Source organism: Chinchilla lanigera, unplaced genomic scaffold (genome assembly GCF_000276665.1).
Source record: "Chinchilla lanigera isolate Chin_1 unplaced genomic scaffold, ChiLan1.0 scaffold00095, whole genome shotgun sequence".
In the NCBI taxonomy this organism is placed as follows: Eukaryota; Metazoa; Chordata; class Mammalia; order Rodentia; family Chinchillidae; genus Chinchilla; species Chinchilla lanigera.
The window spans coordinates 8,044,324-8,110,395 of record NW_004955496.1 but is presented as its reverse complement, the minus strand read 5'-3'; the positions used below and the strand labels follow the sequence as shown (position 1 = coordinate 8,110,395).

Below are 66,072 nucleotides of genomic sequence, written 5' to 3'. Positions count from 1 at the left end.
TTTTTTTTTTTTTTTTTGATCAAGGATGTATAAACTCAGCCAAGTAACTGGTTATTTTATGCTGATAAGAAACTGAGCAATAATATGTGGTCTTCATTAATAACAATGATAAAATAGTTACTACTTTAAAATTGTATTTGATACATAAACGATCCAAATCTGAGGTTCAGAAGGGGTCTACATCTTGAAAAATGAAGAGGGGTGAAGTGCATTGTTAGTGATAGAAAATAAACCCCTGCCATCAAGTTTTACAGACTTTCCTCTGCCTAAGAGTACTACTCTAACAAGACCCTGGGTTTTTCACTGCCCTTTATTGGAGTGATTACCCTTGACTACATCTCTGAGGGGAGATAAAGCTTCTCTAAACCATCCTCAGTGAAGCTCCAATTTGATTGTGCTGAACTCCTCAGATAAATCAATCAATAGTGAACCATTCTGCATGAGAACTACTATAATGAAAATTAAAATTTCTGGTTTACCCACTTAAAAGTACATTGAAATAAGGACAGAAGGAATATAAAAGGCAGTTTATAGCAACCACAAAGCAAATGCTTAGGATCACTAAACTAAACCATTCTCTCAATGTAGATGTATGTAGAAGATATAGGTGAGAGATTGTGTGGAGTACTTGAAACATGTACGATGAGAGAATGGATCACCCAATAGTATTAGACATGAATAATATAACTAACACATAAAAAAGAAAATCACAGTGGAGATTTAAGCACTTCCTCAATATCTTGGTCAGTCTATGAAGTTATAAACTAGAAAAATAACTTTGATTAGACCCTTTCTTTCCAATTTTACTCATTTCTGAAGCAGTTCTCCCAGGAAGGAAAAGTGAGAAGATGTATGTCATGAGAGATGCTGATCTGGTCCAGGAATTCAGGGTTTGGTGTCTCCACCACCACCAACAACAAAAATTCCTACTTCAGCTTTGTTGTAGGCAACTGAGTTAGATAAAATATTATAGGCAGTCAGATAGCGCTAGCCCCTTGAAGGAGCAAGTGTGGAAGGAGATGCCTTGCAACTGTGGGGGAGACAGGCACCTCCACTGTAGGCCAGGCCTCAAGACAAAAGATGAAACAAATGTTTCACATACCTCCTTAAGGATAAACATCAGAGACTGATATTCTAAATAGGTGCTCATCATCTTGAAAAAGCCAGGAAGTCACTAACCCAACCCCCTACAGGAAAGGCCCCTGTTCTGTATTTATGCCCGCTTGCTATGGGACTTGCTTCTGTATTTGATCCTGATTTAACCACTTTTACCTGAACAATCATACTCATATGCTTATTGGTTGACCATAGTTTTGTCCCACCTCATGCCCACCTTGCGAGTTCCCAAGTGTCCCACCTTGTACCTGCCTTGCATCATGGATTTGCTCTATAAAAATCCCTAGAGAGGGTAGGTTTTTGACAACCCACTCGGGACCCCTTCTGTCTCTCTCTCTGTCTCAGACAGAAGCTTTCTTTCCTCCAATAAATATATTCGACTCTTAACCTCTGTTGTTCTAAAATTCATTCTTCAGTATTAGAGAACATGAACTCGTACCAGATATCTAGCAGGTTGAAAGTTTTTTTCCCCTATATCAGGTTTATTTTCCTAAATTTTACTGCAAAAGAGATACCAAAAAGATGGCTGCAAAGTTGCCCCAAGGCACAATCAAAGGGAGAGGCTATTTCTCCTGTAATAACTATATGCTTGCATGTTGCTCCTATGCCGGAGAGGCACTGCCTCCTTCAGGCTTTTTAGGAGGCCTGCAGAGGACACCAGTCCTGGTAGCTCAAGCACTTTTCATTTATGCATTTATTTCAGAAATACCATTGGATGTCTGCTCTTGTTAGCCTATCTGCCAGCAGCTGAATATAGGTGAGTAGACTCAAGGAGGAACAAAGACATAACCAAAAAATTAAAACATAACATGACACACATAATGACAAAATGGTGCCCAGGGTATTGACAGGACAGGGAGGTACTGAAGAAAGACTTCTGAAAGTGAAATTGTTCCATCAAATGTGCGTGACACACGTGCCTATACACATGTGATAGAGGAGGGAAGGAATTGGGAGAGAAGGGTGCTAGGCCAGAATTCACCTACTTTGAAGACACTTTCTGGTATAACCATGATTACATGTGTGTAGTTTACTCAACACTGCTGTGTATATAGTTTTTCTAAAGGAGGGAAGGCAAAAGGAAGGGGTGCTTTGCTAGTGTCTCCATTTTTTGGAGCATAATTTTAGACTGTCCTCAAAAGTCTATATGCACATTTTGGGCAAAGTACCAAAGGAACACACCTACCCTCCTCTGTAAATTCCTCAGCCTGGCAACCATGGGCTAATTGAGCCTCTGATGGAGTCTCAGTATTGACGTGTGGCCCAGTTTGTGTTTTACCCTTGCTAAAGTACAACGAATAATTCAAATGGGATATATCTCATGGTTTAAGCACTTGAAGGAACTTGAGGAAAGAGATGAGACTGAGTATTCTTTCCATAAAATAATCCTCAGAATGTAGAGAAATTAGCTTTAAAAGTGGTAGTTGTTATAATAATATTCTTAAGTTTAAATGGACAGCAGTCCAAACTGGGATTAGAATTCTGGCATACTAGTCATCTTATATGCAGGGCCTCTTGGTAGCTCCAGGGCTGAGATCCTCGAACCCAGGTCTCTCTTGTTCTTTTCTGAGGGACTTAGTCCTGGATCAAGTTGCCTGGATCGAGCTGCCACTCTTCAGCATTTCTTTTGAATTTACCCAAGTGTCTTCCAGGATCTTTGGAGGTTCCCGGGAAAGCCTATTTCCATGACTCTTATTTACTGGACCTAACACACTGGATGAGTCCCCTATTTTGAAGTACTACACTGTGTTTTTAAACCCTTTAATCCAAGCAAACATGCTCAGTCTTCTTCCTGAAGGTGAAGAGAAACAAAGTTTATGGCTACTTCAAGGGCTCCGTTCTATTCAGACCTTTGGAGAGATGGAGTTTGTGGGACCTCAGGAAACAGGTGCTGAAAGTTTCAGTTAAAGGTGGAGCTGGGATCCAAGCCCAGGCCTGAATGGGGCCACCACATCATGCTTTCAACTAATGTTGTAATCCAGAATATAATATTTGCACTTCTTGTTTTTTGTTTTTGATAGGAAAGTTTGCTCTGTGAAAGACCTTTCTGGGTGAATAGTACTGCATTTGACGCATGCCAGGGTATTATGCAATTACAATGGTTCTTTGCCAAAACTTACACTGACACTTATAAAGAGCTAGCAAAGTTAAAATACCATATCTATTTTTGGACATGTGTAATTGCAAATTCAAACATGCATTACTTTATAAAAATGTTAACTTGAAACTTAAATGAGATTCTTACTCAATCATAATAGAGAAAAATAAGTGCAAATTTAAAATAAAATATTTGACTGCCTAAGAGAGCAGTTGCCAAGAACATCCCTGTTACTTAATTCTTTGGCTAACAAGAAGATTCGCTTAAAGAGTTGGATACATACGCAGCCAGATGTGCAATCCTTTTAATTCAATGTTTGATCAGCAAGAATGTTTGCATAGTATCCAATGTGCACAGAATGTTCCACTGGCTACTATTTTAAGAAAGAATTTAAAGCACAGGTTTTTTTTCTCCTTTAGTACTAGGGGTAGAACACAGGGTCCTCATACTAAACTACATTGCCAGCCATTTTTTATTTATTTGTTTTAAGGCAGGATTTTGAAGGATTGCTCAGGCAGAGCTCAAATTTGTGATTCTCCTGTCTCAGCCTCCTTCAGTGCTGGGAGGCACCCAGCTTGGAGTACAGTCCTTGTCTTCTAAAACGACATGCCTCACAGGGTGAATCCTCAGAGAAGATGTTAGTCACTTCTCTGTAGTCCATGCAGTGACTGACAATGTCAGAGAAGTAGTAGAAAGAACTCCTGAAGCCAGGTGCTGGCTGCCTGCATAGTAGTGACGGTCACTCTCCGTAGGAAAGGGAGTGTAACACTAGAGAGACTCAAGAGCAAAACCATGGACAACTGTGCATGCATGAAGAAGACGAAATGTATAAACTATCTTCTGAGGCCTAGGTTATTGCATAGAAATGTAAATAATTTCACGAACAAAGAGGAACAAGAAGCAAAATGCCAGAGGGAGAGCTTCATGGAGTTGCGTTTGAGGTCATGGTAGAGGAGGAGCTTCCTGGGGAGTCAGGCACATGCATTCCCTTTATTCCTCTAAGTTGAAATCCTTTTATTTGTAAAATCTTTAATTAGCAGCATTGAAATATTTGTAAACTGAATTCTTTTATTTGTAAACTTTTATTTCAATGCTGCTAATTAAAACATGTTCTTTTCTGGACAAGTCCGTGAGGAAGTTGATTATTGAGACAAATAAATGTATAAAAATACACACCAAGACTTAGCATTTGTCAGCTTCATGAATTTGAATAATGTATTAACATTTTGAAGTAAATACCAACAACAGCTGGGAGTGGTGGCACGTGCCTGTAATCCCAGCACTTGGAAGGCTGAGGCAAGAGGATCACTATGAGTTTGAGGCCAGCCTGGGCTACAAAGTGAGCTCTAGGCCAGCCTGAACTGCATAGCGAGACCCTGTCTCAAAAAAAGACAAAAACAAAAACAAAAACAACAACAGAAAATACTTTCTTTTAGACTCCTATGTGCTCAGTGAGGGCAGGGACTGTCTGTGTCATTCATCACCGTGTACGACGAGCACCTAGCTCAGTGTTGGATACATGGCTGAGATGGGAAATAGATCACCTGATTAATCAATATGCTTTTCATAATTTAAGTAATTGAAAAGTTAGGCTTATTCTTTAAATAAGAAGCTGTGGTGAGGATGCAGCTCAGTGGTAGAGGTTTCAATACCTAGCATTACCAAAAATATTTTTTAAATAAGTGGATATTTATTTTAATATTCCTGTAGCTATTTATTGCTTATTAATCTTTTAACATTCAAGATCTCATTCAGACAATGTTCTGTGGTTTCAATGACTAGAAATGAGATATATGTGAAAATATCAATTCACTATCCTGTTTAAAATAAACATTTCTGCAGACTAGAAATACTTTTCACAAACAGGTTTCCCTAATAAGATGTTACAAGGTCTGTTCACTATTTGGCTACAACAAGCTCATAAATGAGGAGTGATTTCACAAAATTTCATAATGTCAAACATATGAAATTGTCATATATGCAACATATCTGTAAAAATGCAGTTTGTAGGAAGTTCTAGGCATAAAGGGAACTTAATTTTAATACCTGTGATCTGAAATATAATAAATAAATAAATAAATATATTATATTTTTAATAGGTAATTTTAATCCACATTGCAATGTAAATAAATATAAATATTTATTCCTTCTTGACATTTTTAGTGTGCCTTTGTTGTACATAACTTTAGATGTCCTTATTTACATATTTTCAAAATTTGAGACAAAAGATATAAGGGATTTAATGCAGTTTACAAATATTTCTTGGTAAAAATTCTCCCTTTTTTCTACATTAATTGGGTCCCTAGAGCCAGTAGACATGGCCATTAGATAGAAGAAAGGTCTCCAAAAGATTTTTGGGTAGAGATTGTGTGTGTGTGTGTGTGTGTGTGTGTGTGTAAACTGTGGCTTGGAGTCACTATAGAGTGCTTTGAGAATTTCTATGGCTAAACTTAGCTGCTGATGAAGATGCATCACAAAGGAATTCCTTATATTTTTCAGATATTTTCAACTATTCTTCCCACAAACCTAAATTAAGCCTGTGCCCATTAAAAATTATTTGACACATAATAATTGTACAGACTTATGGGGTACAATGTGATAATTTAGTACAGATACACAATAAGTAATGATCAAGTTGGGAAATTAACATTTCCTTGTGTTGAGGACCTTCAAAATTTCGCTTCTAGTTGTTCTGAGATAAATAATAAATTGCGAACTGTAGTTACCCTTCTGTGCTGCAGAAACACTAGAGAGTCTCATCTACTAACTGTATTTGATAGCCATCAGACAACTTCATCTATTCCCCTCCCCTTCCTGCACTGCAGGGACCTCTTTTCTATGCTCTATCTCTATGAGATTGACTTTAGCTTTCATATGTGGGTAAGAACATGTGGTATTTGTCTTTCTATGCCTGTCTTATCTCACTTAACATAACATCCTCTAGGCTCATCCATGTTGCTACAGGTGATAAGATTTCACTCTTTTTTATGGTGGAATAATAAATGCTCCACTGTGCACCTAAATGACATTTTGTTTATCCATTCATCTGTTGATGGACACTTTTGTTGATTTTGTATCTTGGCTATTGTGAATAAATGTTGCAATAAATATGAGAGTGCAAATACCTCTTTGCTGCATTGATTGGTTACCATTGGTTATGTACCTTCGAGTGGGATTGCTAGATCTTACAGTAGTTCTGTTTTTATTTTTCTGATGAATTTCTGTATTGATTTCCATATTGGCTGTACTAATTTATGTTCTTACCAACAGTGTATAAGAATTCCTCTTTCTCCATGTCTCTATCAGTACTTATTATTTTTTGTCTTTTTCGTGATATATCCTAACAGGTGTGAGGTGATATTTCATTGTGGTTTTGATTTGCAATTCCTTTATGATGTTGAGCAATTTTTTATATATTGTTGGACAGTTGTGTATCTTCTTTTAAGAGATGTCTATTTAGATCATTTGCTTAAGTTTTAATTTGATTATTCATTTTTATGTGGTTCAGTTGTTTGAGTGCCTTACATATTCTGGATAGTAACTCCTTTTTGAATAATTATCTCATGTTCTGCAGATTATCTCTTTACTCTGTTGAATTGCTGTGCAGAAAATGCTTAGTTTGATGTAATCCCATTTGTTTAGTTTTCCTTTCTGCTGACTGTGTTTTGGGGTTTTATCCAAAATAGTATTTGCCTAAACTGATATATAAAATGTGTCACCTTTGTTTTCTTCTAGTGGTTTCATAGTTTCAGTTCTTATCTGTGTATATTTGATCCATTTTGAGTTGTTACTGGTGTGAGGCAGGGATCTAGTTTCATTATTTTGCATATGCATATTGTTTCCTCTGAACATTTTTAAAAGAAACTTTCTCCAATGTATGTTCTGAACAACATTACTGAAAACCAGTAGGGCATATGTACGTAGACTAATTTCTGTGTTTTCTATTCTGTTCCATTGGTATATATGCTGATACCATGTTCTTTTGTTTACTATTATTTGCAATATGTTTCCAAGTAAGGTATTGTGATATCTCCAGCTTTGTTCTTTTTGCTCTGGGTTACTTGGGTTATTTAGTATCTTTTTCTTCAGAGGGAAGGTCCACATGAATTTTAGGACTTTTTTCTAGTTCCTAGTTTTTTTTCTAGTTTTAGGATTTTTTTCTAGTGAAGAATACCATAAATATATTGGTGGGAAATGCATTGAATATGTAGATTGCTTTGAGTAGTATAACAGTTTAACAATATTAACTATTCCAACCCATGAACATGGACTGTCTTTTCATTTTTCTATATGTCTTCAAATTCTTTTATCAGTGTTTGATAATTTTGAGTGTACATGCCTTTAACTTCCTTGTTTAAATTTACTCTTAGGTATTTTATTTTTATATGCATCATGAAAGGGACTCTAAAATTTATTTTTCAGCAAGTTCACTATTGGTATTTAGAAATACTACTAATTTTTGTATATTAATTATGTATCTTGCAACTTTACTAAATTTGTTTATTAGTTCTAACAGCTTTTTCATGAAGTTATAGTATTAGATTTTTCATGCCATCAGCTAATAGGGATAATTTGATTTCCTCCTTTCCAACATTGATGCTTTTTATTTCTGTTGCCTAATTATTCTGGTAAGATTTTCAGTATTATGTTGAATATGAAAGTGGTCATTTTTGTTCTGTTTCAAATCTTGGAGAAAACATTTTCAGCTTTTCTCCCATTCCACAGAATACTGGCTGTGAGTTTGTCATATGTAGCTTTTATTAGGTTAAAGTACATCCCTTCTATACAAAATTTGTTGAGAGTTTTTCTTAATACCAAGTTGAATTTAACAAATGCTTTTTCTATGACATTATGAAATATCTACTGAGATGATCATGTGGTTTTTGTCCTTCATTCTGTTAACATGATGCATTAATTTTCTTGGTTTGTACATGTTGAAATTTTTGCAAACCTACGACACAGATCACTTACCATTTTTGTCCTTTTGGATTTAGTTTGCTAGTATTTTGTTAAGAAGTTGTGCATCTGTGTTTATGGAATACTGGTCTATATTTTTCATTTTGTGTTCTTGTATGGTGTTGGTATCAGGGTGATGCTGGCCTTATAGAATGAGTTTGGAAGAACTCTTTCTTAGAAAAGAAATCTTTACCCCCTTGGGCTCAAGCTATTTTTCTTTAGAAAAGATCCATCATGTAAAAGTGTCACATAGTTACCTGGGCATTTTGTAATTTATCAAGGCAGGATGATTTAACCTATATGATGTCCTTCCATTGAACCCCCCAGTTTCTGCTACATTTACCCAATTTTTTATTTTTCTTATAAATTTTCTTATGCTTTTGAGGTGCTTCAACACTTATCCTCAACCAGTAAAATCTTAGTAACAAACTAAAAATGCCTCTTTCAAACAATATCAACACAAATAACTGTAAAACTTTTTATTTTACTAAGAATTTTAACACATTTTATACATGTGCTTACATATAGATGGATAAATAGACGGTAGGTAGATATGCAAGTGCAGTTACACCAAACTTAAAACATCTTTTGTTAAATGAGTCATTATTAAGTATATTAGAGACTTAAAAGATTTGCAGCTCTACTTTATTAATATGAACATTATGATAAATATTGCAACATGATTCTGGCTATGTTTTTACTTTTAAGTAGCACTGTAAAAAGGTATACTTTATAAAATATTAATATGTACTGGAAAATAAGTACCCTTATAATAAGTACCCTTATAATATACTTAATTTCACCAAGTTATAAATCGATAAAGTTAAACACTGAAAAATGTCCCCTTCCCTTATATTTCCCAATTTCTTTCTTAGTCTAATCAAACATATACAGTGCAATGAACTGACTTCACAACTTAAGTTAATCTATAATGAGTGTTTTAAAGAATTTATATTCAAATCCAGAGAAGAACAGTCCCAATGTGTCAATGAATTTCACCTTTAGAAGTAAATTGATCATGTCTTTCCATGCTATGTCTGCTTTAAGTCATAGAAGCTAGCTAAGGCTCTGAAGAACCTCCCATTCCAACACTGAACTCCAAGTATATGCTTTTTAAGATATATAATAACATAATTTCCCCTTCTAGCTAACATAGTTATACTACTGACTTCTATCACTTTACTGAAAAGAACAGTTAATGATTACTTATTTGATCAATCTTGCATGTCTTTATTTGTTTTCCTGAGAAACCACTTTGAAGATATCAATATGTAATACAACAACCATTGTTAATTTCCTACCACTTTGTCTGTAACTCTGTATTGCTTTTATTGTTCTTATGCTATTTTGTAAATGGATGTCTGTTTGTTAATATGTTTTCCTTCTTTTATTTTTAAAATAAATTTTTTAAGAAAGATATATAATTACAATCTTCAAAAGTATAAATTCAAAATTTTAATAGTATTATTTAATCCCATGCTAACTCTCGGTGTTTATAAGATGGCAAATTTTTATTAAGACTCATAAACCTTTACAAAGCGTCTCAGTCTGCACCAGGTCTTCTGCCTTGCTCATGTTTGACATAGAGCTGCACTTTCCGAGGTGGGAACCACAAAAGGAAAGGTCCTCATCCTCACACAGCACAGAGCTCCTCCCACAGGATCTCAAAAGGTCAAGACAGTTCGAATGCTGAAGGTGAAATTAGAGTTTTTAGTGATTTACTTCTATTTTTTTCAAATAAGGTAGTTTAAACAATCATTTCTGATGTTTTCAAAACATCAAGTCATCTATTCTTGGAAAACCCTGGAGACCTGACATCCTCATCCATTATTTTCTTGCTAAGCTTCCTGGTAAGGGTATTGAGCAGATTCTGGAAGTACTAGCACATACACAATGGGCTGATGGGGGAAAGGATATTCAGGCTGAGGACAAAGTGTGAATAAGGCCAAGGAGTTACAAATAGGAAGAGCTATGTAAAGTATTTAGCCTTCCTGTGTCCAAGAGATCAGAAAAATCCCACTTGATCCTGAAAGCTTAGAGGAGAAGATATAGTCAACTGTGTGCTAAATTTACCTAAGTAAATTACTAACTGAAGATAGGCTTCAATTCAGTAATGAGGGCTTTTGAAACCATGCTGAGGCATTGACATGGGAGTAACCCAAGCCTGGCAGCTGGGTGGAGGACAACACAGAAGCAGAACCCTTATCCAGCTCCTGTGCTAACACATCCAAAAGGGCCGTGGCCCACTGGATGGAGGCCCTGAGGGGTCCAGGAGAAGAAAAGGTTGCTGTGGACACAAGGGTGGCACCTATTGGCTTAGCATGAGTTTATCTGTGGTGGACAAGAGTAAGGAAGAAGTCAGATAGGGTGCTGTGGCTTCTAGTCCATAAGAGCAGAAACAGAGACAGTGTTTGCTGAGATGAGACTAGTGGTGAAGTGGGTGAAGTTGAGATAAGTGGGATATTCAAGCGGAACTATGCAGAAAGTAGATGGAAAAGTAAGGATTTACTTTTGTCACTTTGGAGTCACTGTATTAGGGTAAAATTAGAAGCATAATTTCTGAAACGATTTAATTAGAAGATAAATATTTTTCAAGTGGCCATATAAAGCTACTAAGCTTGCTTATCTGAATAAAAGAGTACTAGATGATTTTGACAGTTTTCCTGACAGAAGCCCATTGTTTACTTGCTTAAAAATAATTTGAATGTATGTTCATAACACCATGATTCAGAGGCTATCCCAGATTTAGAAAGCAGACACAACATTGAAAACAGCACTTAGGAAAAGTTAGTGAAAGTTTAGATCTTGGGTAAACATACAGTTCTTCTTACTAATAGTGTATAATCTAAAGCCTTGAGACATACATCATATGTGTTCAGTAAATATTTATATACCCAATAAATGAAATCTTTTTGCATTTTATAGACAGGCTTCTTGGCTGCTGTCCAGGCATCCATTGGCAGAGGTAGTTAATACTTGTGTCAGTTCTTATATTCTACCTTTGTCCCTGCTGGACCCTCAGAGGCTACCCTAGTGTCAGAAGAGAAGAATGCATGTGTACCTGGAGCTTGCTGAGCTCTGTAAAGAAGTGGTGAACAGGACACACACTTTGCAGTTAGTCTGTGCCCTCCACGAGGCCAGCCACTGTTGCTGTTATTTTATCTCTCCTAACCTTAGTAAGAATGGTAATCATGGTAAGAACAACAGCTCAGTGGCACAGCACCTGCCTAGTAAGCACAAGGTCCTGAGTTCAATTTCTGGTACCCATAAATAAATAAATAAATAAATAAATACTAGATTTTAAATATTCCCTTGGGGAAGACACTAGATCACCAAAAAAGTTGATACCTTTGTCCTGAATACAGCAGTTCAAATCCTTCACTGATTTTGTTAAAAGGTAAAACATGTGTTATCAACTGGTCCAGGTCAAATTTCTTTGCCAGGAAATCAGTCACTAGTTTGGGTACATCGTCTCTGCTTTTCCAACCTATAAAAAAGCACACATTTCCCCTTTGTTCTTTACTAAATTATCTTTGTGTTTTACTATTTTATATTTGTGCCTTCTCTCCCTGTACTTCCCCCTCACATTTGGTCATCTCCAGCATCATGAAATGAGCTTTATTTCTCTCATTTTAGAAACAATGGCTGGAAACCCTTTCTTGATCCTTCCGTGTTCCTCAGCCTCCCCACATGTCCTTTGCCTTACAAGTAAACTACAGGAACAGCTGTCTCCCACACACTGTTCCTGGTTCCACCCCTTTCCTTCCCTCTCTCTGGATCCCACTTGGATCCACTTCCTGGACACTGATGCCACAGCTCTTGCCTTGGTCACCTGATCTCCACTTGACACCTCCATTTGAGGTCCACGCTGAATCCCAGACTGATATGATTCACAAAGTGGATCTGATACAGCTGGTGGCTTTCTGTTTTTCTCTCTGCTCATGTGGCTTCTGGTTGCCACATTGTCGTAGAATAAGGACATTTTTTCTGAGTCCTTTATACCTCCTAGGTCTCTAACTCTAATGGGTCCCAGGGCTTGGTCCTCAGATCTTTTCTTCTCTTTGTCTATGTTTACTCCCAGGATATTTCCCTCTGACCTTATGGTTTTAAAACACATTGCACTTAAAATCCTTTGCTAATGCCTCCAGCCTAGACCTCGACCTGGGCTGCAGATTCATACTTCCAGCCTTCATCTGGCACCTCTCTTCAGATGTCTGACAGGAATGCAAACTTGATCCACCCCAAGCTACTTTACTCTACTCCACTCCAACCTGTCCCTCCCATGGTTTCCACTCTAGTAAGTGACAGTGTCTCCATCATTCCTTCTGCTCAGGCTCTAAGCCTCGGATACTGTTCTTCCTGTCACACAGTATAGTGAATAAAATGCAGTGAGTCAGCAAGTCCTGGTGGCTGCATCTTCAAGTATATCTAGGATCTGACCATTTCCTGCCAGCATTTTCACTTGTCCAAGCCACCATCCTCTCCTTTCTGCATTATGATGATCCCTTAAGCATCCCCTACTTGTGCCCTTTGCACCTGGGGCAATATTTCCCACACAGCAATCTGAAGGAGAGCATGGAAAGGGAACTTGGGTGAGACGATGCTGTCCTCAAAGCCCCAGTGCTGTCCCGATTATTCTCTGGAGCCTGCTTTGTTCTGCCCTGCTGACCTCCTTCCAACTGCTCTCATTGCCAACATGCTCTGCACTTGGCTTTGCTCGCTCTCTGGAATATGCTTTCTCGGGATTTCTGAGTAGCTCAGTTCCTTTGTGTCCCTTACCTGGGAAGCCTTCTCTGAACATTGTAAAACAGCACGGCTCACCACGTTACCCTGTCCTCCACACTACCTATGGCCCTCACTCTGTGCTTCATGGTACTTTTCACCATAGGATGCCTCCTGCGTTTGCTTACTCATTGTGTCTTTGAACTGGAATGGGAGGTTCTCCCGTGGTCTGAGTGCAGAGCCTGGGCAAGCTCTGGGTCTGCTGTGCCTCAGCTCCTGGAAAGATCCCTGGTACTCAGTACACACCCAGTATTTGTTCAATAACTGAATTTTACAGCTTTTACCCTGAAGGGTCCATAATACACCTTGCCACACAGATAGTTAAAGAGAGGAGGCCCAGTGTATTGCTATTGACTTGTTTCTCAATCCAACTCTTGCTTCATCCAAGGAACTTCTTGAAGGAACCTCATCCATACCAGCCAGCCTCACACTGCAGTGCCCCAAAGAATATTGTAAGGAAAACCAGAAAAACCTCCCAGCAACCAATTCTAAGCAACTACTGTCAGGTAAGGAATTGTATGGGGCAAAGGGATTAGTGATTCCAAGTCCTACTTTTATTATTAATAAGTAATTACCTCAGTTACCAAAAGCAAAATAAACTAACACATTTGTGTAAAATTTTTGTTAACTTGCAAATGCTGAATAATTCCACATATAATTTGCTTTACATTTTTAACACATTTATTTTCTTTAATATTTGTTTTTGCATTTTGCACCGAATTGCATACTTGTCTAAGCAAAGAACAATTATTCTCCCTTTTACACTCTGAACAGTACTTGAGTGGTTGTTGCTCTCTTACATGGCAGATGACAGACTCTAATATTGGAAGAGCTCCCGAAGCACCCAGGGCAAGCGCACAAAGACACTGGACAATGGGAGGGCCAGAGGACCCTGTCACCATACGTGGCAAGGTGGCTCTGACCCCACCCATCCTTATTCCTTTCTATCATTCTGCTGTGAACCTGAACTGTCCCTACAGAATGTGACAATCTCTTTTTGATTGTAGATTTTGGCTTTCAGTCCAGATTTTTTGCTACTGCTATTGGAAATTTGATAAATTTTATTTTCAGACACATCCTGAAATGTGGAGAATAAGATCACATTCATCACCCCAATAGAAACAGTATTGGTGCCCCTTATTCAGGCCTTTGGGAAACTTCATTGCAGATGCAAATACCAAAAATGTGCCCGCCAATAATCCCCTAGATCAAAATGAGGAGTGGATAACGGTGGTCATGGTTCTACTTTAGATCATTTCATGCTCATTTTTTGGAAGGAAAAGTTTTTCTGCGATACTAGGGATTGAAACTTCACACTACAACTACATACCCACTACTTTTTTTTAAGACAGAGTCTTACTAAGTCACTAAGCCTGGGCTTGAATTTGCCAATCTCCTGCCTCAGCCTCTTACTGTTGCTGGGATTACTGATGTAAGCCACCATGTCCAGCTGAAGGAAGGTTTTTGAGCCAGATGTGATGATACAGTAGGCTGCTTTCATTTACCAAGCCAGAGAGGGAAACCCAGCACCCCCTTCCCAGGCTCTGCCGTCCTCACCTCCAAAGATACACCCTTTCCACGTGCGTCCAGTGAAGAGCAGCATGGGGTCATAGCTGAGCACCTTGGCTGACGGAGGAGCACCCACCACCACACTAGTCCCATAGTTCATGTGGCAGGATGCAAGGGCATCAACCTGAGTTTAAAATAAACAATAAAATTAGCTTCTTATGGCTCTTCTGAGATCTTACAGGACCAGAGATTGCCTAGGAACTATCACATAGGCACTGCAGTTGCCTCAGCTTCCAAGTCTAATATTAACTTAGGTCCACATCCTTTTTGTTTTCTACTTGCTTTTAAAAATCCTCAATGCAACTTTAGTCGTTCATCGCACTCCTGCACAGATCTGCCCTTTAAGGCACAGGGCAGTCATTAGCACATAATATTTCTAGTGTGCCAGGGATTAAAACACAGGGGAAATCTTCATGATTTTTGCATCAATATCAACACTTTGGATAAGTAATAAGTTATTTGAGGGGAACAAGATGAATCAGCATAGGTTTAAAATTTTAGTTTGAAAGTTAAAATATTAAAGTGTGAAACAAAGGAGTCTCTTAGCGGTATCTCTGAGGCTCGTCCCCATTTTCTGGTCATATGCCCATTCATTAAGTTACGTTTACATGCTTGCTAGAGTATAAGACAGATGTTGGTATATACTTCAGAGACCAATGTTCTTCAAAGTATCACAAAAATCAATAGTCCCTAATAACATACCCAAAGCTGCATATTGTTCAATGGCCCATATTCTGAGGGAATTTAGATAAAGGAAAATAGAGCTCAGGTGAAAGTGGTGAGAAAATGTGAGTCAATCATGGATTTTGGGGAAGTGACTGCAACATTTAGAATGGTGCTTTTCCACCCTGCATCTGCCCTTTCCTCAGCGAGTTAGCTTTGATGCTTGGATCACTTTTGCCAGGAACATCATATGTACAAGATTATGAACACTTAAGAACCCTGTACTGAGAGGTGCTTACTGCCTTGCCCTGTCAAGGAGAACGGCTGCTAAGGTTTCTACTTTTTAGGCAAAATTGTTATGTGGTTACCAGCTTTTGCCTGCCAAATAGTTAATTTCCATATTTAATTGTTAACAAAGCTATAGAACATGAGTTTAACCTTGCACATATCTCATAGCTTGGGTAAGTTTTGTGGCTCCCTGAATCTTGCCTCTTACCATGGTTTCAAGGCGCCCAATAACTTCAAAAGTGTAGCCCACATTGTTGCCTGTCATTTCGGACAGCACCTCACTGATGGGCTTGATGTAATCCTCTGGGCTGATGCACTCCGTGGCTCCCACGGCCAGGGCCTTCTCAAACTTGGCTTTGTTGAGGTCGATCCCAATGATCCTGGAGGCCCCTGCTGACTTGCAGCCCATGATAACCGATAGGCCGACTCCTCCCAGGCCGAAGACAGCACAAGTGGAACCAGGGGTGACCTGCAGAAAGAGAGGCTCTGACCCCATGTGAACAGTGGGGTCTAAAAGCAAAGCCTGCAAAGCACCTCCAGGGTCAGTATCACAAATTCACTGGATCACTATGACTGTGGCTGGAAAAAGCAGGACATCTGAGAAAAGGAGTTTCTGCCAGAACAAAAACAGTTTGTGCCAGATAAATGGAAGCCCTTGCTGAATGGTTACCCCATCCAGGCCTCTGCAGCCCTGGGCCTCAACCACAACCTCACCCATAGCCTCACCCACTTCACAGCAGGACTAGACAAGCACCAGGTTCTCTGGTCTCTTTCCCACTAGCCATGCTAAGTCTGTTTTAAGTTTGGACTGAATAACATACTGAGTAATCATGACTCTGAGTCATTTGTAAATAAACTGGTTTTCAAAAGAGTCCAGCTTCCAGGATACAATCAGATGATCTATGTATACCTCCAGAACAGAAATGTAATTAAACCAATTGGGTACTTTTTACCCAGTCTACCGGTACTAAAGAGGAGTCTAGCCAAAAGTCATCTTCTTGCGGAAGAACCTACCCCAATTTCATATGCAGCAGCAGGAAGAGCTTAACATAGGGAAACCAATGGATGGGTATGACCCTTGTTAATATGATAATTTTTTTCCGTTTTTTAAAATGCAAAGTGTTATTGGTAAGCTTGGCCTGTTGTCAGGCTTCCTGGCTTTCTGGCTCTGTCTTCCCTAGCAGGAATTACTTAAACAGGTGTGTGTGTGTGTGTGTGTGTGTGTGTGTGTGTGTGTGTGTGTGTGTGTTACAAATTCATGTCCTTTGACATGTATGTGAGTAGAGATTTCCAGACAAATGCAGAGGTTGGACCCATTCTCCCCCTTTTATTTCAGTGACAACACTCTCATCCTTCAATTCCTGAGTCTGGAGCTGATGAATCGAAGCAGTTACCTGAAATGTCATTTGGTCATTTATTGATCTATTCACACCATTGCAAGCTTCCTTAGGGTGAGTACATTACACCAGAAACTCAAATGGGAATTTCTTTCTTTCCCTCTTGTTTATTTGCTAGATCTATTGTTTAGATTTTAAGAGGAACTTTTTGACAGTTGAATTTTGAATTCTAGATTTAGCAGGAGTGTCAGCCCAGGACTGATAGTTTATGCTAGCAATGAGATTTATGATGTGTGCCTGTGTAGGCGTGCCTGGGGTGGTCTGAGATCTGATTAGCTGAGGTTAGTCACATGGGTATGAAGTATTCAGGGCTGACTCCCAGTAAAAAGGAGACTTTCTCATACCTTTATAATTTATAGGCTAATGGAGAAAATTAAAGATGCCATGAGAGTTTAAGACACGGGACACCACTATCAAAGAAGTAATTATGTTTTCTTGACTAATTAGAAGGGGTTGCTATTTGGAATAGACTAATGGAAAAAAAAAAACTTCTCTGAGAAAGCAAGTTATCTTTAGAGACATTAGGGAGCCGATCACCCAAGGGCAGGTGGCTGAGTATTCTGGATAATCTTAACTATCTTTTACACAGATGGCTCTGGCTTGTAAATGAAGAATTATTAGAAATAGTCAAGAAGACCCATGAGGAAAATAGTAGGAAGTCCTTCACATCCAGTGAGTCAGGTTGTGATGGTGGGGGTGAGTTGAAGAAAATGGAGAGATTTTAAATATACCTTGTAGGCAGAGGCAATGGGAGATGCTGTTAGATTGGACATAGGGCAAGGAACTGGTAAGGTCAGGGCAGAAAAGCCTGAAATGGCAGCAACTGTACTTCAGGCAAGAAGAAGACAAAAGTAGGAGTAAATTTGATTATGTTGTGTCAGAGGTATCATGAGACATCCAAATGGAGATACCAGGTAGGGAGTTAAAAAAGGAATTTGGTGCTCAGAGAAAATTTGAGAAAAATTTAGAATCAACTAAAACATTGATAATTTTTAAGACTTCAGCACTGGCTGAGACACCATGGTTTGGGAATTGCTTGCAGGGATGATTTTTTTCTTTATGAACTGTATATTATTTTACCTACATTTTACTCAGTTGGGTCCAAAACTTCACTCTTAGAACTTCATTGAAGCTTTCATCTTATATACCACCTGTTATGGCTTGAACTGATCCCCCATTCATATGTTGAAATATTAATCTCAGTGTCTCAGTGTCTGAACTTATTGGAAGAGGATCTTTGCAAAGGTAACCAAGCTCAAATGTAGGATTCAGGATATGGCCTGAAGTTCTCCATGGGGTCTGGTGGTGAGGCCTGGTCCCCAGTGTGGCACAGGAAGAGGTGGCAGAACCACTAGGGATGGGGTCTAGGGAGTAGGGTGTAATGAAATCACTAAGGTGCTGCCCCAGGAGGAATTGATGTGGTTCTTGGGACCTCAATCAGCTCTCTCACGAGAGGATTGGTACAAAGTAAGGCTGTCCCTTTGCCCACCCTCACCTGTGCACTGCCGCCCCTTCTCAATTATCTGCCACTGGGTGATGTGGCCATGGGCTTTCACCAGAGGCTTTCCACATGGGCTGCCTGACCTTGAATTCTCAGCCTCCAAAACTGTGAACTCACTAAACCTCTTTTCTTTATCAGTACTCAACCACATGTATTTTGTTGCAGCAACAGAAAACTGACTGATCCAGCCCTAATGCAATATGGACTAGTGTCTATGTATAAAGGGAAATGTGGCTATAAAGACACACTTTGGAGATGATGGCCATCCACCTATTAAGGAGAGAGGCCTGGAGCTTTCAGGAGATACAGAATCCAGAATCACTGTTGGCAGGGTAACCCTTCTTGAGTATTCCAAGAAATTCATTTTAAAAATAAATTAAGGAAGAAAGGGAAAGAAGGAAGGGAAGGAGGGAGGAAAGGAGCCTACTCTATTTCTTACCTTGCCTGTTTTAACAGCAGCCCCATATCCAGTAGAAAATCCACAACCAATCAAACAGACTTTCTCAGGAGGAGCTGCATCATCCACCTTAGCAACAGAAGACTCTTCCACCACTGTGAACTCAGTAAATGTGCTGGTGTTCATGAAGTGATAGACTGGTTTTCCCTTGCATGTAAACCTGGTAGTGCCATCGGACAGTAACCCATGACCAGCAATACTATGTGATACACCAAATACACATATTGGTTAATTCAACTAAATAAGAACACAAGAACAATTGAAATGACATTAGAGTAAAAATGACTGAAACCTACTCGCTCTTAATACAAAAATTGCCCTCTGGGTTACAGCAAGCATTGCATTCTCTGCACTGTGGCAGAAAGAGAGGGATGACTTTGTCGCCTAGAGGAAAAACATCACAATATAAAGTGCTGGTTCATTAAGAAATACACATGTGTGAATCAAGCCTATTCTACACACAAAGATATCATAAGAGTATTCCACAGTTTATAAGCATCATAAGGTTCACTTGCTAAATGTTGAGATTTTCCCAAAATGAGCATTACTGAGTCCCACCCATTCTCCTTGTGCCCTTTTATCTCCCTAAATTGGTCTAAGGCTCTCTCTAGTAACTCTTAACATGTGCTATTTCCTGTGATAGGATAACAAAGCCCACTTATTTCAGACTTTTGGCTTGATGTCTACATACCTGGCTTCACCGTAGTGACTCTTTCTCCAATGCTCTCTACAACTCCAGCTGCTTCGTGTCCCAGAATGACTGGAAACCTAGACACCATTGTTCCTTTTATTACATGGTCATCTGTGCGACAGATTCCTGTGGCCAAAATCTGTACTCAAAAAAGAACATTGCACCAACCAGAAAATTGTCCGTTTTAGGGTTGTCCATATTTAGCTTGCTATTGAAGAGATTATCATTTTTTATTCCATAGCATTGTCTGATACGATAATGTTGAAGTTACCAAGCCTAAAATCAACTAACAGACAAGATCCTCATCTTCAAGGGACTTATAATATTACAACCTCTGACTCTGCTGGGTGCCTTCTGTGGTCAGTTAGCACACCTGTGACGTACCCAGAATGCAGATGTCACCCCGGGAGGCTGATAGGAAAGTGTGCTTTGTAGCTAGGCCTCCTGCAGCTCTCTTAGTGCAGGTACCAGCAGCAGCATGCAAGAAAGTAAGCGAGGAGCAGAGTCCACTGGTGCAAACGTTCCAGCAACAGCAGAGAGTCAAAGACTGGCAGCAACATCTGCCCAACATGTGGCATCCAAACCCAAAGTCAGGCTTGGTGCAGAACTGCCTCTTCTCAAGCAAAAAGGAATTTCTCATTCTTTGTAAAAAGTAATCTTGATACAATCTGATTTTTACAGTATTTTAAAAGAAATCATTAGCCATGATTAGTAACCATTTTTAATCAAACATTTCATTAAAAATTCAACCAATGAACACTTTAATAAAGCAGAAAAGTGTGGCTTTTAAAAAAATAGATGATAAACTCATCAGTTTCACAGCCAGACGAATGTTTCCTTAATGTTATACAAGAAGTAATGGGAGAGCTAATGGCCAGAGTTTGGCAAACATCTCCTTATTTAAGAATTCAATCACTCAACAATAACTTTTTTTAATATAAATGTGATTGCAAAACAGGATTATATGCTTCAAGATCCTTTCTCACCTTAATGCGAACTTCTTTAGCCTTCGGTGGGGCAACTTCTATCTCTTCGATGGAGAAAGGTTTATTTGTTTCCCACAACACAGCTGCTTTGCACTTAATAACCTAAGAAATTGGCAAGTGTTATAGTGGGTCCTAATTATGTCTTCATAAATACAGACTTCTTGAATAGTATAAATAGGAACTAAGTATCACATATAACCTAATATTCCCAGAGTAATTTTCAGCACAGTCTAAGATATTAAGCTTTAGAAATCATTTTGTGTGCATCTTTGTCTGATACATGAGCTGTGCAGTGAGAGAGATAAAATGATTGACCCATGGTCACATGGTACACAGCTTGGGGCTGGTGAGCAGGGACAGCGGCTATGTTCCTGGATGGCAGGATCCATGTCTTTGTATCACTACATCCCATTTGGCATCTAGCCCACTTCTTTGCAGCTCGTGGGCCTTGATTTGTTCTGGACAAAATGAGTTATTCTTCATCTTACTTCTCAACTAATGAACATACCAAGGATGTTCCCTTAGCACTCCTTTGGGTGGTTAAATAACTCTTTTGCAAAGATATTAAATATAGGAAATGATAATTCTGGAAACAGAGGCAGCACAATGTTAAATTTAGAAAACTTATACCACATCCCAAACTATCTTCAGGTGGATTCATAGTTAAGATTTATTCTTAAGATCAATATTTTTAATATTTGTTTTTAAAATTTGCTTTCTGACTTTTCCAGTGAGGCTTATTCTTTCCCATGCTCTTGTGATTACATTTATCTTGCTTCCTCCTCTGACAGCAGGATTCCTTCAAGTTTCTTCTGTGATCCTGGATTAATAGTCATGAATTCCTTTAGCTCATGCTTAACTTGCAGCATCTTTCTCTTTCAATTTTAAAGGACAGGGGCTGGGGATTTAGCTGGGGCTGGGGATTTAGCTCAGCGGCAAAAGCGCCTGCCTGGCATGCGCAAGGCAGTGAGTTTGGTTCCCGGTACCAGAGAAAAACACACACACACACAAAAAAAAAAAAAAAAAAAAAAGGACAACATTGTCTGGATATAGGAATCTGGGGTGGCAGTCATCTTCTTTCAGGATATGAAATAGACTCAAGCACCTGCAGTCAATGATTCTTGACAGAAGTGTCAAAAACACACACTGATCATAGGATGGCCCTTAAATGGTACTGGGAAAACTCAACATTCACGTGTAGAAGACTAAAATGAGAGCATTATCTCTTTTTCTGTACAAAAAAATCATCTCAAAATGAATCAAAGGCCTTAATGTAAAACCTGAAACTTGGAAAATATTAAGGAAAATATACACTTTGAGATATAAGCATAAACAACTATTTCTTGAATAGGTCTCCAAAAGTTCGGGAAATAAGAGCAAGAATTGACAGATGAGATTGCATCAAACTGACAAGTTTCTAAACAACAGGAAAGAACCAAAAGAGTTAAGAGACAGCCTAAAGAGTGAAAGAGATCTTTGCCAGCTGTTAATCTGATAGAGGATTAATTTCCAAAACACATGAAGAACTCAAAAAAGTTATCAACAAAGGAACGGGTAATCTAATCAATAAATGGGCAAATGATGTGTACAGACAGTTCTCAAAAAAAGGACAAATGGTCAAGAAACATAAAAAATGCACAAATATTTAGCCATCAGGAAAATGCAAATCAAAAATACATCAGAGGGCTGGGGATTTAGCTCAGCGGCAAAAGCGCCTGCCTGGCAAGCACAAGGTTGTGAGTTCGGTTCCCGGTACCGGAGAAAAAACCAAGAAAAAAAATACATCAGAATTCCTTCTCACCTCAGTCAGAATGGCTATTATCAAGAAAAGAGAAAATGAGTGTTAGCAAGAATGTGGAGGAAAGAACTCTTGCACGTTATTATTGGCAACATAAACTAGTACAGCCACTATGGAAAACAGTATGGAGACTCCTCAAAAAACTAAAACTAGAACTAGCATATATAGTCCAGCTATACTACTCCTGAGTGTTCACTCAAGGGATGAAGTCAGAATACAGAAAAGTCAGAATACAGAATACAGAATACAGAAAAGATTACCTGTGTTTATTGTATTACTGTCAATAATTGTTATGGAATCAGCCTAGGTGCCCATCGGTAAATGAATACAGAAAATGCAGCACATACGCACAATGGAGTATTATTCATCCATAAGGGATAAAATCATGTCACTTGCAGGAAAATGGATGGCACTAAAAGTCACCAGGTAAAGTAAAATAAGCCTGATGCAAAAGGACAAATGTTGCATGTTTTTCTGACACATGGAAACTAAAAAGAAACAAACAAGAAAAAGGAGACCTGAAAGAAGAGAGACTGTCAGAGAAGGAGAAGGGAACCAAAGGGGGAAGGGTCAGGGCGAGAAATGGTACCTGAAAAGGTTGATAAAATCAAAGCAATATGGAAATGTCATAGAGAAATCATTAATTCACACAATTAGTATGGGTTGAGAGTGAAAATTTAAGAAGAGATAAAAAAGATATAATGAATCACTGAGGTTTGTCTAACCCAACAGGACTGGTCACTTCATAAGAAGAGGAGACTGAGACACGAATCACCAAAGGCAGACCATGTGCAGACAGGGAGAAGTGGGTCATCTAGAGCTAAGGAGAAGGTGCCAGAAGGAGCCAACTGTGTACACAGATTGTTCTCAGAGTTCCGATCTCCAGATGTATGAGGACATAAATCTCTGCTGTTTAAGCCACACAGTCTGTGGCACATTGTTAAGACAGCCTCAGCAAATTAACATAATTTTCACTTTTTAATGAAAAAGAAAACAAATTAAAGAGGACAAAAATGATTCCCAATATAAAGGGACCCTCTCCTTCCATGAGCTATTCTGAAATGCTGGAGCAAGTTGGGAACTATATAACCCTCTGTAAACCATACTATCGCATGACTATCTAAATTGCACAGCTGTTATACGCTGCTTATTAATCAAACTGGAAGGCATTGTTTGGAGGCCACTGAGTTCTCCCTCATTGGCGGTGTCTTGACAGTGGCTGGGCAACCACCTCACAGCGACAGCAGGGCTCATTTTTAAGCCTTTATTGGCTTCATGAAGTAGCAAATTTTTAAGATTCCTTCTGACCCTGAGTCATTAATCTCCAAAGGTAGAGTCAATAGCTTCTGTAGTAAAAAGTTAATCCTCCAAGTTACCTAATATTTTTGAATTTCTGATCCAAACCAGGATGTTTTTATTGCAATTCTATCAAATTCTGGGAAAAAACTATTTCAAATTCTAACATCATAGGGTTTCCTCTTGTTGTATTACCCAGACTTCAATTGTCATCTTTATTTTCCCAAAACCTTAAGGTAGGCTAACTGCAAAGTTTTTGAATAAGAACGAAAGAAATAAAAGCACCTTACAGTTTATGCAAATGTGTACCCATTTAAAGCAAGGACCTACACTGTTCTACTTGCAAATGAAAAAATATCAGTTATTTCTAAAGTTGGTATCAACTCTGGTGATTCTGCTATTTTCTTACAGAATAAACATAATTTACCTCTGGTGTAGTTTTGTTTTCAAATTTATATTTTGATTTTAAAAATACATCCTTCTCTGCAACCGTACCACCCAGAACGATCTCATCTGATCTCGGAAAAATATATCCTTAAGAAACATTAAAACATGATACTTTGTTGTCTGCTTTACATTCTGGAATTAGCATTTTCCACTGTCTACAGCAGGACAAATGTTTTCCAACAACAACATGAGACCTGCTCTCCACTGCATGCTGAAGGACACATGTGCCACTCAGCCTATTAAAAGTCCCTTCCAGGGACATTAACTTACCAAAGCAAAAGCACAGCTGTCCTGAAATTGCAAATTGTGTCAGTATAAACCAGATGTGTCTGTTTCCTTCCACATGTGGTTTTCACTTTAATCCTGCCTCACTTGGCACTTTTTACAATATCTGACACAAGATTTTTCCCAGCAGTATCTGTTCAACAGGTGTTTGGCTCAAAATATCCCCAAGTCTTTAACTACTTTACTGTCTTCAAAATCAACCCACACTATTAGATCATGACAGAGTGTACAAAAATGTTCCGCTTACTTTTCCAGCGGTGTTCATCCTGTCTTTCTCCTGGTTTGTGTCTCTGTAAACACGCACTCTTCCTCAGTGATGTCCTTTGGTTCACTATGCTGTAAATAACAGCATCTTCTACCCTCAAATAAATAGTCTGGCACCAGTGTTCTGCCTTCAGCAGTATGATTCACAGGGGTTCCACCCTTTTATGGATAAAGCTGTGAAAACAAATACTGCTATTATAATCAAACCAAAATAGTGACCTACAAAGAATAGGATAATCAAACCTACTAAGATGGCTGAGGGCATTCTTATCCACCTTATTTTTTGGAGGCTAGAAAAACAAATTAGGTTAGTCCAGTTCAACACAATGTATAGAAAATGTCTTGGGTGGTTCTTAAGTGCAAGCTGCCCTGTGAAGCAGCTGACTTTTACATGTATAAATTTCTATTTATGCTCTGCTTCACTGTACATAGCCTTGATGTGGTTTGTGGAAAACGTGCAATTAATTATAAATGAAAGTAAGTCTAAGGAAATGAAAAATAAATTGAAATAGAACATCAAAGTTGAGAGAGGAATATATAGAGTGTAAATATTAATTACTATGGTTTCTAGAAATTTGGGAGATAGAAAATTAAGTAAAACTTGTCCCTGGATATAGAGAAATATGACCCAAGTTACATCATCTACAGAGTTCTCTCCAGTGATTGTGAGTCTGTGCACACAGGGATACCCAGAATAGGTTTGAAAGGGAATTAGCATCCATTCACATATAGGCTCTTAAATTCCAAGGGGTTTCATTTACTTGAGCAAGAGCTCAGCTCTTCTAAAGTAGCTGTTTAATTATTGCAAGTTACTATTTCCTAATATAAGATGCAATGACATCAGAATTTTCTTGGTTTACAAACCACTTTAATAGGACAGTACCCAAGATAGACCTTATTTTTGACAGTAAATGGTGGTTGCACTGACACCTCAACCTCTTTGAGCAAAGGAGATTTTACTCCTTAGAATAATTCAACAAAGCAAGCCTTCTAAGTCTCTGGACCATGGAATCCAGAACATAAAGTGTTACCAACCAAATGAAGAAATTTGCAGGAGTTTAGTTTTCAGAGAACATAAAAGAACAAAACTTTGCATTGAAAAATAGGTACTAACTTTGCCACAAATCTCTCACTGTAATACAGTTAGATACAAATTAAAATATATTTATCCCAAAAGCAGAATTCAAAACTAGGATTAATAATTTTAATTCATTAGCTAAATTAAATTCATGAGTGTAAAGCATTGCCAGTCAGTCAGGTTTAAGGGTCAGTCAGGCTTAAGGACCACTGTTTTAGCAGAGAATGCTGAAGAACCTCAGTGTGTCCTATAGGTGTTCAGAGCTAAGCAGGTGTGTTGGTTGGGGGCTTATTTTGCAAGGGGAACAACATAATACAGCACACATACTTTATATGATTATTTATAAGTCACCCCAAAGAACAGTATACAAAAGGGTGCAGGAAATCTGTCCACACACTAAGACCAAGGAATCCAGCTGAGGGCCTGGATCCCACAACAATGTCCTACATGAGTTGAGCTGAATACCCAGAGCTCATAACAATGCCTCCCACGAATCCAACTGGAAGCCCAGAGCACATGACAACGTCTCATGTAGGCCTGTTTCACAGATCTGCTGGGAAGGCCCAAAGGTCAGTAGTGGAATCTACAAAGTCTGTGCCAGCAGGAAGAAGGACCTGTGCTAGTAGGCTGAGGGATCTGCACTGGATCCAGGAAGTGATGCTTGGAAGAACCAGAGCTCCTCCAAAAGGTACCACAGCCATCGTTGGCAACAGTGAGGTCCCGAGCTCCTCCGATGATCAGGATGGCCGAGTTCCAATCAGGGAAGCCAAGACAGCAAGCTTTTCCAGGAGGCCGGCAGTGCACCATCTTCCCCTCCGGAACCATGCTCAAAGTGAGGACCAGAGCTCTCCAAAGTGAACTGAAGCCATTCTCAGTGCCAGCGAGGTCCCGAGCTCCTCGGAGGATGAAAACCGCCAAGTTCATCAGGAAAGCCAGCTCCCCACGGTCTCTCTCAGCTCCCCACAGCCTCTCTCAGTTCCCAACAGCCTGCCTCTTCTTCTCCAGGTCTGCCTCTTCTGCTGCTGGCAACAGTCCTTAGGTGGGCCTCCCATACCCAGCACCACACTTACTCAGTTCAACTGGGGGTTATAAGTTGACCACCAGTTATCAATCCACTACAGCAGGTATGGACAAGGACAGGCGTTCTAAACCTCAACCTTAAAGCCAGGTAAAACAAACTTTGTCTCAGCAACAAAAACTTGTTTACTTATGAACAAAGGCAAAAGAGTACCAACCTGGGTGGTGTCAGCACAATTGTAAAATTTATAAACTCCCTCTTAGGGACTTGCCAAAGCTTTGTATTACCAGTAATCTAAAATATAAAGTTTCCCAAATTTAACATATCAAGTGAGGCTTAAATCTGAATAAGTCTTAATGGTCCTAATCCATCCATATGAGACCTGACTAGATAGTAAAATGACAAAAGCTGAAATGTGGAATACTACCAATTTGTCTTAAATCATAGTTATATTGACTGTGTATAGTGTGTATGCCTAGTTTTAGGTTTGGGGAACTCACCATATGAATTTTTCTTGTATACTGTACTACAGTCCTTGTGTGAAATTCTGGTGCTAAGACTTGAGTACTGAACCTCCCAATCACTGTGAGCCTGGCTCCATTTCCACAGTTCACAGAGGCCTCTAGTGATAAGGGCTGATCTCAGCATACTCACAGCTCTAATTTGCCAGAGTCTGAATTTAGAGGAACGCAGAACTTTGAGAAGTATGCTATAGGAATACAGATTTTGGAGCTGATGAGCTTATTCAGGGCCTGGACTCTTGCTTAAATATGCACACCCTCCAACTCTACTGGAACAGACAGCATGGGGTCCTCAGGATTCATGGTGAGGCCCATAAACCACCTTACCTGCTTTGTAATCAGTAGCAAATGCTATTGTCATAGCCTGATTCCCACTGGTTGCTTGGATTCTTATGCTTTTGTTGTTTGGACTTTTAAAAATATTTCAAATGTAGCCACTTTGGGCAAAATGTCCTAGAGTCCAGGCAGAGATTATCTGTGGGTTCCTAGAAGCATCCAGAATTTTCCAAATGTTTAGGCACTAAAAATCTTCTGAACCTGAAGGTATCATGAGAAATTCAGGTGGAAACACAGGCAAATATGATCCACATGGGTTGATCTGTGCTGTTGCCCAGCCTTAAAGGAGGCAGACAATCCAGAGATTCCCAGGAGGGTCCCAGGCAAGTGGGGATCAGTCGACCAGCCTATCTTCTGGGGCATTACTCTCATCAGTGGGGTGTGAGGCCTACAGGCTGGCCTTCCTGCTGGTGCTCAGGGATCTTCTCAGAGCCCTGCTCCTCTGCAGGGACACCCTCTGTCACACACCCCATTGGGACTCTGAGCAGCCCTGACTCATGAGGACCACAGGCCACAGGATTCAGAAGAGCTGGGCTTCTGCTCAACCCCAGTTTAAAACAAGACACAAAGTACCGGACCCCACAGGAGAGGAAGCCATGCTCCTGTGGGTTGTTGTGAAACTAAGCGAGGTGATGAGTGTGGCAGTGCTCATTAAACTGCCCAGCACCAAGGACACGGAAATTACAGCACGTCACAGACTTACGGTTAAGAGAGGAAAGAAAAGGGCCCATGCCCGCATGGAAATGGAACCTATTTGCTGCTGAATGATTTTTCAGGGCAGAAATAGTTATGGGGATGTAAGTACTGGGTGTGTGCAGCTATCCCTCATCCAGAATCACAGTGAAAGCCACTGAATTTTGCCTTGCCTTAGCAAACAATGGACTTTGCTGGTGGGGTTATTTTCTAGCCTTTGTTTCCATCATTTTCTCTCTCCAGCCCTGCAAACTCAGGTAATAAACTACAGAGCCAGGTGCAAGCCAGAACTCGCCCTTTCATCCCTTAGCTATGCAAACCCTGCAGGGATGGGTGTGCTGAGGTTGGGCCAGGTCAGGCCTGCAGCTCTGCTCTGAGATGGGAGCTTCTGCCAACCCTCTCCAAGGCTGCCAAGCCAGCTCTAGAATTGCACATGAAATTGTGTTTGGCCGTTTCAAAATTGTCACGCAATATCTATTGTGAACAGTTCTAAAGAAAAGAGAAACTGGGATGGGGGAAAGGAGAAGAGAAGGAAGGGAAAAGTAAAAGTAAAAAATATATAGAAGATAGCTAAGATAATTATACTACTAATTTCTATTAGTTCACTGAAGAGAAAGGTTTGTGCTTATATTGTTTGATCAATTTTTCATGCCTATATCTTATAATCTGAGCAATTACTTTGAAGATAACAATAAGCAATGAACTAACCATTATTACTCTCCTACTACCTTGTTTTGAAATTTTGTACCATTTTTACTGCTTTTTTTCTCTTTAAAAGAAAAAAAATTTGTCACGCAAACCATTCTCAAGAAAAGAATCCAAAGTAGGATTTTCATAACAAGGCAAGAGGGGCTGGGGATCTAGCTCAGCGGCAAAGCGCCTGCTTGGCAAGCGCAAGGTCGTGAGTTCGGTTCCCAGTACCGAAGAAAAACCAAAAAAAAAAAAAAAAAAAGGCAAGGCCTTCACAGCTGCCCACAAAAGTGCTCTGTGTTCTGCCCAGCTCGCCACCTGAGTGTGCTGGCTGGTGAGAGCTGCAACTGAACATGGTTAAGAGTTACAGTAAAAAAAAATGGAGCCCCCCACACACCCATTTTCTCCCTTATAAAAGAGCATAGAAAAGTATTTTCAGCCTCTGGCTGAGGACTTATTGCGCACAGCTCCAAGGCACCAAGGCTGGCAGCTCTTTACCTAAGACTGATTCTGAGGCTGCACCAAACATTGCAGCATCCTAGGGGTCTAGAAGCAGGTGTGCATCATGCCCCTAAGTGCACCACGCGTGCTCACTCTTTATCTGCCCCCAGCATTGCCCTCATGGCTCATATTAGTCAATACGGAGCAAGGTTCCAGGAGTTTAGCACCAGAGGCGCTGGCGACCTTGTCTGCCATGCAGCAGGGTGGGTCAGGTGTGGTGGAAGCTCACCACCCTCTGCCCCACCTGACTCCAGCAGTTTTCCTTGAGCAGTTTCACACTGACAAGCCCCTGTCAGGAAGTCCCTCTGGGTTTCTGTCAGAGAGGGGAAGAGCAGCTTGTGTCTTTTGAAGCTAAGAGGTAGAAACACGTGGAACCCCTAAGACTAATGTGCTGTCAGTACCAAAGAAATGTCCAGCCTTAAAGGGTTAACTCACAAGGTTTGAGCTGCTTCTCATTAAAAAGGCAGGCCAACTGCAAGTACAATGCAGACCCAACCCAAATGCTGTTGAAGAGATTAGACTAACCATGTTACCCAGGCAGACAGCGTAAGCACTGATCCGGGGAAATGCTAGAGGCAGCAAAGGCCTGAACTCCAGCTGCAGATGCTGCAGCGCCTTCCCTGTTCACCCTCACACACAGCCATTGCTGGCTGTTTAGAGATGCCAGGAAAGCCCAACCTGCAGCCTGCCCAGCTGCTGACCTGAGAAGTTCTTGGACTTCTAGGTTTTCAGAGATAATCGTATCTGTGCACCTTGAAGGCAGTAGTGTTTGCAAGGTGGGTGAGAAAAGCCACAAGGAAAAGGAAGCACAAACAATCATTTGAGATAATTATGCAAGTAGCATCAACCCAGGACTCTCATCAACTTGCTAACTTCCCCCTCATCTACTGAGCCCAGTCAGTTCCGTCTGTCTCTGCTGCACTGCTCTGCCCAGGTGCTGGTCCTGTTGGCTGTGAAGATTGTTGGAGGAAAGATCCAAGATGCATGGAATCTCCTCTTTGTGGCATAGCTTCACTGAACTTATCTGGAGTTGAATAATTCTCAGCTTTCAAGTAAAAGAATTTGACTGTATCCCTTTGCTGATTTTGATTTGATTCTAAAGTGTGATTCATACCAATCCTACTCTTGAAAACTTGATAACATAGGCACCAATTTATCTGAATTAAATTACTTATTCACAAAGATTGTCACCCTGACTTCAAACAGATTCTACATAAGGAACATGATGGATGGTTTAGTATTCAAAAAACTTACCAACCTGAAAGGTAATGGCACCAGTTAGTGAGAGCAGATCCACAGACCATCAAGAGAAATGTCAATGATTTGCCACTTCCAAACAGGATGGGTACATGTCACCCTGAAGATGGGCAGTTAACACTACCTCCAGATATAAATGTATCATCCATTATTGTGGGTCATTTCACTGAAGGCTCACAACAATTCTTTGAGGAAGAAAATAACAGAGGAGGCCTCGGATGTCCTGGATAACTCACCCTTGGTCCCACAGCTGGTGAAATGTAGATTTTAGTTTTACACACGGGTTCACATGCACCACTCTGTAAAATGCTCTCCCTCCTGGTAAAGTCACACAGGAAACAAATTTAAATCAGATGGTTGGCACATTTTGGTATGAGAGCGAAAGAAGTCATTGTTTCTGAGAGGAATTCATTAAGCATTTTCCTTATGAATGCCAAGATGATTATCTCCAAAAAACAAGAGTCAGGTTTTTATTTTGGGTGAATAGGGCTAGAATGCCCAAACCCTTTGTAACTTCAGGGTATATTTTTAAACATTTTCTATTTTATGAAAAAAAAAACACAAAATTTCAAAATCCAATAATGAGAGAACAATAGTTATTACACTGTATATCATTATCATCAAAGTAGTTATTCAGATATAAGACATAAGCCAAAGATTTTTACCAAAAAGAAACCAACAGATAATAAAACAAATCATTCTCTTCAATGAACTAAGATAAACTAGTAGCACCTATAAAACCAATTAGCATATATATTGAAATATTTTAAAATTTTATGGCAGATCTGGCTGTTGGCAGTTGCAAGAGTGAGGTTTAGATAAAAGTTAGACATTTTATTCTAAAGCAATGTTTCTTGACTTTGGCTGCACATCAGACCAACTCTCACATCCCCACCCCTCTTCAACCACAGTGTGGAGATGTCAAGTCCCAGCTGCTCCCCACGCAAAGCTGGTGTGGAAAACACTGTCCCCCCAGCCTCACAGAACCAAGCAGGCCAATGCCTTTCCTTCATGCAATGGCTCATGGGGCAGCTGTCATTACTGGATGGTGAGAAACTTCTGTAGCGATCTGACAATATAAGTTTATACCTGTTAGGTCTCAACATAAAATACAGGCTTGTATTCTGTATATCTCTGATTTTAATTCTGCATTTACAGTAATTCATTTTTATTATGTTTCATGAAAGGGTTGGTCAATAGGGACCTGAGGGAAGGGAGGAAAGGGTCTTCAAAGAGAAAATTTGAGCATCACAGCTCCAAAGCGTGTATCGAGGTCACTCCGGTTCCACACGATAGCTGTCCTTAGTGGGTGCTGCTGTGCCTCCTGTCCTTGCAAGGCTGGACCTGGATCCTTTATCTTTTTTGTCTCACTATCAAGGTCAAACATAGCTTCTTCCAGGGCCCACCTTATCCCCACCAGTTTCTTCTGGGTGATTAGGTATTCTCTCTCTCTCATTTCTGGAATGCACCTGAAAATTTGAAAGCATGTGGCTGTGAAATGGCTGTTTTCTTAAGTGTCCGAAGCACACTGAGAGTCCCACAGCGCTGGCAATAAAGGAGTCGGTGGAGCTCTGAGTGCTGGAGGGAAAGCTGTGTCAGGCAGTGTCGTGGTGTTGCTTTCTTTATAGTCCTAGGAATGAAGCTGGGTGAGAAGACTGAGCCTGTGGCAGCTGTCACTGAGGACAAAACCAGGTGTCACACAGGCTACCATGAGTGTGAGCTCTCATCCTGCAGGAGAAGTCTAAGCTGAGAGCAAATCTGTAGCTTATTACTTCAAAACTAAGTGCTTCAAATTTAAAAAGCAAAGTTTATTTCTGAAACACTGCAAATTGATTTACCTAATTAAAAACCAATGCATAGTCTGATCAAGGGTCATGGCTTCAATGTTGAAGTCACTTCTATATTTGAGACCTAGTCTTGAAAATATGTTTTGTACATTCAAATGTAGGAATTTCTAAAACATTTCAATGCTTTATCAATAAAATGGAATAGAATATTTTAAGATATAGGAGCCAGGGATAAAGCTTAGTGGCGCAAGCACCTGCCTGGCAATTGCAAGGTCTTGAATTCTACTTCCTTTACCAAAAAAAAAAAAGAGTATTTTAAGATATGGCCAAATTCTGCTAACATGTAAAGAGTATAGATGGCCCTCTTCTTATTTTCTATGATTTACTAAAAGTTACCTTGGTCAAATTGCACTCTATCTTCCTCTTCATAACTGAATATTCCTGCAACTAATAGTAAATCATTATCTCACCTGATCATAAAACTGCAAAGTGGATTACATTACTGTTTATTTTAGAAACGAGGGACTGAGACACAATTTAACATAAACCTCAAAGGTAATCTTATAGGGGAAATATGCTACACGAATGCCAGGACTAAGGATCAGTTGTGAAAGTATTTACAAATTAGTAAAACAAAATAGAGAAAAAAGTAAAAAGGTGGAGCAGGGCAGGAGGGAACATGAAAGGAAATGAGCTGGATGCTGAAAGGTGTCTGAGCCTGAAAACAGGTTTCCAAGTTGAGCCGCCGTGCATGCATGGAGCCCCTACATGGCGCAGCATGAAGCCCTGTGTCTCTCCCCACAAACTCAGCAGGAGGAAGTGACCAGCAGTCCTGCCAAACCTCAGCACAGTCCATCCATGGGCTTCAGGACCTCTTGGGCGAAACACTCTCGTCTCTGTCTGCACTTCAGCATCCTCTTGTGTGATCTGCTGAGCCCTTCAAGAGCCAGCCACCCTCTTTTCTCCATTTCTATCTTGACCTAGACCTTTGTAGAGCCAAACTGCCCATCAGAAGCTGTGAAAAGAATTTACACTTAAGGGAAAACAGTTGAAGGCTTGCACTCTAGATTTATTGGCTATGAGATGTTGAGCAAATGTCTTGGTTGCTTAAACACACATTTTCTCATCTGCCAAAGGGAGACAATGTCCTTCTTTTAGTGAGAACACTCTGAGAACCACACAAAGCTCAATCTCTGGACTCTGAAATCTATTTAAGAATATCATTACCTTCGATAACTTACTTAATTCTAGAAGCTTTAATTCCCTCATCTGGAAAATGAGGTTACTACTAAAGCACTTATTTCACAGAATTGTTAGGAGGATTGAATTCTCATTCAGTGCTGTGTTTGAAACACTTGACATATCCCCTGACAAATGGTGAGTGCCCAACACACGCGAGCTTCATTATTTATTCCTGACACCAGTGATAGCCTGGCCCAGTGCACTTTCTCAGCTCATGGTACTGTCTGGCAGGCTTTAAAGAAGCTGTACGTCCAATATTTCCTCTGAGATGTCAGTCTTCAACATGTATCCAAACAACACTCCAGCCGTGGTGGTGCACTCCTGTAATCCCAGTACTTAGGAGGCTGAGGCAGGAGGATCACTGTGAGTTTAAGACCAACCTGGGCTATATAGTGAATGCAAGGCCAGCCTGGACTACAGAGCAAGACCCTGTCTCAAAAAAACAATAAATACATAAATAAATAAATCCCTAACTTTCTAGTTCTCTCTGGATAAATGAGTTTGTATGTAAAAATATAAGCTCTTGGTGTGAATAAAATCTCAAGTGAGCCTGAATGTTGCGTCACACTTGTGTAAGGCCTAGCTGAGAAGAAAGGGGTTGTACAGGGTCAAATAGCATATGTCCCATGTTCATGACCATCAGAACCTCACATTCTGGTCTCATTTGAAAATATGCTGTTTAAAAATGTGCCATAAGAAGTTAAGAGGAAGGTGTACTAGATTAGGGTAAGCTGTAAATTCCAGGAGGAGTGGCTTTAGAAACACTATTAGAAGACATAGAGATACACAAAAGAGATCATGAACAGTATGTGACCTCCAACTGTAAGGCGGAGACTACAGTGATATCTGTGAAGAATGGGCCATCCCCTGACACTAGGAGAGAGGCACAGAAGGGATTCTGGCTCATATTCCAGAAAAAAACAGCCCTGATGACATTTTTATTTGGCCCTTCGGATATCCAGACATTGCATGAGAATAAATTGCTGCTGTTTTAAGCTCCCAAGTTTGTGTGCTTCATGGAACCCTTGGAGTGAACATATGGCAGCTTTCCAGCTAGAAAGAAGTGCAACAGCACCTCCCCTCTCCAGGCAAGATCAGAAGAGGGAACTGGGCGTGGTGACGCTGGCCTACAATCCCAGCACTCGGGAGGCTGAGGCAGGAGGATCACTGTGAGTTCCAGATCAGTCTGGGCTACAAAGTGAGCTCAAGGCTAGCCTGAACTGCATAGTGAGACCCTGTCTCAAAAAGAAAAAAAAAAATCAGAGGAGGGTGAAGAAGGTTCACTCAGGTGGGTCGTAAATGCATCCAGGAAACTCCAACACTTCAGGAAGGGGGTCCTAGGAGACCAAGTCCCAGTACATTGGTGGTCCACCAGACAGATGCAAGGACTGGCCACCCAGGCAACACCAACTCACAGATTCTTTTGAGCACATAGACAAAAGCTGATTATCTTCTTATATTTTCAAGAAAACACTGACACCTAAATTTGAATGGCTGTATTAAATGAAAGCCTTATTAGCTAGTTTTAGATACAACATTTACATCTAAACATTTCATCAAGGAATAGCTAATACTCCAATGTTTTTAATGAAGTGGATTTTTTGCTTTCAATGTCCAGAAGATGGTTTGCCCAGGCCTCATTTTAGCACTTCCTACGGAGCTTTGCTGCCAAACCCAATGCATAGCAAATTGAGCTGCAGTGGGCCAGAGCTATGTCCCTAGCTCTGCCTGCTTAGCCATCATTCATCCAGGTCTCCATTCTCGTGACCCTGGCTCAATGTCACACTGTATGATAACTAGAAGATACATGAAATGGCAGAATAATATCAGGCAGAGTCACATGAAGAGTTTAGAAAGAATGTATGTGGCTAAAATCAAGTCAGTAAGACAGGCAAGCTGCATTAATTCAAAGAGAAGGGCACTGAAATCTAGTGCAGCCTTGGAGATGGGCAGTAACAGAACGGTTTTGCTTGCAGCTTGTCCCTGCTGTGCATATTAAGCCATGACTCTCTGCATCGTCAGTCTTGGCTCATGTCTCCCTAGATGTTCTCATGCAACTGGAGGCCCAAAGTAGAGCTCCCTCCTTAACATGTGTTGGGATCTGCATCCTTCTCAGTGTATCTCCTTCTTCTGCCCTTTATTTCCTCGCATGAAGAGAAATACAGTAAACTCCTTGGGGCTCAGGGAGTAAATGGTCCTGTAGGACCGAAGGAACACTTGCCCTCAGCCTCTGAGAGTTCACTGGAATGAACTGAGAAAGGCACACAGGACATCACAGGAATGTGGCTGGCCAACAGCCCAATGAGGTTCAGGTCCTTACCTAGCTTTCCTTCTGGGGCATGGAAACAGAGAGGTAGGGATATGAGGAATCCTGACAAGTTATGGGAGAGTAGGCGGGCTTCGCTGTGGGCAGACTTCTTTCTATGCAGAGAATGCCTCCCAGGTAATCTCTCAGAACTGCCCGCAGAAGGCCAGGAAGAGAAGCCTGCCTGGCATTGAGACTCCCATACCTGCTTTCTTCAGTAGTTAATCTTGCCTGGTTATTTTTTGAGGTTCCCAGGAGAGAGGTAAAAACAATTCCATTTCTTTTATTTTCTCACTCTGAGAAGGAAAATTCAGAGAAAGAGAGAGAAAGTGAGAGAGACAGAGAGACAGACAGAGAGAGAGACAGACAGACAGAGAGTGAAAAAACTTTTTCCCTATGCTAGGGGCAGAGAAGAGGGAAGACTAGAGGCCTGGGTTCTGAGCCTCTTCCAACTGCTGGGCAGAGCAGAGCACCACACACTGGGGTTCACTTCGGAGCCCACAGTGCCATGCTAGAAAATGAGACAGCTCAAATGGCTTCTACTCCAGTCTCTCAGGAGGGGTTGAGTGGGCCTGGGGCCATCTGAGTTGTCCCAGGGTCACACCATGGCTGCTACCCTGTTCCTCTCAGGATCCTTGATTCAGTAGCTCGTCTGAGTTCCTTCTAAATCACTGGCCCTGTGTAAATGTCTGTCCTGTTCCCCTCCTCTGTCTGTGCCTGTGGAGGTGTAAAAATCAAAAAAGCAAATCAGATGAGGTCAAAATGATTCCCTGAGAGAACTGAGTCATTAACACTTTTGAGTTTATTGTTAGACTGGGATAGTTTTTTTTTTAATTTTCCCCCAGTACTTGTTGAACCTAGGGCCTGTGCACTGAGCTACATTCTCAGCCTTTTTCTTATTTTCTTGTCCTTAGACACAGGATCTTGCTAAGTCACTCAGTTGCCCCAACTGAGAGTGAACTTGCAATCCTCCTGCCTCAGCCTTCCAGGGCTCTGGGATCAAAGGCATCACCCCCATGCTCTGATAGTTCTTTGCATTTGTTTATCATTGTGGTGCTAGAGATGGAACCTAGGGTCCCTAGTCAAGCACTTTTCAACTGAGTTGTACCCAGCAGGGCCAATTCTTTTTAAAGAGAAAACAATGAGAGAAGACAGTGATATTTTTATCCTTGAATTACCATATAAAAATCCCTGATTTTTTTTTCTCCTCTGCCTCCTAGGTCTCGCTTCATCATTTTTGCTTTGATCCCTTGCAGTGTTTCACGGTGATGAGACATATCTTGGAGTCAGAATGTGAACATGGCCAGGCACTGAGCGAACCACTGCACTGAGCACAGTGAAGGAGGCATCTCTTCGAAGGGTGAACGAAGCAACCCTCTGAAGCTGAAACAACTGTCCTAATAGCTTTGCTCATCTGTGCTCCCGATCATTATTTTGGTGTGCCGTGCCTTTCGTTTCAGCCACAGGGCCTACGGACAGAGGACCAGTTATAACAAGTCTCCTGCCTCCCTCGGGTGCTCTGCACCTGCTCCCCTCTGGAGAGACCAGCTGACAATCAGGGGCTCTCTTGCACCTGGCTGGTTTTTGACAGGGGGAGTCAGCCCCAGGCTAAGGGTGGGAGGGCAGCAGAATGAGGAAATGAGATCGGAGATTTGTCACTGCAGTACCTTTCTGCTGAGTCCCAAGGCCACAGCCCCTACCAGGAGCCCTTTTTGTGTACCTCGGCCTCTCCAGGCTTGTGGTGAATCCTCCCTCTTCACCGCCTCCAGCTCCAGCTCTCTGTTGCTTTACAACAAAATTGCCCATATGTTAGTTAATAATCGACTAAATTCTTCTCAGTCCCTCAGCCTGAACACATCACCTATTTCCTGCTAGAGCGACACTTTCGATTATCCTTGCTTTGAGGCTTCATTACCTCCTGTGTTGCTAGCAGAGTATGTATCTAATTACCAATCCTGTTACTGTGGAGCTTGCCATCAGGGCCAACAGGAACGTGTGCTCTGGGGGAGATTTGATTATACACAGCTGGAGCTGCAAACAAACCTGGTGCTGGTCACAACTGCTATGGTGTGATTCTTCCAGAACTTCTTTCTAAGCCTCAATTCTTCAATCCATAAAAGAAGTATAATGGTAGTTCCTACTTGCTATGATGTTGGTGAGGGTTAAATGGAATAACTCCATGTAAGTTGTTCAACACAGTCTAGAACATGGTAACTGTTCCATTAATGTGGGCAATTTTGTTATGCTAGAAAAAGAGCAGCATGCCCACCCTGCTGATCTCCGGTGAACAATGTGCTGTCAAATCTGATTCAGTGTGGTCACATTTCAGTCGAGCAGAGTCCTAGAAAGCCAAGACCTACATGATGGGGTCCAGGGGTTGGAACTGGAGAGGGCCGGGGCCCTTGGGCCATGCAATCTCTGCCTGAGGTCTTGCTCCATGGTTGTTGGTCTGTCTGGGGCTGCATCAACCACCAGGGAGCCTGAAGCACACACTGCAGGCCCTGCTTCCTGGGCTCCTCCCCTGCTGAGCTTTAGCCTGCACCCAGCACTGGAAAATCCTGTCAGGGACAGGTCCGGCTCTGCCCTGGTTCATAGCCAGAGATGGATGGATCCATCAGCTTCCAAAGAAAACAAAGACTTACAAAATCTCAGGACTGGGAGGCTGACATGGACCCTCTAGCAGGGTTGCAACCCGAGGGCAGAAGTGCAGTGTCCTGTTGCCTGGGATAAAGTCCGGGCCCAGATTTACACAACTCAGTATCATCAGGGATACTTAAACTGCTGGCTGCTGCACGGGGTCAATGTCCTGCTCCAGTGGAGGCACAGTTCCTGTCCCTGCCTGCAGATATCCCCACCCCACCCAGCTCCTATCCAGTTGGGAGAGTCTCTAGGACAGCTTTCCTCCCCTCATTAATTTGCCTGGCCTGTGCATTCATTCATTCACTCACTCAATAAATATTCATCCAACTCTCAGAAGGTGGATTCTACCCATGATTCGGGGGAGTCTTCTAGGACAGAGCCCCTAAGTGGCCATTTGGTGTACCCAGGACTGAGCCTCACTCTTCTAAACATTACCACCCTGCTGTGACCCCATGTTTCTCTTGCACTTCTGTTTGTAGAAATCATCACTCTGCTTACAGGAAGACAGTGTTATAAGTATGGGTAGTTCCACTTTAATGAAGAAAAAACTGAAGGTGGGCTAGGCAGGTTGCCAACACACAGGACATCTGTTCCGGCAGCACAGGTGAGTGACTGCCTGCATGTCTGCTTTGTCAAGAGCACCGTCCTAGAGGGTGAAGGGAAGCTGGGCTGGCTTAACCATCCAGAGTTTACTGGTGTAGGGAGCTGCAGAGCCATGCAGTTCCTACCTCCAGAAGCTGCTGCTCCTGGCTCTTCCCAGAGGGAACAAAGACTTCTGTGTACAGCTGCCGCCACCCAGTGGTGGACCACAGGCAGGCTGGCCTTGTGGCCCTCAGAAAGGAAGCTTGCAAGAAGCAGAACACTGGGTAGAGCAATCTGAAGACAGTCTCAACGACGGACCCTTCCTCCCTCACCCAAGCCGCCCAGACACACTCTTGACAGCTTGGGATATTGTGCAGTCAGCTGTTTCTTCAGCAGCCCCAACAGCACCCTGGCCTACCTTTTCTCTAGCCACTTCCTATAGCAAGAATCCTTTAAAGTTTTTTAAAGACAGAAGCAAACTATGTTCTTAACTCCTCAATATGTGAAAAGTCTAACATGGATGTGCAAATGGCAGAGAAAGCTCTTTCCACTTCTCCAATAAAAAACTTAATCATGTTAGAGCCCTCCTCCTGGTGAGTGGAGCACCTCTCCTGGAGAGGAAGAGTCTTTGGAGGGCTCCATGCTGAGTTCTCACCTTTTAGGCCAGCGCTCACTGGGCAGGGCTTCACAGTGATCAGACCCACAGGCTGGACAGCCCTTCCCAGCTATATCATCCCATGTCGGTGACCCTGAGCATGTTGTCCACCGTTCACAGCTCCAGAGAAGTCCAGTCTCTCCCTTTCCCTTAGCTCATTCGCACTGTCTGGGCTGTCTAGGAGGGGCTGTGGCATTTGCAGGCTGCCTTAGGGATGGTTCTGCACCAGTTCTGTGTGGCCCTGGAAAACCTGCTTGGGTTTGCTGGGCTCCAGTTGGAAACACTAGGAACAGACTCTAAAATTGCTGCTGACTTACACACAGGTACACACACCATACTCAGTTACATACCCTGATCCCCCTGCTACACTATTTAAGAGATACATGATCCCAAGATCACCTTGTATTGAGTTGAAGGCCTGAGTGTCTACATCACTTTTCCTATTAATCGTGGTGCACAGGGTTTCAAACAGCTTTAGCCCTGCTTTTCAAGGCAACTCATTTGAAGTATCCCAGGCAGGAAGACACATTAACAGCAAAGCTGTTGTCTCAGACTCCAGTTAGACCCTGGCAGCACTGCCATATGAACCTGTGGACATTACTTAATCTCCTCACGCCCAACATTCCTAACGATTCTGTGGAGCTTCCGTGCCAATTTGAGTCTGTTGAGTTGCATATGAACCTGTGGACATTACTTAATCTCCTCACGCCCAACATTCCTAACGATTCTGTGGAGCTTCCGTGCCAATTTGAGTCTGTTGAGTTGCTTCACATGAAGGAGAAACCCATGTCTATCTTGCTTAAAGTACTGTTTCTGATCTCTGCTATTAGCTGTGTAAAGAAAAGAAACTCTCAAAATACAAAAATCACCTTAGAAAAACCTATGGAATCCCTCCATACATAAAGCAGCTGGGCACAAGTCATGAATATGAGAGATGATAAGCCTTTCATTCTTAGGGCCAGTCACATAAATAGACTAAATTAGGCTCTTTCTCCTGTATTTACCTTTCAGAAATTATCAACATCACTTTCAGAGATTACAAGAAAAATACTAGGCAGCACCAGTATAAGCAATCCCAATAGCAACACCCAGATACCTGTAACACATGTGTACATTACTCTAGGACCTTACACTAATATTTCAGGATTTTTTTCATACTTGTTGAATTAGTTGTCAGCAGGGACATCCTGACATCTAGAATAGTATACTCAACAGTAACTGAGAAAACTTCAAATCATTCACACCATCTTCCCAGGGCTTTTAATCAAGCCAAGTGAGATTCCTTCAGATAGTGTTACTGAAACAGAATTGCATTTGCTTTGCTTTTCTCTTGAATTGATGCAACTCTAACATTTGTCTAAAATTGAGAAAAATCACTTGTGGCTACACGGTTTCACCAAGCTGTAGGTGAGTGGAGCTCTGAGAAGAATGGCAGGTACAGAATTCTGGAATTCAGTTTCTCAAGGAATGTTACCTTGTTGCTAAGCTGTGTCATGTATCCTACCAACAGGAGCCACAGAGGCTCCTTAGAGTGAGAGTGGGAGGCAGCTGTATTCTTCTGGAGTCTTTGGACATTGGGCTATTTCTCCCAGTCAAAACTCCCAGGTTAGTACAAAGGTAAAGCAAGTGAGGAAATCTCAGTCCAGACCCTTATAGTGCTGGGAGGGTAGCAGTTCCTGTCACCCAGATCATTTCCTCTTAAAACCATCACAGGTACAGTTTAAATTCAACATTAAATATTTTTCTATAGTTTAAGGTATGATTTACTTAAGGACCTTTAAATCGATCTTCTTTTTAAGACATTTCAAGTGAGGGGGCTGGGAATATAGCTCAGCGGCACAGCGCCTGCGCTGCAAGCGCAAGGTCGTGAGTTTGATTCCCGGTACCAGAAAAAAAAAGGAAGAAGGAAAAAACAAGACATTTCAAGCGAAATGGAAGTCTAGATGAGAGCTGCTGCTCTCTCGCACTGTCGCTCTGTCATCTGCAGGAAGGGCCTTCCTCAGCCCGAGTCCGGGCTTCCCCTCCTCACAGCTGCACGCAGTTGCTCCGTGGGTTTTCAGTCATGTTTTATTCTGTGATTAAAATCATATATTTTCCCTCTAACAACAGAACTTTACCAGTTTCTCAGAAATATTTTATTAAATATCATCCAACAAAAAACACAAATTAAACCTGTTTTAAGGAAATAGGGCATTACAAAGCTTTCATTTGATTACTGCATATTTGAAAATTTAAGTTTAAGCCAGAGTTTTAAAAGAACACTGTCTTCAGCCATTTGAGCTGTTGTAGCAAAGCTTTATAAATCTGAGGAGGGTACAAGCAAGAGGAGTTTATTTCTCCCGGTTCTGGAGACACAGAAGTCCAAGGTGGCATCACAGGTCAGGGCCTGGTGAGGGCTTGGGCAGTGCTCCTGGAGGCACCTCTCCCTGCATCCTCATGGAGTACACAGAGAGGGCAGCTCTTGGAGCCCCTTTCCAGGCACTCACTCCATTCTTGGAGGCCCACCCACCCTAGTGCCCCCAGGAACTCCCATAAGCCTCTCAATCACACTTGTGATTAGAATTCAGCATATGACTGGGGGTCACACATTCAGATCACAGCACATAGAATATCTATTTATAGAACTTTAGTGATATATGTGGATACAATATTTGTTTATTGCCTTCATCCCTGTTATGGTTGATAAATTGTGTCAACTTGGGGAGTCTAGAGGTTTGGCTAAGTGACTCAGCAGGAAGCCAGGGTGCTTTGTATACATCTGGAGCCTGTGGAAGAGGAGGGCATGGAGATTATGTGAGAGCTACACGCCCCTTAGGTGGGGGTAACCTGTTTACAATGTAAGGCAGGGAAAGAAGCTGCTTGCCGCCATTCCTCCCCTTTTGCTCTGGCTGTTTGCTGTTCGACTGCCATTCCCCCCTTTGCTCTTGTTGCTTTGCTATCTTCTGCCTCAGAGCCAGCCAAGTATGGACTGAAACCTCCACAAACTGTAAGCTAAATAAACCTTTCCTTCCTTCATTTTGGGTGTTGGGTATTTTGTCCCAGCAACGAGAGAAAAGTAACCAAGACAATCCCTTAAACATTATTGAAAAAATTAAAAGCCACACATCATATTAAATGTCTTGTAAACCAAAGCATCTTTTCAAAGTTTAAGTAAAAGGTAAGTTCAGAATTCCAGGGGAACTGCCATTTTCACAGGGGAGAGAGTCTGTTCTTTGTTTTGTTGGTGACCTGTTACACCAAAATCTAGTGTCTCCCTACCACTCAAACATACCTGGGAGAAGTGGCATGCATCAACATACATGGGAGAGAAACTGAATATGCCAGCTGACATGCAAGTCCATGCCATCAGGTTACAGATGAACAAACTAAAACCTGGAAAATAAATCACTTAATTTGCAGTCATTTTTCTGGTGAAGGGCAAAGCTGGGACTATAAATACCATATTTTTATAGAAAAAAAAAGCTTTAATTAGAAAGTAAAAGAAAATAGTAAGAGACATGAGCTTGAGGAGCTGACAAAGATCAGGTTGGCCCTTGAGAAAGGAGTGTGAAAAAGCAGACGCAGACTGCAGCCTGCGCATGTGCAGGGGCCTACATTCCGCCCCCACCCCACCCACAAGGGTCTTTGGCCCCTTCTTCCCAGCACAGATTGAAAATGAGCTCTCTGACTCGACTGCAGGAAAGGCCCCACAGAGGGTGCGCACACCTCAGGTCTGACACTCAGGGTTAGGGTTAACCCCTCACTGTGGTGCTCATAAAAGCAGTAAGAAAATGTTTTAATGTTAGATAATAGTACTTTCTGAATTTTACATTTATCCAACTATATCAAACAAATTCTTCAAAGTCAGCTATTGTATAGCAACAAGGCTAGTAATTTATAAGCCATACATTCTAAAAATATACCCTGAAAAACAAATTGTTGTGGTATGAAACGATAGTTAATAAAGTAAAAAATATTTGCCAAACACAATCCAGAGTTCAGTTTCTAGAGCATGGACATGTAACACAGCAAACCGTACTGAGTCAAAAGAATTCTCTGCCATGGCTAGAAATAAAAGGCATATTCCCAATTCTAATATGATGAATGAGCCTTCCAGGTGAGAAAAGAAATATCCAGTGGGCACCAGAAAAACAATCTTCTTAGATCTTGAAAGTAGTATCGTATCATTAAGAAAGCTTATATAATTCTTTCTTATGTTTTTAATCCAGTTCTTTTCCACATGACTGTGAGTTCACAAAGAGTCATAACATTACCTTTAATCCCCTCAACCTATCTCACTGTAGTGTCTAAAAAATATTTGTTGAGTGATTGAAAGAACATTAAATATTACCAAACATCACAAACAACAAGACCAGTGTTCTTCATTTTGTTAACTATGGATGCAATATCATCTTTGGGAAATGTTTCTTTCTTTAGATTTTACCATCCTTTTAGAAGGTGATAAAAATCTAAGATGATAGTTTTCTTAGAGTACAATATGAAAGATCCCTGTAGGAAGTTAAGTTGGGCTGGGTATGGTGGTGCACACAAGTAATTCCAAGCACTCTGGGAAGCTGAGGCAGCAGGATCATAAGCTCAAGTCCAACCTGGGCAACTAAGAAAGTTAGCTACGAACTGTCTCAAAATAAATCAAAGGAAAATAGGAAGGGAGGGAGGAATGGAGGGTGAGCGGGAGAGAGACAGAGAGAGAGAGAAGAAGGAAGGAAGGGAGGAGAGAAGAAAAAGTTAATTTAATGGAAACATTATTTTTGGGTATCACATTTTAAAGTCATCATTGAAATTTGCCATATTAAAAGTGATAACAATATAATGTATTTCTGTTGATGAACCAGTAAACTGACATTACACAAAGGTAAAAATAATATACTTCATGCTTTTTCACAAATATTTTTATTTTTCCTGGAGAAAATGTTTTATGTTCCACTCCAGGTTGTATTTTTTTTCAATGTTTACAAAAATTTGGTTTCAAACCAAAATAGCTTGATGTAAGAAACAATTCAGTGAGACAACAATGGAGAAATGCTGGTGTGTAGGGTGTTCCAGGGCTCTCATCAGAATGACTGGCCCTCTGATTTCAGAGCCTGTGTGCATCAGGAAGTGAGGTCAAGCACGCTGGACCCCAAGAGTGCTCTGAATGCATCAGGGAGAGGGAGACCATCACACCATGGCCATGAACCCCGGGTCCCCGATGTCTACTCAGCTGAAGAACAGAGGCAACACAGCTACCCCTGGAAGCGGGAGATGCTTTCTCGTCAGGCACACGCCTCATCCCAGGAGAGTCTGCCACATTAAAGGTAGAGAACTCGGGTCCTAGGACCACACTGTCTCCCACGCTTGGGCCTCTTGGTGATTTGGGTTCACAATGTTCAGCCACTGGCAAGGCGTGGACACTGGCGATCGGGATCAGAGGACAGAACGGGAGCTAAAGCAGAAGTCTGCTGGGGCTTCCTTTTTGGACATTGGCCTGTGGGTGCTGGATGGCTGAGACAGAGGGCTGAAGAGGGGTTCAAGTTGCCAGGAAAAGGGAGAGCTTGGGACAGCACTGCGCAGATGTTTTGACAGTATTCTAATCCCGTAACTACCCGCACAGCCACGCCCGTACCTACATCCTAGCTGTGAGCCATGGGGAAATATACACTTCACCCCTTCTCCTCTCTTCCTCCCCTTTCTCTCTCCTTCCCTCCTCTCTCTCTTGCTCCCTTTCTTTTCCTTCTTTCCTACCTCTCTCCTTCCTTTTGCTTTAACTTCATGCAATAGACTTCTTAGAAATTAAACAATGAGAGTGTCTTCTCTCAAATCATCTTGAAGAACAAAAATGTGTACACTTTTTACACATACTTTAGGTTCTAGACAAAAAAGAGATGTTTTGAGAGTAGCTTTCTCAAGGTCATGCAGTGTGAGGGAAACAGGCAGATCTCTTGGGACTTACAGTGGAGCCAGTAGTTCACCCAGGATGGGGGGCACGTGCCCACCCCCACTGTGGGCTCACTCAGCAGACCCTCAGCATGCCCTTTGCATTGCCTCCTAAGAGCCACTGCTATCGTGATCCCCGCAGATGGAAACATCAGCTTACCACTGCTGGACAAAATACCCAACATACATGGCTCACAGGAAGAAATGTCGGTTTGGGGTCACAGTTTCAGAGCTTTCCATTCGTGGTCACCTGACTCTGGGGCTGAAGAGGAAGGCTGCTTGCCTTATGGCAACCAGGAAGCAGGGCAGAAGGGAGCAGAGAGGAAGGGGCCAAGGACAGACAGGCTCCAAGGTCACACCAGTGACCCACCAGACACACCCACAGGTGTGCTTTACTCACCCCCAATCAGGTCTCAGGCTGACACTCAAGATTAACCATTGCCATCACATTCCTGAGGTGACAGAAAGCAGGACACTGAAACCTACTGTGCTGATAAAAATGAGCCATCTTTTGTGGGCAAAGGGCAGGACCTGGAAACAGAGGCTACGATTAGGAAGACCGAAATGCACACTTGAGGTTCAGCATCCTCGCTGTCCAGTGAGACTGAGTGAGGGCAGACTGTGAAGCTGGAGAGTCTATAGGGAACAAGGACAGGGTCTTGGTGATGAAGACAAGGAGAATCTGTTGGTCCCTTCCCTACGTGTTGCTATCAGAACTAGAAAACTGAGGGGCAGACAGTAGGTCATTTCCCTCAGCAGATATTTACTTGATCTCTAACAAACATCACACCTGTTCTAGCTGGGGGAGGGGTCCATGCTCCTAGAGCTCATACTTGAGCCGATGAAATCCATGCTCCAGAATTACTGGGCATCGGGTGGAAATCTGGGTCTAGTTCTCAAGAGGAAGTCGGGAGGAGAGATGTACATTTGAAAGTCATCAACACAGAAGTGACACTTAAAGGCGTGACCAGTGATCATTGATTTATTCTTTCAGCTGTCTAGCTATCCATTACTTATTCAACATGCTATCCAGGGTGAAAGTATTGGCAAAAGCTTGGCCTCAGGAGCTAGATTGCCTGGCTGGTCAAGCTACTCAGTAAGATGACAGTAATGATAATACCTTTGTTTGTAGTTAAGGACATGAACAAGGGACACAGAGGAACAGTCAGTGTAAGACAGCAAAGGGCAGAGGAAACCAAGAAGATGGACACGCATGGTATGGGCATATGAGCAGGAAGGAGGGAGAACTGGGACTGGCAGAGAAAAGTCAACAAGAGGACAGATTCTGAAAGGCTCTGTGTACCCCACTAAGGAACCAGGAAATGTTTTCCTTGGGGGAACCTGCCCTGAACCCCCCACGCTGCAGGGGACACAGAACATAGTGTCCATGTTAGCAGAGCAAGAGTGAGACTAAGGGGGCTGGGAATTTAGCTCAGTGGCACAGTGCTTGCCTGGCAAGCACGACGTTGTGAGTTCGATTCCTGGTACTGGAGGGAAAAAAAAAAAAAGAGTGGGACTAAGTTGTTTTCCCACAGAGGCTTGGGCAAAGCCTCGGGTAGACACTGAGGAGAAAGCTGGTGCAGAACCATATTGAAAGAACTCAGCTCAAGACAGCCGACTGCTATAACAGGACTGCTCCAGCCCACAGAGCCTGCGTGCGGGTCCTCTCAGGGAAAGACACATTAGTAGTTATCTGGTGGGGACATCATCCATGTCAATGAAAAAGGTCAGAGAGCCCAGCCATGTATCTCCCACCATCCTCCAAAAGTACCCTAGAAGAGGAAGAAGCAGCATCTCTTCTCTGCTAAATCCCCAGCCCCGTCTTAGTCCCACTTGTTTCCTAAACAATCTTCCCATACATGCTTTTCTTTAATCAATTGAAGGAGGTTGTAGAGAAAATGTGTTTTTCTACTGACTTGTCTGTATGTTAAAGTTTTCTGTGCTTTATTTGATAAGCAACTTTTCACTACATGCCTACGCCAATCACTAAGTTAAGTGTTTAAAGGATAATTACAAGATGTGATGCCATCTTCATGAATTTTGTTTTATTTCTTCGGAGAAACAATAACTATCAGTAAACTTCTAGGTATCTGACTAAATAAAAGCCTTACATTCGATTGTGTCAATCATCCATCCATTCAACAAACTAAAGAGCATTACTTTGTGTCGGGCACTTTCGAGGCACCAGGAATGGGAAGCAAACAAAATGAGTTTGCGCTCTTCAGAAGACCTTATTATACAGAGGCTTTCTGACTGCTCTAAAATATCTCAGTTTGAAACACATCACGAGGACATGGATTGAGAGGCTGATCTGGGATAAAGCTTTGACTCCCAGACCAAGAGCAAAGATTTGGACCTAGTTCTCAAGTCTGACAAGACTGCGGAACACTAAAAGGAAGCATGCCTTGCAAACAAAACAGGCTACACGCTGAAAGAATGTCCACCTACCACTGGATCATACAATCTGAAGTCCAGTATTTTGTGTACATTTAACAGTATTTTATTGGGAAAGTGATGATCGTTGAAAGAAAACCTGCTTAAGACCTTATCTGGTTATTTGATCTTGTTTTTAATCATTATTCACCTAGGCTTGAATAACATTCCAATCTGCACTGTGAAGGATGATGAGATTGCACTCAGAACGTTGCAGGAAGGTGGCCAGCTCAGCCACCTGGAGAAGAATGATATCCCACCTGCCAGAGGCAGCTGCCTGCCCAGCCCTGCAGCCCCAGGGAGCCTTGTCCAAGGAGTGTCTCCAGCCCCAAACAGTGTCAAGATGCCCACGCGACCACATTCTGGTGAGTCTGTCTCAAATGATGGAATGTTTTCTTAGGCTCCTGCAAATAACTGGAGGGTAGAATCTATAAAATTACTAAAATACACGTAGTAATTTTTAAATAGTCAGATTTTCTCACTATGAAGTTCATTATAAAATGTTTCACTATAAAAATATTTCATTATAAAACGTTTATTTGTCTAATCTTACTTAAATAGTACAGTAATGCTAATAGATACTGTTACTGCTCTTACTATGTCCAAGGCGTATGTGGTGTGGTTGTAGTTCTTGATTCCTACAGAAGTAGCTGCGAGATATGCCACATATGAATGCAACACCCACAGGGAAACTATGTCAGTCCAAAAGCTAGTCCAGGAGACAGAACAGAACAGAATTTCACGTTTTCAGCTTCCCAGTGGGGTCCTCATCTCCTTGGTTTCTCCCTAGGTCCCCATTATTAATGCTGACTGAAGTTGATAAATTTTATCAAAAGTAAAATGTAGCAACACACAAAGGAAAATGTAAAATAGAAGAAAGGAATTCTGCATGACAAAAAAGTGGTTGTCTTTCTCCACTCATATATAATTACACACTGTTACTAAAATTCTCAGGACATTTGAATTGTTTGCGAATGTAAGCTATGAGTCTGCCTCACGATAACAAGAGTGATCACTGGTGGAATACTCACCATGTGACATGCTCTTCCAAGGTCTTCACGCTTGTTAACTCGTCTCACCCTTTCACAAGTTTCTCCTTCTTCCCTAACTCTGGAAACAATGAAGCCCTCCTGTTTCATCTTTCTGGTGTCCCTTCTTATCCCATAGGACCTAGAAACTGAAAAATTACATTTTGGAGACAGACTCCCTTCCTGGGAACTGTTTATCACCACCCAGTGAGACACATGGCACTTATGGGCCTGCACTCACCTTTTTGGTTCTTTTCTGTTATAAAAAACACTACATTTTCCTTCTACAGCATCCCCATGTACAGATTCTTTATTTCGGGGTGTCAGCAGGCAATGTCTGCAGATACCATGGCTTTCTGATTGCAGCACCGTTCCGGTGCCTACCCTGAGCCTCATGGATGCGCCTGTGGCCTCCCAGCCCCCTTCCTCTGACTGGAGTGAAGACTGTGCCCCCAGTGGTGGGTCACACCCAAGGTGTGGTTCTTAGTGTGATCTGCGAGATCAAGACCAGTCTTTCCAGCACTGTGCCAATCTCTTAATCCTCTCTGTTATTTATGTGCTTGCTGAAATAAAGTAGGTTCTATTTCCACAAGTGAATACTGACCTTATATACTTACCACCCATAACTATGGTTTCATTACTTGGAGAGAAGTAACTTTAACTTTATTTCCTATATTTTTTCAGGTAGAACTAATGGATTTAGTTACTATTAAGGATATGCTCAAAATCTATTTATCTTATAAAAAATTGTGTCAACTGTGGCTTTGGGAAAAAGATAGCATCATTATATAGCATATACCTTTAAATTAATGTAAAGGAGGCCAGGTGTGGTGGTGAATGCATGCCTACAATTTCAGCAGTTGAGAAGCTGGGCAGGAGGACTGCTGCAAGTTCAAAGCCAGCCTAGGCTACATTGTGAGTTCAAGGCCAGCCTGAACTACATACAAGACTGTATCTCAACCACTCCCCTCCCCCAAAAAGATTAATGTAAAGGAAAATTAAACAAATCTTCGATTTATTCTAGGATAATTTAAAGGGATCTAGTTAGATGAACAAGTAAAGGGAGGGTTAAGAGGCTAATGAAATAAGAAAGAAAATAAAGGTTATAATTATAACAGCACAAAACTCTGTCTTCAGGGCAAAGAACACGTGTCAGTTCTCTTCTAAATAAAGAAAATGACAGGGATGAGGACATAAAAGAGAGACAAACAATGTTTTCAGTCACATGTGTGTGCATAAATTAGTTTTACTAGATCAAGAAAGCACTTGCAGTATACCCTTATATTATCACTTTGGGAATATAATTTTTTAAATAAATGTGTTTTTATTACGTGATTGTAATGGAATTCCATCTTCAAGATTACTAATATTTATAAACACATCCCTGAGTTGACTTTAATTTAAATTCAGATATACTCCTATGTATTTCAGCAACTGACACACATATCATGTGGTAGAAACTCTTTTTCAAGAAGTAGGAGAAATATATATATATAAGATAGCTGGGATAATTGTACTACTGATTTCTATCGGTTTGAAAGGAACAGTTGATGTTTAATTGTTTTATCACTCTTATCATGCCTATGTCTGGTGATTTAAGCAAATACTTTGAAGATAACAATATGTAATATAACAACTATTGTTAATTTCCTTATCACCTTGTTTTGAAATTCTGTATCATTTTAATTGTTTGTTGTTTTGCTTTTGACTTTGTTTAGGAGGGTTGTTTTGGGTTTTTTCTCTTTAAAATAAAAATTTTTTAAAAATTCTATATATTAAAAAAAAAGAAATTCTTTTTCAGCTCAATTTAAATGTTTCCACAATTTCATTTCAGAGCCCAGTAGAAAAGTCAATGAGTTCTTCAAAACTTCCAGTGACAATCCCTTTGTAATCAAAAAGGTAAATAAATGTCTATTTGCACCCACTTAGTTTGACTTCTATCATTTCCTTTCTCGTTGCATAACTTCTTAAAAAGTCACCATGTTTCACAGTATTTTTATAGCCTTACCAAGCTATAATTAACAGTATATAAAATGCAAACACTCAAAATGAACAATTTGATGAGTTTTGACAAATATATGTTTTCATCTGGAAAGCAACCATCAAAATCAAGAAAATGCACACATTTATCAGTCCTAGAAGTTTCCTTGCAACTCTGCTTCTGCTAGGGGCAAACATTTATCTGCTTTATGTAATTAAAGATTAGCATGGATTTTTTTAAAATGTTTCTACAATAAAACCACATGGTGAGTTCTCTGTTAAAACCTGGTTCCTCTGACTCAGGATGGTTATTTTATGGTAGTTTATGAGCACACTATTGATGTATGTCCATCTTGTGTGCCTCTATATTCCTTTTTATTCTGAGAAGTGTTCAGTTGTATGGTTATCCCACAGTTTGTTTATTCATTCACCTACTTATTGTTTCCAATTTTTCATGAAGCTTATATGAACATCTACATACAAGTCTTTGTCTGGATGTATATTTTCTTTTTTTTTCTCTTGGGTAAACCACAAGAGTGGAATGAGTGAGTCTTACAGTGGTTTTATGTTCAGACTTTAAAGGTCTGCTCAAATGGTGTTCCAAACTGATTGTACCATTTTACATTCCCACTGGCAGTATATATGAGTTTCTTTCCTTCACATCCTCCCAAAACTTACTATGGTCAGTCTTTTTTTTTACTTGAGCCAGTGTAGTGAGTATGTACAGGTATTTTATTGTGTTTTCTATTTTTGTATCCCTGTTGAGTAATGAAGCCCACATCTTTTCACATTCTTGCCATCCATATGCCCTTTTATGGAAAACATACGTTCAAATCCTTTGCCCATTTTTGAAATTGAGTTTTTGGCCTTTTTGTTATAATGTTATAAAAGTTCTTTATACACTCTAGATGCAAATCTTTTGCCAATCACACATATATGCAAATTTGCAAATGTTTGTTTGTTTTGCTTTCTTTCTGGTATCAGCATCTATTAAAAAATATGTTTGATAAGGCCCAAATTTATAAGTTTTTCTATTACATGTTCAAATCTGCATGCTGTTTACCTCTTTCATGCCTTATTGTGATGTTTAAACCTCTATTGATTAGAAGTGCTGCAAGCAGACATTCTTGCCTTGGACATGATCATAGGGGAAAAGACTCAGGCTTTCAGCATTATACACCCTGTTGGTTTACTTTATCCATGGATGGTGGAGAAAGTTCCTGTTTCTAGAGTTGTATCACAAATGGGAAATGAATTTTGCCAAATATTTTCCTGTATCTGAGATGATCATATTACTTTCTTCTTTGCTAATATAGTAAGACATACTTGACTTGGTTGACTTGCAAATGCTAATCAACCTTTCATTCCTAGTAAAAACTCTATCTGGTGATGGTTATCTCTTTAAATTCAGTTTTACAAGACACTCTCTAACATTCTTGTGCCCATTTTCCTGAGGAAAATTTGTATATCTCTTATAGTGTCTCTTCTGATTTTGGTTCCAGCCTTGTACAAGCATGATAGAATAGTGAGAATTCTTCTTTAATATTCTGAAAAATTCTATGTAGAACTGATATTATCTTTTAAAGTTTGGTAGCTTCTTCAGTGAAGCCATCTAGGCCTGGAGTTTTCCTTGGGCCAAAATTTTTAGCCATAAATTCAATTTCTTTTGTTCATAGATAAAGACTTTTCAGGGCATCTATTTATTCTTTGGTGAGCTTCAGTAGTTTGTATTTTCAAAGAATATGCCCATTTCATCTAAGTTGTTGAATTGACTGATATACAATTATTCATGAAATATCCTTTTTCACAATTTCAACCCATACAAATGTTTGCTCTTTCATTCTTGATATGATGAGTTGTGTCTTTTGTTCTTTGATGTGTCTTGCTAAAACTTTGCAAGCTTTATTGACCTTGATGAATCAATGTACCATCTCATCAGTTATCTCTATTGTTTGTTTTTCTGTTTATATTTTATTGATTTTGGCTTTTATCTGTATAATATATTGTAAAACTTAGGTCACTGATTTGAGATGTTTTTCCTAACAAAAAAATGAGTTATTGTAACTTTCTTGTAAAATTTTCCTACTTTACCTGCATCATCAAAATTCTAATGTTTTAATTTTTACTCTGTTCATATTACTTCCTAATTTCATTTTAATTTCTTCTTTAACCTGTGGGTTACTTAAAATTATGTTATTAAATTACCAAATGTTTGGGAAATTTATGTTATTGATTTGCAATTTAATCCCATTTGGAAAGAAAAGATACTGTAAACTCTGAATTTTTTAATTAATTGAGGATTGTTAAATAAACCAGAGTATGTTCAACCTTAATAAATTTCCATGTGCTCATGTATAAAACTCTCACTTCTCATTCTGTTGGGTAGAATGTGAACTAAGTTGATACTATTGCTCAAATCTCCTACAGTCTTACTGATTTGCTGTCCACTTTTTCTACCCATTATTGCTAGAGAGATGTCAACATTTCTACCTATAATTGTAGGTTCCTGTATTTCTCTTATCATTTCTCTGACTTTTTATGCATGTATTTGGAAGCCTCTTGTTTTAGGTTTTTTTATGTCTTTTAATGAAATGACCTTCATTATTATGAACCTAACTGTTCGTTCCTGATAATATTCTTTGTTTTGAAATCTGTGTTATTGAATTCTTCAGTTTGTTCTTGTCTTTGTGAATCAATTTTGGTAATATATTCTTTTTCTAAAAATTGTTTATTTTACTTTAGCTTTACTGACAAAGTCATAAATAATGTCTTTATGTTCCTTTAAAATTACCTTCAGGATCTTTAAAAAGTACCCTTTTATATAATGGTTTTGTTAATGTGTCTTGGTTTTTCTTGGTTGTTTTTAACAGAAATTTATCAAGTTAGTAGTATATCAAAAACTAATTTTGTGATTTTTTTTCTCTTATTGTATTTCTTATTTAGTTTATTTCTGTTCCAGTTTTCTCCATACCTTTTTTTCTTCTCTTACTTTTCTAATGTGAGTGCTTTAAAGCTATGAATTGCTTTAGCAGTTTACACAGTTTTTGCTATGCAACATTTTCATTAGCATTAAGTCCAAAATATCTGCCAATTCTCATCAGGTATGAAACATTATTTGCAGCCATCTGAAGCCCATGCTGAATGGGCTTTCTTCCGGAGAAAATCTGCTGACTTCTGTAGGAACCCAGAGGCCCCATCATCTTCGGCCAATTTCAAACAAGTTCGCATCTTGCTCTCATGCCACGTCTCTCAAACACTGCTGTACTTCCATGTCCTCTTCGTCTTGGTGCGGTAGCCCTAGTGGCCCTTGATTTGGGCTTAAGCTTTGAAACCTGTTTTTCAGGTCTCTTAAGGCTATTAAAAAGAAAATGTTCATTTTTCATGATCACACAACGATGTCACGGCAAAAATAGTTACTGTACTTGAAATACTTCCAGGTTCTTACTTCCCTTTCAGTCCCAACCTATCTATCCCCATTTTATTCACTGATTTATTTACTGAGGTAGTGCTGAGTGCACAACCAACTGCATTGTTCATGCCAAGCAAGTACTCTCTCACTAAGCTAAACCTCCGCCATATTTTTCTTAATTCAGCCTTTTAAATTATATTCAACAGGGGATTTAACCAAAAATATATATTATTATTTCTCCATAAGTATATACAATAAACTTTTAAAAAAGAAAGCCTCTAAATATAACTTTATTTTCACTAAACGCCAATAGTGAAGCATTGTTCTATCAACTCCAATCATCACAATCCCAGGCTGGTAACTCATTTGGTCACTACTTCTGTGCGGCTTTATAAATCAGTCATGTCCGGAAGTTGTTAAAAACCCTTTCCTCGAACAAACACACAGATCTAAAGTTTCTGCAACTCTTCCAGACTTCAAGCTCTGACATATATTTTTAAACAGTGTATTACATTTTAAATAGTATCTTTTTCAACAGTATATTTAAACAGTATATTTACCTAGCAGTATATAGAAACGGTATATTTACCAGAATGTGAAAGTAGTCTTTCTGTTTCCTCTTCCAGCTAATCGAGGAAAGAAATTTGTCTCTCTGCCTCTCAGCTGCCATTTAGCAGAGTACAGAGGTAGCAGTTCATAAGATGTGATTACTTTCCAATGTCATAAAACCTCTCAGCTATCTTTTCTTGGCTATAAAAGAAGATTCTTCCTAAATAAACAGCAAATCTCAGCCATCAGGAGTTGGTTACCTCTGAAATTGCAATACAAATAAAAATTCCACATTAAATATTTAAAAATTACTAGGCTGAATATATAGCTCACTGATTGATATAGTTCTTGCTCAGCATGCACAAGGCCTTGAGTTCAATCCCAAATATCAAAAAAAGACTTCTCATGGTGTTTAATCAAGGGTTTTAAGTGAGTTCACCAAAAATTAATAACAATGCATCACTGTTTTATTTCCAAATATATATGTTTGATAGAGTTAAAGGAGCATTAAAACTAACTTCACTTGCTTTCATGGATCTTGCTTACTAACTACAATGTTTCTCACTATTTTGTTAAATTTGAATAGAAAATATAAGTGGAAACAAATGCATATTAATTATATAATACCTTTGATTTAGGAAGAATTTAAGGCCAAGAATCTGCCATTACCTTCAAAGGCAAGCTCTACGGCTGTCTCCTGCTCTTCAGAGGGAAGCCTACCCAGGTCTGATGTCAAAGAGAAGACCGTGTGCATACCAAACTACCTGGAACAGGAAATAAAAGTAAGAGTCAAGTTTATTAAATCTTTAACTTGGAGAAGTATGAACATGAAAACGAACAAAATAAACAAACAAAAAAATAAACCATAATAAACAAAACAAAAAGCCCCATAGCATTAATTCATAAAAACTCATGGGTGGTTCCTCATTGGTAAGTGAATTTATTTAAAACTCCTTACTCTCAAATCCAAGGCCTGCTCCTATTTTCATTTTTAGTTTTATTTTTCCCTGGAATCCTGTCACTCTTATATACACAAACTTTGGCTTAGAAGAGATGTGATTAGAAGGTTGGCATTTGCCAAACTTGCCCGTTCTCCCCTTCCTATTCTTGTTCATCTTCCTAATACATGAGAGGTACTGACTAACTTCTTTCCGCTTCCTATTTATTCACGCACAAAGACAGATATTCTTCCAATCAACACTCATCTCTCCTTCTTATCTTTAGAAAACTATTTCCTCCAACATTCTCACTTGAAGATTAAAAACTTAGCTATTTAATAGTTTTATGTCATATCAGCCTCTTGGAAGGTTCTCCTTGGCCACAGTTATTCCTGAGAATAACAATGAGGATTCAATCAACAGATATTTGTTATCTGCTACTTTTTCTCCTTTTTGAATCTCTTTGATAAATGCCATATTGCCTCACCATAAGATCCACTACCCCACTATCATAAACAAAGGAACAAATATTATAATGATGACTCTAATGGTATTTTAAGTAACTAGTATCTGTAGTATCAATCACACATAACAAATGCATATTGTAAGGATGGCTATTAAATAATCCTGAGAAGGAACTATTTTAAAAGTAAAGCATAACAATGGTGTTAGTATAATAATTTATGCAGATGATTAAAACTATAGAAAGAATGAAGGAAAAACTGCACAAGAGATAGATTTCTGCAGATTTGACTTATGGTCTGGCTTAAAATTTTGCAATAAATGAGTCTTCAGAATCACTATGGAAGAGGTTGGGGATATGCTCAGTGGTACAGCACCTGCCTGGCAAGCACAAGGCGCTGAGTTTGATTCTCGGTACAACAACATTAGACAAGGCTGTCAGAATCACTGTCTACCTCACTCACTATGCTCTTGGCATAATGACCTTGCAGTAGTTTGCTCATTCTTACAAGTTTGTCCTACTAAGGATTCTCTTCCCATTGCTCCTCTGTGTGGCCACCTCACTCAAGTCTCAGGTTAAGTATCACTGACTCAGAATGCTTGGCCACCCATGCTGATGGTGCTCCCAGCTGCCCTCTATCCCACTCCCCCTTGCTATGCTCTGCAGAGCACATGTTGTATATGAATGCTCAATTTATTTATTTGTTTCAGTAATATCTCTCCCCTCAAGTCACTGTTATTACATTTTATTTTATTTTATTTTATTTTATTGTTATTAAATTGTAGTCCTATAAAGATCTCATAATTGCCTAACCTGGTTACCCCTTCATCTTCAATGAACCCTAAATATCTAGTAATTATTATGGATTTGTTGAATATTGAATAAATAAAAGAAAAATTCTACCAAGATCAAGGTAGAATTATTGAAAACCAGCCTTGAGTCCAATAAACCATGACTGAGTGTAGTTTTAGTAACACTGTCTTGCTTCCTTGGACACAGTAATAGACCAGAAAGACCTCCAAGGGCTGGTTTTGGAGGCATCTATTAAAGAGCTTCCTCCTTTTTTTTTTTTTTTTTCCCGGTACCAGGAATCGAACTTACGACCTTGCACTTGCCAGGCAGGCGCTGTGCCGCTGAGCTAAATCCCCAGCTCCTAAAGAGCTTCCTCTCAAAAGCATCTTCCATCTTACAGATTTTAAGTTAACTGGACTGTGCTTAATATAAACCCACTAAAATTTAAACTCTGAATGCTGGCATCTTGTATCACAGCAATCCCTCAGCACTTACCACTGCTTGGAAAGTATTAACAGAAACATAGAGCATGACATTTTTTAAATATGTGTTAACTATTTGTTAAATAAATGAAAGGAGAAGAATAGAATGGAAAAATAGGTCTCATCAAAATTTAAAGAGATGCTGACAATGTTCCCTGCATTACTTTTTTAAGCTTCAGGGTGCGTGCCATGTGGAATAGAATAGATGCAACACAAGAAATGCACATGGCACTGCCTAAACTGCTACTGTACGAATGGTGCTTTGCTAAGGTTCACTGTGTACTGTTGAAATCTGGCTCTTAAACTAAAATCCAAGTGGATTTCATTGAGGGGCACTTACAGAGTAAATTTTGGGGAGATGAGATTCTGAAAGTGAAGGAAACTTACAAGTTATGTATGTTACAAACCTGTAACATTTCTGTGTAACTTTACTATTCTCTGTCAGATCCTGGCAAAGCTCTGTGACATTTTACACACTGATTCCTTGGGAGAAGTTCTACAGTGGCTGCTTCATGCAAGTACAAAAGGTGAGGTTAAGATAAACATTTGTAGGTACTGAACTCATGTTGTCAGAAATTGGGAATCTGCCAAAATCCTTAGATTTGTAAAGATAATGTTGCAAAATTACTTCCTTACGTTTCTATATCAGAATCATGTAGTTTTACATATCCAACCATATGCATTCTGGTCATGCAAAGAATTCAAAATGCAGTATGCCTCAAACTGAACTCACTGGAATGATACAAACTACTAGTGTCCAGAAGAGGCTAGAACTGGTTTATGCTTCTCCTCCTGACTCCACACAGCCAGGCTCCTCCCTGAGCACATCCTCTGGCCTTCCCTGAACCCTAAACACAGAGCCCATTCTTTCCCTTTGGATGGCAGTGACATAGCCCTCCTTGTTTCAGATTCTAAACTCTGCCAACTACCACCGAAACCATCAACTCAGTCATCTCTCCACCTCCTTTGGGCTCCTCTAACCTGCTCCATGGATATACTTGTCATTCCCAAGAAGGACATCTACAAGTGACATACATACAGTCAACCTAGCTGGTCATCACACACTACACTTCCAATACAGTACCAAGTGACACTGGGAATGCTGGTCTGGGACCCCTCTTTGAAAATCAATCTCAGAACCAGTGTGTTAGGGACAGACTAATGTTTTAAACTGGTGACCCTTTTAGCAACAACATCTTACCCCAGGAACTCAAGATTGCTTGGCAAGCAACTGACAAGTACTGAACTTGGGGGCAATGGATCTTTATTCTTTTTAGTTATTTTTTCTTTCTTTTTAAAGCATGTAACAATTAATAAATTACACAGGTAATGAATGCTTACTGTTGAGAGAAAACAAGTGAATCAGAAAAAAAAAAAAAAGAACAGAATAATCAATAAAATTACCACAGACATCATGCCAGTGAATATTTTAATGTATATATTTCTAGATATGCTTGAAACTATTTTTATCTATCAGTCTGTACTTTAATGGGGACATATCTTACCTATTTTTGTGCAGCTACCTTTATGTTGAATAAGGAATCTTTATACTTTCAGCAGCAGCATGTAGGGCTGGCTTTTGTTCTTCGTATTTTAAAGTGATTCCACTGCCCTTCAGGGTTGAGCATCTCTGTGATTTACCTACCCAGGGCACCTACAGCATCTCAGCAGCAGAAATCAACTCTTGCACAGAAACGTGTCCTCACCTCGAGGCATCTACTAGAGAACATATTGCCAGCCTTTTACATGGGGGCTTTCTGAGTAACAGAACCAATCCTACGTTTCCAGCCAATGAGATAAGGCCAATTTGCCTCTCCCCAACCTTTCTTTCAATCAGAGAAACAGTGGGTGTCAGCGTTGGTTCACTCGGAGCTGGCTGAGATAAACTTAACTCGCTGCAGAAGGAACCGGGCAGTGGAACCTACACCGAAGGCGGGGAAGCCACCCATAGCTAAATGCCCTCCTGTCAACTCACCTGCAAGCCCACCTGCAGAATCAGAAGCACTGGCATCAGTGAGGGAGCCAGCCCGGTAATCACAAGGCTACTTGGAGAACCTGTAGTACATAATCTACCAAAATGCTAAACATGCTAAGGTTTTAAGTGTCTATTCAGTAAATGCTTGCAATGCTTTCTTTCATTTTCATAAATGTAATATGAGCATGGTCTCACTTTCACTGTTCAGAACATTTTGGAAAGGGTGATGTCTTCTTTGTCCAATAACTTTTCTTTTGAGGAAAAGCCCCTTTCCCCTAAGGACAAAGCAAGAAAAAGTGCTTATAAATCTAAAAAAACCAGGAATTTTTAAAAACTAAAAATAGAAGCTATAAAGAAACTGAGACTGTGGTGTTATTCTTGTGAATATTTTGCATACTCTATTAAATATATATTACACAGATATCACTTTTTTAGTAGAATAGTGAAGATAAAAAAAAAATGCTTCACTTAAATTTCTCTAGCATAGTTCTGAGGTTTCCAGAGAGGAAAAATAACTGCTAAGGGAATTGGAGATTATTTCAGAAGAAATATTCCTTAAGCCATGTAATTCCAATAGCAGAAGAAACATACATATTTGTTATTCTATCACGTGGGAAGAATGCTAGGAGAGAAAAATCTCCTTGCTTTAAAATTAAAAGTTGGGTAAAAGACAAAATTAATATTTAAAAAACACAGTACATCACTTTAAAGAGTATTATGATGGATAATTTTATTTGGTTGTCTCTACCATTTCCATAAAATCAGAAACTAGGAGATAGGAAAGGTCAGCCTCTTTCCCTTAGGGATTGGCATATGATTACTCAAAGTAAGAAGAATCCCTCAATGGAAGCAAATTTAGTTGGGTTTGCATGTTAAAAATAAAGAATTAGGATAGCATATTTAAGATAGATATACACAGAATTTGTGGATAGCATACTTTAATTTGTGCCTGTAAATTTATTTATTTTTTCTTTCTCCAACTGATTTAGAGTGCCAAGTCAAGGATCAGAAGGAAATAAGGAATTGCCAAAAGGTTAAGTACAGTTTGTGATAATTACTGAGTAGTGGCATAGACTTTAAGAATCTGTGCTTTTAGAAGAAAAACAAAAAGTGATTTCTAACTCAATTCTTAAGGGACAGCATTTGCTGAATTTCTCATAGACATAACTTTGGCATAAATTCACCTTCCTTTTGAAAGACAAGGCCTCTTGTGAGACAGACACTCTGAGAAGCAGGACAGCAGGAACTATAGGTACAGTCAAGCCAACTCAATGAAACGAAGCCATGCATTGGCCTAGAAGCAGACAATGATCCCAGAGTTTTTGTTAGCTAAACAATTCACTGGAAACAAAGTTGGCCAGAGAAAACAGTAAATTACATCAGCCACAGTGAGTTCCCTAAGGGATAGATAAAATATAATAGAAAGGAGCCGTTTTATTGCCTCACCAAAGGCTGGTTACCAGCCTAATGTGTGGGCCAGAAAGAATCAATGACAGAAGAAAGTCCTACATTGGCCTAGAATGGCCTAAGGACGCAGTCATGTAAATTCAGAAGCTTCTAGCTTTAAAACAAGTTAAAAATAATGATGGAGAGCAGCCTCTGACCACACTCCAGCTTGTTGTTTCTCCAAATTCTCTTTATACCAAGAATGACACAGTAATCAGTCAGAGTTCCTTAAGTCCACTCTGGGCCCCATCTGTTTGCGCTGGGGTTAACCATACCCAAAAGTCCCTCTAGATGCTGACCAGCACTTCTACACAGTTTAGAGATGAGAGAGCACCCACAGCCTTGCCGGGACTCTGAGGATAGTCTACTGATCTGGTTACTCCTACAAACTTCTCGCCTCAGAGTCTAAAACCATGACAGTGGTGGTTTCTAGTCAACCTTGCCGATCTGTGGCCCCATGCATATTTTACCCTCTCTAGATGCCTAGAAGATTTTTGTGTAAGAATCCTTCAAATCATGCCTTTTTCTCTCCATTAATACCATATTCAGCACCTTCCCAAATTCACATTCCTGATGGGGGCAACTATTTTTGGTTTTGGAAAGTCTTAAGAGTACAATTAATTTGTTTTACCTTCCTTTTTGTCCTTCATTTTGTCGGTCAGGACCACAGATTTTTCTCTTTTCCCCCAACACCATCCTTGTTCATCCTCTTTACTCTTTGCCAAAAACCATTCCTATCCACCCTGTCTTCTTCTAAGAGCGAAACGATGTATTCTGCATGATTTAGAACAAGTAAAGATGAAGATGAGCAAGTGATAAGAAATTAAGATGAGAATAGATTCTTTAACGAATTTGGGGTGTTTCTGATTCACCTAAGCTTCATATATTTTTAAAATATCATTTGCTATAAAACAAAGCAGAAGCTGCCCTCAGTGTTTCAACTGTGGTCTCACTTAGATTTCCTTCTATTTCAGGGGCTGAGCAGAAGCCTCCACTGTTTATAAGAAGCACCAAGATGAAAATACCTGTTACAGAGTACTTCAGCAAACCGAAGTCTCCTCTCAGGCCTGATGCTTGGGACCTCAGATCCACGAAGCCAATGTCAGCAAGGAGTGTGCAACATGGACTTAACCTCTGTCCTCGAAGTGTGTCTCACCCTTTAACACACTGAAGGTAGAAACTGGAGGCTGTCCAGCTCTGCCACACACGAGCTGCACACTGCTACTACATCAAATCGTTTTTTAAAAGATTTGAGTGATCCTCATTATCGTGGCACATAAAAATCTCAAAACACCCATATATAACCTACAAATAAATGTTAATGGAGATAATACTTCTATTTGTAGTTAATGTTACTACATGTAAAGGAGAATGTTTATTTAAACAGTTTCCAGTCTTGCACTATTAGTATTAGTACCTAAGCATAGAGGCCATGATATCAAAAACGAATCATCCATAATCAGAATGAAGCAGCAGGAACAGAAAGAGAGAAGCAGGGAACACAGCCTGAGAAGTTTAACTTGCAATCAGTAGTGCTTACATGTTGTTGCACTGCCATAAAAAAATGCTTCTCCTTCCAAAAAAAGAAAAGATAAAAATCATCCCTACATCACGATCTAGAAAGTAGCGGGTTCTGCTCAGTGCTATAAAGGTTGATATTAATAGCTTTGCTAATATGAATTGTTTCCTGTTTTTAAAATTAACTCCTCTTTGGCCATAGCTGCTGTTGTTATGTGAAGCTGGATTCCATCTACCAATCAATCAGTATTTTATTTAGAATGCATTGATATTCAAAAGAAAGAGCAAAATTCATGCATTTGTATATATGTGTTCATCTATGTGCACATTATCTTAGTAACATTTACATCATATTTATTATGTGACAACAATCCTTAGAAACATTTTAGAATAACAATTTTCAAAATAACTACTTGTGATAGCTACTATCATTCTTCTCATTTTAAGAATAAGACAACAGAGGCAGAGCTCTACTCATTGGCATGGAACAAGTGGTAGCAAATGCCATCAGGGTCTATTTCTCACAAGTCCAAGCATGTGCTCATCACTGGTCACTGACTGCTGTCTTTGCTTGGTGATGAGAAGCCAGGAGCCTTCCATCCCCTAGCTTAACCAACGGATAGCGCTTGTCCTGTATCCAGCTGGCAAAGGGGGAAACTGAGCAGGGGGAAATATTAGCTCCTACTGTTTTGTTTTATTTTTTTATAACAAATCTTCAATTTATTTGAAGCAATTCAGTTTCAAAAACTTGAAGTTACAGCAGTTGCAGAAGAAACAGGGACTAAACAGAAACAATAAAAGAATGATTGGGAGTACTGCATTTTTAAAACTTGTTTTTTAACACTGTCATGGCTTTATTCAAAACACAATTGCAAGAAAGTATTAACTTCAAAGTTTTTAAGGAGAGGTTCCTGAGGAATTTAACACGTTATATACATATTGCCATACAAAGAGCATTAAAATAGGATACAGGGGCTGGGGATTTAGCTCAGTGGCAGAAGCGCCTGCCTGGCAAGTGCAAGGTTGTGAGTTCAGTTCCCGGTACCAGAGAAAAACCAGAAAAAAAAAAAAATAGGATACAAAACTTCTACAAAATATAACCCACCCTTACTTATTTGCATGAAAATACCACCCACAAAGGTGCATAAGTCTTAAAAGTTATCTGGAGACTCTAAGTGTTGTTGTCAAACCAAAGAACTCTAATTATGACTGCACAATAAAATGACTAATAAGAAAGTCAATATATAGATTTAATTTTAGAAATAAGTATTTTGGGTTTTTTTTGTTTGTTTTTGTTTTTGTTTTTCTCCGGTACCGGGAACCAAACTCACGACCTTGCGCTTGCCAGGCAGGCACTTTTGCCACTGAGCTAAATCCCCAGCCCCAAGTATTTTGTACTTATTGATGGCACAGTATGCAATGAGAACGCTGAGACATTCCAACGGTGAAATTAGGAGAAAAATTTTAGTTTTCTGGAGATTCTAGGCCCTCACTAAATTTATCTCCAGTGTTTTCAGCCAGTTTGCAATGTTTTTAGTTTCTCCACAAATAACTTCATAATTTTTACTTTAGAATTCCAAGTCCTCCATTTTGAACTAAAAAAGCAGCAGCAATACCACCCTGGTTTAAATGTTTCCCAGTAGAGAAGCATAACTTCAATTTGTTGACACTTTTTAAAAATTTACAAATATTCAAAGAGAAAAACTTTCAGATGGCCAAGATGAAAAAAGCACAACTGCCTTGTACATGAAGCCACTTTGACAAAAAGGGAGACGGGCTTGTCTCCTCGTTCAGCTCTGCTTAGCAGCCAGATACAATGCACGTGCTCACACTTCTCTCAGAGGCTGTTCTACTTGTAATGAGCATCAGCTTGAAAATCAATCTTAAAGCCAATTTAGTTTCAAATATTTTTCCAACTACCTACCATATTCCAATAATGTTATATCTGGTAATGTGTTAAAACTATAGGAAGGATAATTAAAGTTCTACCCAGAAAAACTATAAATACTTCGCAGAGTTAGTGTCCATGTCCTGGGGGAAGTCAATTCAAATTTAATTATCAACAGGCAACTGTCCAGGCTTTTGAGAACCAGTCATGCTACACGCAAAAGCCTCCCGGTCCCCTCCTTTCTCCGTCCTCCCAACAATGGTCTCCCGTGTCATCAGCTGAAAAGCATTTAAAAATGCTTTTAAAAATGCAGAACATGGTGAATAAAACTGTTTCAACAACATTCAGATCTGAAAAAATTCTCCATTTCTTCCACTTCACTTATTAAAACCCAGCCAGGTCTGAAAAGGTGGCTGAGGTACGAGACTAAAGGTTTTCTGGGACTCTACAAGGCATCCAACTTTCTTGTGGGAGAGCGTGGGCAAGGGGAGAGGAGCACAGAAGCTGCCAAGAAGGACACGCTCCTGACACAGAACAAACAACCGCAGGCGTCTCGGTGGAAAGCTCACTGTGTGCCTCTGGACTTAGAATAAGCAATCTTTCCTTCAAAACTAAAATCTTATCCATCATCATAAAATCCATAAACTAAATTAATCACTGAGTAGCACCCCCCAAAATCCACGAAATACATCACTGAGCAGGACCTGCACTGTCCTGTATCCGTTTTCCAACTGGACTCTGTAACAAGCACCCAATACCCTTTGCCAAAAGTCACTGCCTTCAAAGTAAAGATCTTTGAATCATTTCTAAAGAAATAATCAACTTATCATTCAAAAGACTAATGTCATCTCATACTGCTGACTGTAATTTCAGTTAATTTATCAATAACTTTAAAACCTTATGACTGAAATATAACAGTGATCTTATTTAATCATGGCTACAAATGACTAATACAGTGTATTAGTCATTTGTATTAGAAAAATTAAGATTCTAAATAAATTGCTAGAGAATTTCACAATGGTTGGAGGGGGTCAATGAAAATTTTTCTCTATATACAATCTGATCGTTAACAGACCAGTAAATCTTATTTGGAATGATAAGGCAAAAATAGTAAAACTATACCTTTCCCATAAAAAGTTACACATTATCTTTTGCAGGGAACAGCTATCATGTATGAGGAAACAAAGATGTGATCACCCTATTGCACACCCCGGAGTGTTATGGAGAGTGGTCTCCGCGTGGTCACCGAGTGATCTAGTCGTCTTCTTCCTCCCCGTCACCATCAGCATCCCATTTCCTGTTCTCCCCCTGGACACCTTCTCCTTCCTCTTCCTCCTCTTCTTCTTCAACATAGTCATC

The 66,072-nt window shown here is 40.1% G+C and overlaps 2 protein-coding genes and 1 long non-coding RNA gene across 8 annotated transcripts; 1 reads left to right on the top strand and 2 right to left on the bottom strand.

Annotated features, from left to right (window-relative positions):
* Positions 1–9,517: 9,517 nt before the first annotated feature.
* Adh7 (alcohol dehydrogenase 7 (class IV), mu or sigma polypeptide) lies at positions 9,518–44,453 on the bottom strand. 5 transcript variants are annotated; one of them, XM_013505405.1, is made up of 10 exons: positions 43,171–44,453; positions 24,578–24,768; positions 20,505–20,606; positions 19,519–19,657; positions 19,124–19,211; positions 18,810–19,026; positions 15,681–15,941; positions 14,510–14,645; positions 11,519–11,657; positions 9,518–9,859 (listed from the first exon to the last, which is right to left on the bottom strand). In XM_013505405.1, exons 2-10 carry the CDS (start codon positions 24,593–24,595, stop codon positions 9,835–9,837), a joined length of 1,125 nt encoding a protein of 374 aa, XP_013360859.1. In that variant the 5' UTR covers positions 24,596–24,768; positions 43,171–44,453; the 3' UTR covers positions 9,518–9,834. The 5 variants fall into 5 exon arrangements, with proteins under 5 accessions (XP_013360859.1, XP_013360856.1, XP_005406330.1 ...); XM_013505402.1 differs by lacking the exon at positions 43,171–44,453 and adding an exon at positions 39,900–39,980; XM_005406273.2 differs by lacking the exon at positions 43,171–44,453 and adding an exon at positions 37,743–37,804.
* LOC102024357 (chromosome unknown open reading frame, human C4orf17) lies at positions 41,414–62,640 on the top strand. Its single transcript, XM_005406272.2, has 9 exons — positions 41,414–41,504; positions 44,978–45,193; positions 48,401–48,610; positions 51,108–51,172; positions 55,850–55,993; positions 58,332–58,413; positions 59,724–59,916; positions 60,851–60,894; positions 62,282–62,640. The coding sequence occupies exons 2-9, from the start codon at positions 45,034–45,036 to the stop codon at positions 62,476–62,478; spliced, it is 1,095 nt and encodes a 364-aa protein (XP_005406329.1). The 5' UTR covers positions 41,414–41,504; positions 44,978–45,033; the 3' UTR covers positions 62,479–62,640.
* LOC106146816 lies at positions 48,573–55,965 on the bottom strand. Of its 2 annotated transcripts, none has more exons than XR_001231404.1 (3): positions 55,881–55,957; positions 49,277–49,422; positions 48,573–48,659 (listed from the first exon to the last, which is right to left on the bottom strand). It is a non-coding gene; the product is annotated as an uncharacterized LOC106146816 (long non-coding RNA). The 2 variants fall into 2 exon arrangements; XR_001231405.1 differs by lacking the exons at positions 48,573–48,659; positions 49,277–49,422 and adding exons at positions 53,520–54,607; positions 55,252–55,473 and having other exon boundaries at positions 55,881–55,965.
* Positions 62,641–66,072: the final 3,432 nt, after the last annotated feature.

Bases quoted from the DNA above. Each gene is read 5' to 3' on its own strand.
- Adh7 (XM_013505405.1), bottom strand. The intron at 19,027-19,123 runs GTAGGTTTCAGT...TGTATCACATAG, and splicing joins AATTTTTGTATTAAGAGCGA to TATTGCTGGTCATGGGTTAC. The intron at 11,658-14,509 runs GTGAGGACGGCA...GCTTTTTTATAG, and splicing joins GAAAGGGTGTATCTTTGGAG to GTTGGAAAAGCAGAGACGAT.
- LOC102024357 (XM_005406272.2), top strand. From the start codon at position 45,034: ATGCATCAGGGAGAGGGAGACCATCACACCATGGCCATGAACCCCGGG. The intron at 58,414-59,723 runs GTGAGGTTAAGA...TCTTTCAATCAG, and splicing joins GCTTCATGCAAGTACAAAAG to AGAAACAGTGGGTGTCAGCG. The intron at 60,895-62,281 runs GTTAAGTACAGT...CTTCTATTTCAG, and splicing joins AAATAAGGAATTGCCAAAAG to GGGCTGAGCAGAAGCCTCCA.